General features: G+C 37.9%; 3 protein-coding genes and 1 non-coding gene across 4 annotated transcripts; 3 read left to right on the top strand and 1 right to left on the bottom strand.

Moving 5' to 3' along the window:
- Positions 1-4,058: 4,058 nt before the first annotated feature.
- Positions 4,059-7,639, top strand: LOC132623182 (RNA exonuclease 4-like). Its single transcript, XM_060337894.1, has 7 exons — positions 4,059-4,201; positions 4,524-4,675; positions 4,822-4,952; positions 5,521-5,732; positions 5,831-6,037; positions 6,343-6,423; positions 7,130-7,639. Exons 1-7 carry the CDS (start codon positions 4,167-4,169, stop codon positions 7,362-7,364), a joined length of 1,053 nt encoding a protein of 350 aa, XP_060193877.1. The 5' UTR covers positions 4,059-4,166; the 3' UTR covers positions 7,365-7,639.
- Positions 7,640-17,361: 9,722 nt separating this feature from the next.
- Positions 17,362-25,583, top strand: LOC132621977 (uncharacterized). The gene is made up of 6 exons (XM_060336486.1): positions 17,362-17,601; positions 17,700-17,806; positions 17,914-18,046; positions 18,155-18,349; positions 18,933-18,979; positions 23,442-25,583. The coding sequence occupies exons 1-6, from the start codon at positions 17,410-17,412 to the stop codon at positions 23,677-23,679; spliced, it is 912 nt and encodes a 303-aa protein (XP_060192469.1). The 5' UTR covers positions 17,362-17,409; the 3' UTR covers positions 23,680-25,583.
- On the top strand, positions 24,663-25,478 carry LOC132624377 (RING-H2 finger protein ATL34-like). The gene has a single exon (XM_060339165.1). It carries the CDS (start codon positions 24,663-24,665, stop codon positions 25,476-25,478), a length of 816 nt encoding a protein of 271 aa, XP_060195148.1.
- A 34,351-nt stretch (positions 25,584-59,934) lies between the features above and the next one.
- LOC132625332 (small nucleolar RNA R71) lies at positions 59,935-60,041 on the bottom strand. The gene has a single exon (XR_009576770.1). It is a non-coding gene; the product is annotated as a small nucleolar RNA R71 (small nucleolar RNA).
- Positions 60,042-72,089: the final 12,048 nt, after the last annotated feature.

Raw genomic sequence — 72,089 nt, 5'->3', positions numbered from 1 at the left:
TGTATTCAAATACACTCATGTACAAGGAATTTCCCTGAACTAGCTATAAAATGTAAATACATAAAATGTAGCAATGGATTGTTAAAAACTCTTTAAAGGTAGTGGTTTCTGTAAGTTGCCTGTTATTTTCTAGCATAAATTATTGGAGTGAAAAAATTAGCCCATGAAAACATGATTCGTCTAACTCGTCCATTTATTGGCTCAACCCGTTAAACCCCACCCAATTCAGTCCGTCTAAAAATTGCGCTGATATGAAGCTCAAATTGGCTCGTGAGGAATCTTGTCAAAAACTTTTCAAAATTTTTATCAAAATACTTTCAAAAAGACATATTTTTTGTTTGATATGTTTTATATAGTCATAATAAAGGGGAGAAACGGTCTCATTATGCGCTTAAAAAATTATAAAAGAACAAAATAAATAAACTAAAACTAGGTAAGAATTGAGCAGGTTAGGTTATGACCCGTTTTTTAAACTATTTTAGTCCAGATAACTTTAGATGGATCATTTTATTAAGCCCATTTTGAACCCTCCAAATTAGTTCAACCCATCGATTTGACATTCCTAATAGTGGGATGTCAAATTATATATCCACTGAATATAAATCTTGACCGAATATATTCAAACAAAAGTTTCAAAATACATAAAGACTAAGATATTTCCACGGGCTGCAGTAAAGTTAAAAAATTAAATTAATTTATCTACAGTTTCTATAACAGTCTCGTTTATCCGGATTTTTGCATGTTACAGAGATTATTACTCTTATAATAACATTTGACGTTTAAAAATCTTATTTGGTTATTATGATTACCCAAAAAAATCTTTTTTCAAATTTTTCATTTGTAACAAATTGACAGAATAAAAAAAGTCTCAATTTCATCTTTAAATGCTTATGTTTGTTACAAGAACTTTTTGACGTTCCAGATTCCTCATTAAAATCTATCGTCAATAAACTATATATATTTAATAGATTGTTTTTTGGTTATTAGATATTTGAAAATTCATTACATAATATTTGAGTAAGAGTGATATGATGAGGTAATTTTAGAAAATAGGGCATCTTCATAAATCATAATGATGAACATTGTTATTTTGCACGATCAAATATCTAAGTTAAGTTATGTCTGATTTTCGCCTAGAGGATGGATCAGGTTATTTTATCTGTTCCAAATACACATTGCGGAATAATAAAAGACAGAAAAGTAATGACACAATATTTTTACATGGAAATCACCCGGTTCACAAGGGTGAAAAAACCACGACCTACACCTCTGTAGAATTTGCCTCAAACTCCACTACTATTGTGAGCCTCAACAAATTTGATTACAAAGCTTGCAACCTAGCTAGGAACTAACTCTAATTCCTATTTCAATAATCTCCCTAGATTATTGAGCCTTTTCCAAGTTGCCCTCAAGTTGGAATTAAATTTGACAATTGTTTATACCTACTACAATGCTTCTAAGAAAGATGGAATCGTACAACTTGATAAACAACCCTAATACAAAATACTAGACTTGAAAACTGTAAAGCATTACACAATTAAACAGGTTCTTCAATCAGGTCCTTCGTATTAATCCACACTTCAGTAGTCAATCGGAACTCTCAAATATTGCTTTTGCTTATTTGCTTGAATTCTGCTTTTCCCTCTATGTGAGTGCGTGAGATTCTTCCAATGAAGACTTATATATATATATATATATATATATATATATATATATTGTGAGTAGTAATTAGGCTAAATAAAAACACCTGCTTGATAAGGCCCACGAGGAGAGATAGTGTTTGAGATGGAGGCAACCTCTTACTTGTCACACGGCTTGATATAGGAGTCTAAAGTTTATCTTAGATAACTTTTTCAAGGACTCTTATATCTTGTCCGCTAAGTTTGTATCTCAAAATCTTTAATACAAGAGTTCTACTTGCATCTGGACTCTGAGATCAAACATGGAATGTCCATTGACCTGGTTCGTTCAACTAGGTTATTTATTTTTTCAATCATCAAAACATACAAGGTCTAACAAACGTTACTTTGATAGGTAAAGAATTGTTACAGAGGTAAAGTATAATATAGAAAGGTTGATTTCAAAGAAAATTAGCTTATTATAACGAAATTATATTATTGAGGATGACTGTTATAAAAAGGCTTCATCGCCACTGATGTTTTTCTCTTTATTTTTCTTCTGGCTGTCCATATTGTCCCTATTTTCTCGTAATTCGCTTCCAATATCTTTATATTACATTGATACTGCATGGATCAATTAATTAGCACTAATCTAGTTGAATCACTATATTAGTACATAATTAAATATTACAAGTACAAAGAATAAAGCATAAAACATTCCAAACTGATAAATACTATCTCAAGTAGCAAATATGTTGATAGTACTGAATAGGTAAAACTAGCATCAGCAAAAGGATAGAATACCTTGTCTGCTGCCTCTATTAATGCTTTTGCCGAAAGTACACCCATTTTTACCTTATTGCATTATAATGTGCATTAAGATTTCCAACTTTTACCCACTTGTTACCGTCCACTAATTATTCGCACAAGCATTCCATCCTTATTTCTTATCCCACATCATATACAGTATATAGTAGTATAATTCATGAATACTGCTTTGTTTTATCTGGTTTAATCTTGTCCATGGACGGAGCTAGCTCATCGGGTGCGGGTTCGGTCGAACCCAGTAACTTTTATTCAAATCTTATATTTGTATTAAAAAAAGTCAATTAAGCATATACAAATTATTAACTTAGAACTCAATAACTTTAAAAAAACGAAAATTCTGAACCTATAAACGTCAAATCCTGGCTCAGTGTCTGTGTCCAATACCCCAGCTTATTGATCATCAAATTTATATATCTTTGTCAACTCAAGTAACTTTAACGTTAATTTTGATTTTGTGACAGGACACGTACGGTCCAAATTTAAATTTGAAGAATCTATTACTACCTGATCAAGATAAATGTGTCAGTACTAAAGCATTATTCTCACTTCATACAGAAGATAAGCGTATGTCACATTTACCTTCAAGAACGTACCCTCTGCTCCAACTAAATTTACAACCATATATCTGAACTTGTCCAGAAATTTCACTTAGACCCTACCCCTATCATCTGAACCCTCCAACACCACTTTTACTGTGCCACTTGGACACATTTCACTACACGTGTTTTACACTCTCTAAAGGAGCGTGACATTTTAATTCTAAGGACAGGTGTCAATAAAGGGGGCAATTTTCACTCAACTTCATCTCCTTCACCCGTAGACCACCTTTGCCCCCCCCAAAACAACACTTTCTTTATTTAATCCACCATCCGCACCTTAATAAATCTATCAAATCAATGTTCTCTAATTACCCAATAGAATACTTAAGGAATGTTAATGTCACTATCTGCTGGTGGCACCGCGGTTACTCCGACTATTAACGATGATGGTTCAAAGAGCTTTTTGGGTATATATTTGGCAGCCGATTTTTTTTTAATTCTCTTTGGACACGGTGCTGTCAAATATGGGCAATTTGCAGGATTGCCTTCGCTGGGGCTGGTTTTAATATTTACCCCTCAAATTGGTGGTCTTTAATTTTTGCCCTTAGCTAAAAATTCTTTTGTTTCCGGTTCGAACCATCCGTTCAGTCAAAAATTAAAAAAAAAAATCGCAAGGCAGAGTTTTGGGAAAAATTTTGCCTTCGAAATTCCTTCTTTTTTTACTAAGCTGGGGTTCGAACCCAGAATATCAGAATATTAGGCGAAGGATAAAAATTAAAGACCATCAATTTGAGGGGAAAAAATTAAAGATCACCCCAAAAGAAGGACAATCCGCGCAAAAACAAAAGGTCAAATATTCTCGTATAGCCCAATTGTGGGCCCAAAGCATTTTGATTACTACAAAGGTTTCCGATTTGCCGTTGTTATCTATATAGCCAATCTTGATATTTAATTAATATCCGAATCTTAAATGAGATTTAAGTCCATATATATGGTTTGGTAATAACAATATTAGTATGGTATATAAGAACTTGCTGAATTAGCACCAAGAGTTTTTCTAGAGGCTTCGTCTTCCGTTACCTCTATAAATAGCCTGATATCCTCCCATTCTCTCAATTATTCTGATCAGCTCTCTCTTCTCTACTCAATTTTCAATATTTCTCTAGTACTAACCACTACAATGGACCACAGATATGAATCTTCCGAGACTCTCAGGTACCATATATATGTCTTTGTTCACAGTTTTACTAACTTGTTTAGTTGTTTTCATACCTTCTACTATTTGTTTCATTCATGATAATAAGCAGTAGTATTAAAAGGTACTCTTTCAAACGGATTTTAGTTATAGACCGCATAACGGATTAACGATTCTTTACACTTTCAGTGTATTTTAACCTGTGATAGTAGGTTGCGTTAATTAACGTTTATCAGATTTAATTGTACTCATCATATATATAGTTGACCAGATTGTGTAAAAAAATTTATACCATCAGTTCATTGGAACTTATAACTCTGTAAAATTTCATGGGCTACACAGGAACAAGTGTGCAGCATGCTATAGGCAGTTCAACAAAATGGAGCACCTAGTTGACCACATGAGGACATCCTATCATTCAGTTCATGAACCCATGTGTGGGATTTGCAGAAAGCACTGTCGATCTTTTGAATCTTTGAGAGAGCATCTCATTGGTATATATATATATATATATATATCTTAAATTTTTCCTAGCAACAAGTCCCAGTACTGGTTAATTAACTTTTTCTGCTAATCGGTCATGACTTCTAATTAATAAACTAATATGATTATGCCTTGTTACCAAATTAATATTTTTCAGGGCCATTGCCAAAGGCTGACTGTGAGAAGATTTTCAAGGAGCGAGGATGTGACATTTGTTTGACAATCCTTAGTAGCCGGAGTGCACTTAGGGCTCACAGGGAATCATGTCAACTCTCACGTTCAAATAATGTATGCTTATTCAATCTCCACAACAATAGTTTCAAGATATATAATTGTTTTTTGGCCTTTGGTCAAGAGTGTCAAATTTAGTCCATGAAAATATAATTCACATAATCTGTCAAAATACAAATTAGATGATGAGTTCAGTTGATATACATTGGTGAGTCATTTTGGGCATAGCCCAAAATTAGCGGCCATCTAAAAAGTTGACCAATTTGGACCATATATATCCGACCCAAATTAATCCATAAGAAAACTTATGAAAACAAACAAAAGTAGTAACTTGGATTTTATTTTGTTTGTTTTATATAGTCATGATAAATAAGTAAAAAGTTTTATTAGTTTGATTTGATAATTGAACAAATTATAAAAGCACAAACAAACAAGTGAAAAATAGTTATGGATTGAACAGATTGGATTAAGTTGGCCTGCCCAAAAAATCAAGATAATAATGGACGAGTTACGATCACCCTATTTACTAAATTTACCTTTTTAACTCTCCAAAATGCAGTTCAACTTGTCCATTTGACACCCCTATTTTGCTCTAATCCGTATAGTTGTGTTGGTTCATTTTCAGGGTGTGCTCTATCGCATGGCTAAGTTGGGCATTCAAGATGACCTAAGGATTGAAAATAGCCGTGGAAGAGTTGTTGCTCTTGCCTGCAAAATGGTTGGCGGTGGTTCCGATGGCTCTCTTGACCTTTGTGCTAGAGTTTGCCTCATTGATGAACATGAAAGGATCCTCTTTCACTCCTACGTCGCACCAAAGCTTCCTGTCACTAACTATAGGTAATTATAGTACTAAAATTAATTTAGTGAATTCCAGTTTAGTTATATAGTCCTAGGATATTAATTCTAGATGAATTATGTTGTATGTATATGTTTAGGTATGAAACAACGGGGATAAGGCCAGAACATTTGAGGGATGCCGTGCCACTGAAGCAAGTATCAAGAAAGATTCAAGAATATCTTTGTAATGGGGAACCTATTTGGCAAATTCGTTCTAGAAGTGGAAGGGCTAGGATCCTTGTTGGACATGGTTTGGGTCATGATCTTAAATGTTTAGACCTGGAGTACCCACCATTAATGATCAGGTAATTCCTTTAAGATAGTTACAATTAATTTAACTTGGATAACAATATGTAATAGTAGTAGAGTGTTTACAGTATCAGGTCAATTAAAAAATAATTAGAGGTAACTGCAGATAATAAAATGAATTAGTAATCTGAAAAATAAGATTAGATAATGATACTACATATTAAATTACACCAATTGGGTTAGAGAAATTACAATGTGAATATATGTAAATTAAATCTACTTACAACTGAAACTAAGACAATGCAAATTCCTCCTAGTTATTACAATAAATTTGACGTTTCATCAACATTTTTGTCTGAAGGGATACTGCAATATACCCTCCACTGATGAAAACAAGCAAGATCAGCAACTCACTCAAGCACTTGACTAAAGCTTATCTTGGGTACGCAAATAAGCAAATCTCGATGCTTCTCTCTTGTTATCAACTATAGTAGTAATATTAGTTGCAAGCCTAGTATAGAATCCTAAAGGAAGGATTCTTCGAAGAAAGTATTCAAAGTTGAAGTTTAAAAAAAGTACTATTTGATAGTTTAAACGATGTTTGAATATATATATATATATATATATATATATATATATATATGTTTTGATCACCTGGAATAAAAAAGTTGAAGATTTGTGAATTAAAAATTATTATTTCACTTGAAATACTTTTCAAATAAGTTTTAAACATTTCACCAGTTTTTTAAATAGCTGTATTTACAAATACTGATGGTAAAGCTAATATTTTAAAATAATATTATTCTTGGTCATTAATATCTGTCTTACTATCTTACTTTTCGATTTTATTATTATTTGCTGTTTCATTTGCTTAATTCGGTTATCGTTTCATTTGTTGTTAATGCGGTTCTTTTCTTCATTATTTTTTACTTGGCTTCTTCACTGTTGTATTTTCTTTTCATACTATTTTTGATATGCTTTGTTTGAGGCAAGGTCCAGCGGAAACCACCTCTCTACCTTCACAGGGTAGGAGTAAGGCTAGCTGCATACACACCAACCTCCCTAGATCCCACTTATGGGACTACGCTGGGTATGTTGTTGTTGCTGCTCTTGTTATAGTATTAATATGCTTATGTTGCCATCCATAGGTATGAGATTCAGACAGGAGTGCAAGATCCGTATGATGACTGTGTAGCAACAATGAAGCTGTACATGAGAATGAAATCACAAGATCACAAAAGGGAGGACTATCCACTTGCCACTGACCCACAAAATCGTAATAATTTTGCGTCGTGGAAGCAAAGCGAGCTTGAGAGGATGACACCTCAAAAAATGCTGGAAATCTCACGATCTGATTATTACTGCTGGTGTTTGGATAACTAAGAAATTCAAGTGGAACTATGATATGATATTGATGTCTGATGATTCATTCTAGAGGCAAAGGTGGAAAACAAAACAACAGTAGCAACAGAATTCAGTAGACTTACAAAACTGCACGTAGAAACTATTTATGCGACTCTCTATTAGATATTGAGAATTTCAAATGATAAGAACACATTTACCACTTACTTAAACAGCACATCACTTATTTCATAATGTATTTTTTTTTTTTTAGCTACTAGTATTATTTAATAAAACTTTCTTGTGGTGACGGACTATTCAATAGTGATGTTTCAGTTCTAAGTCAGTATTCGTGAATGTATACCATGCATGAAACTGCAAACGACTTCCTAGCTAGTTCAGCTTTAACTTAAATTAATTAGTTTCTCGAAACGAATGTCGTTCGTTGTATTTCATATTAGCAGGGGCGATTTTAGGTGTAAAAAATGGGGCACGTGAATGTAGAGAAATATAGCAGAAGAAAGGTCAATCAGGAAGACCTTCTGCTAGCCCAAGATCGTTAACTAAGATCAGAAGATTCAACTAAAGAAGAGGAAGCTATGGAAAGAAAAAGTTTACTTGAATTGGCTTGAAGTGGGTTGTGTTGGGTTAACTTGGCTTGAATGATTTTTAATTGGGTTGATTAGAAATGTACAAGATCATCCCTATTTATAGTTGTCTATAGATGATTCTAGATACTCTTTTAGATACATCTACAAGAAAATTTTAGCAACTTTTATCTTCTCGTAATACTCTAGTACATCTAGATATTTCTATAAGATAATTATCTAAGATGCTACACTAGACCATTCTAGATCCCTTACTAAATACCTAGGATTTTTTATACCTCCAAAAAATCAACTTTATTTCTTCACACTCCCCCTTAAAGTAATTTTTTTGGAAACTACCCCGAGCTTGTTGCAGAAAAACTCAGACGAAGCTTTTCGGTGTGCCATGATGAAGATCTCAACAATATTTTCTCAACACTTCTTCCTTCTTCAAATGATGATGATTTTCCGCTAATAATTGGGCCACTAAAGAAACATGAATACATCTTGATAGAATTTTCATCTCTGTTACGGTCAGACTTGACAATATTTCTTTTTGGCCTTTGCGAACCACGTGAACCATCTTCATGCTGAGTTTTACATTCTTGAGTTTCCAGACTCCCCCTTTCTCTTAGGTCCTTGACAATTGTGTTATTTGGAGAAGCACCTGAGTCGGTGACGATTTGACCATTAATTTCCTGCGAAGACTCAGCACCACCGTAGGATCCACCACCAGATTCCTTTTTCAGCTCCTCAATGAACTGTTTGTCAGCTTCAGAGCATCCGAGAACCATATTATATGTCTCTCCATATGAAATTGGGCCTTCAAGGTCAACCTCTTCATTTATTTGACCGTCAGCTTCTCCATCTGCTTCCAGTATTTGATTTGAGCTAGTGATTGACTCTGATATGGCAGATGATTGATCAGAGACTTCAACTTCCACTACAACTCCCTCAATGCTTTCTCTAGAATGGTCACCATAGTCATATATAGTTTCAGAAACTTTATACTCAGGATATACTTCAACATCCTCCACGTCCAGACTTTTATTACTAATTTTAGGATCTGCTTCGTTGATTTCCTCGATAGCAGCTGCCATGTCACCAGTCTGAATGTCTTCAAAATCTTCTTGCTTTTTGTTGATGACACCAATGCGTTCTTTCTCCACGTGATGGACTGTATCATCTCCTGAATCCACGATCCGATCTTTTTCGAAATTGAGGGAAGCTAAGGCATCTACTGCTCGAGTCTCAGCTACGAAGCACCTTTCCCAGTCTTCTTCTTCTTCAGCAGCTTTTTCAACTTGAGCCATGTTGCTCTCTTTTGTTTGACAATATCTTTTTATGTGTTCCTCTTGTCGGCTACAAGAGCATTCCCTTCCCCTTCTTTAAAACATACACTAGCCATCTGTTTGGCTAGTAGCTCTTGTGATGACAACAAATTCTCAAACTCCTCCAAGGATGGTTGTTGAGCCCATCCTTGAATTGATGTAACAAAAGGAATATATTCTGACTTCAAACGAATGACAGTTCTTCTCATTCGTGCTTCAGAGATAGCCTCATCCGGATTTAATAAAGAGATCTCTGAACATAAGTTCTTAATCCTCAAAAGTACTCGGCAATAGAAGGATTACCTTGAGTGGTGTTCGCCAATTCATTCTCTAATATTTGTAGCCGGGCTTCATCTTTCTTGTTGAACAAACGATCAAGGGTCCTCCAAATTTCATGAGCTGATTTGCACCTTATAATATGATCAAACAAGTTGTGTGAAATGGACCTCTTTAGGATGAACTCCGCCTTCGCATTAATCTACTTCCACTTCTTGTATGCACTGCTATTTTCCGGTCCGTTAGTAGGAGGACTTGTGTAACTACCATTAACAACATCCCACAAATCCTCTCTCACAAGGTATGACTCCATACATGTCTTCCATACCTTGTAATTGGACTGATGCAACAACTCTGTAACACCCCGTACCTTTAACGAAAGCTTTGACTATGATCCTAGACTTAGATAATCAGATAAAGAATGTGGGAATTGGAATTTCCCTGTTCAGTTGTGAGATGGTGGTTTACGCCCATGAACAGTGGCCGTATTTCAGTTTACGGGCCGTAAACCAAGTCGTAAACTGGTACCAAGGATTTCTGAGCATTCTGGAATTTGGCAGTTGGATGCTATATGGTTAAATACGGACGGTATTTCAGTTTACGGCCCGTATTTCAAAATATATTTGGAATTTGGGAAAACTTCCTTGATGAAAGTTGTAGATCTTTGAAATACCTTTCCAACGGTATATCATGGGGGTCAAACGGACATCTGTACAAAGAGTTATGACCATTTTACTGAAGAGAAGCAGTGCAATCCGTATTGCAAAATACGGACCGTATTTCAGTTTACGACCCGTAAACTGAAATACGGCCAGTATTTTGCTGGACGTAAAGTGAAATTTTCCAGAACACTATATATTCGTCCATATCAGTCAAGTCATTATTTTTCATTCCTTCAAACCCTAGAACGACCTCCTACTCTCTTCCATCATCAAGAACATCAAGGTAAGTCCACTCTAATTATTCCAACTCAATTCTAAGATATATCCTTGTAATCTAAACAAGAAATCATCATTCCTAATCTAGGGTTTTCAAGAAAAACCATCTCAAGGTTCAAGAATTCAAGATTTTGGAAATCTTCTTCAAAGCTCAAGTCTTTAATTCAAGTTTTGGAGCAATTAAGGTATGTAGAACTTCCATCCACATGTGGGAATCTCTACGTTCTTCCCCATGGCCCGTATTCTTGATATCCATGAAGTTCAAACCCTAGGGCATTAAACCCAACATATTGGTATCCCGTATCTATGTATTTATGTACATGAATTTTGTATCTATATTCGTTATTGTATTCCTAATCTTCCATTACGGTTATTAGGAACCCTAGCTTAATCCATGAATCATGAATTCTTCCTCATGTGTTCTCATTATGTTTATATGAAACTTTATGATTTTATGTAGCAAGTTACAAGCATGTTTTCAAGTCAATTATATATATATATATATATATATATATATATATATATATATATATATATATATATATATATATATATATATATATATATAATTATGAACTATTGTTATTACCTATGAATCAAGAACATGTTTGCAAGACTATCAAGTTATCTCATGAAACCATATTACAAGATATTTCATGAAACCATGTTACAAGTTATTTCGTGAAATCATGATTACAAGTTATTTCACGAAAATCATGGGCTTCTTAGCCAACTATATTATGTTCATGTTTTGGGAATTTCTTAGTTAACCGAGAAGGCTCAGATAGCCTGAAACTACGTAGCCACCGTAGGATAAGGGTTGTCAGCAAGGAGGCAACACCTTCATTATGCAGTTTGGATCCTTACATGTTTATTATTACTTAAATCTCATATCCCTGGCAAGGTTGTGAGTGTTCTGCTGGTAGGACGCAAGTACCAGACCATGTTGTCGGTTATACTATAGCATTCCCAACGTTACAAGCAGTTTTTACATACATGTATTTCCATTGATTTACTGTTTTCAGACTTTACTCACGTTTCATGCTCATGTCCAAGTTACATTCAGTTTCAGTCCATGTCCTATACCTATGTTGTGCCATGTTCTTCATTTTAGCAGGTTTTACATACTAGTACTATTCACGATGTACTAACGTCCCTTTTGCCCGGGGCCTGCACTTCACAGTGCAGATACCGATTTTCAGGAGCATACACCTGTGCAGTAGGATCACTTCAGTTATCAGCTTGTTGGTGAGCCCCACTTCTCTCGGGGTTCAACATGGAGTCTGCATTAGTATTCAGTTTATGGTAGTCCAGGGCCATGTCTTGGTAGTTAGTATTCAGACATGTTTTAGAGGTTTCATAGACAGACGTTAGTTCACAGAGTCAGTTGTGCATTCATGTTTGCAGACTATTATGTTTTCATGATATTTCATGCTATGAGATAATTTCAAGACTTTATTCCGCAAATTACATTTTCATGACTCATTTAAATTGCATCATATATAGAGTATATTGTTTTGATGCCCATGTTGACAAGCAAGCCATGTGGTTCGCTCGGTCACATGCAGTATGGAACCGAGTGCCGTGTTTCGCCCAGGCCATGGTTCGGGGCGTGACAAACTTCATCCCCAGTCCATTAACACGATCGCTTAAATTCATTTAGAGAAACCAGTTGAATCCACCTCTAACCCGATCTTGAAATAAAATCCAGAAGCCAACTACGGCTATGACTCTGATACCATGTAAAGAAATATAGCAGAAGAAAAGTAAATCAGGAAGACCTTCTGCTAGCCCAAGATCGTTAACTAAGATCAGAAGATCAACTAAAGAAGAGGAAGCTATGGAAAGGAAAAGTTTACTTGAATTGGCTTGAAGTGGGTTGTGTTGGGTTAACTTGGCTTGAATGATTTTCAATTGGGTTGATTAGAAATGTACAAGATCATCCCTATTTATAGTTGTCTATAGATGATTCTAGATACTCTTCTAGATACATCTACAAGAAAATTCTAGCAACTTTTATCTTCTAGTAATACTCTAGTACATCTAGCTATTTCTATAAGATAATTATCTAAGATGCTACACTAGACCATTCTAGATCCCTTACTAAATACCTAGGATTTTTTGTACCTCCAAAAAATCAACTTTATTTCTTCACAGTGAATACATGGCCTTTTTGTAAAACTAGGTATTTTATGTATATATTTCCTACAATTAGTATAATACTATTTGCTGAAACACATGCTACAAAAAAGGTAAATGGTGCACTTGGTTAAAGATTGAGTTATTTACCTAGAGGTCTCGGGATCAAGTCTTACTTAATAAATTTTTTCCCCTTTTTTTTTAGTGGTGAACCCATGTTCCAAAAATCCTTGATTCGCCTCTGCATATTAGTTATTATAAAATTTGTATACGGAGAACATAAAAAGGGTAATTACTTGCTCATATCGGGTGATTACGCCATCATAGTGAGAGAAGTTTATATGTAAATTTTACAAGAAAGTTCTCCAGTATAGATTAAAGTAATGTTACAAGAAATTTTCTGAACCAATTTTAGATTTGGTTTATGCTAACTTCACATGTTTGGATCAAGTTACTTAGTAGTTCAAACTTGAGACATATATAAATATTTGAAGTTGGGGACTGTTATAAATGTCTAAAATTCGAATTTCACATGCAATTGCCTACTTCAGACGTGGCTTTGGCAAGTTATTACGTAGAAACTATTTATGCGTCTGAAGTTTTTTGTAACTTCAAACCTCTGATATTGAAGTTAATAAATTTAAAGCAGCTAAATTTACAAATATTTATGTACTTCGATTATGTCTTAGTTATTTTTCCCGTATCACTCTATGTGGCGTAATTTGACTGGCAATGAATTTAAGAAAGAAAATGGCTTTAATTAAATATGTAATGAAATTTCTGTGAATATAATTAAACGTGAATAAAACAGAAAATCTAAAGTTGAACTTTATTCCCAATACAAAAATTTGTCATAGTATATATATTTTGAAGCAAACTAGTAAGAAAGTAGGTTGTAAAGGTACAGCTTAATTAGGTAATTTTTGGCAGATTGCTATTCCACCTTCGATGTTCATAAATGCAGTATAATGTGGAAGTAGCCGTGGGTGAGCCTCTCTTGTTGCTGCATCTTTGTTAGTATAATTTATGAAAGCTTCTGCCACCATACGACAGAAATTAATTAGAAAAGTGGTAAGAATGATGTAACATAAAAAGAAAAACAGGGATTATTTTAACAAGAAAGGAAGGAATATTAGTTCATTTTTCAGTCAATAACCTTAATGCATGTTCGTGGACACAGAGACAAATGTGGCCTAAGTCCACATGGATCTCCATATGTAGAAGGGTTATTTATTTCTTGGCCAAATTTTGTGGATGGTGTGCAAGATGCACAATTTGCTGGCAGCCAAGCTCCCATGTGGTGCTGTCACAAAAATTAGATTATTACATACTGGGTCAGAACGTCCAATATGCTATGGAAGTAAGTTATATACTCTGATTTTTTTTACACTATTCACGGAATTATTTATCGTTTATAACATGTCACTATATTGTTTTACTTTGTCATTTATACTAATTTCTTTAAAGATGTATTTATTATTATATGGAGTAAACAAATTATACACCTAAAAAATTGAACTTGATCAGCTAGCAATGGAGTTAAGGTTACAAATCCACATCTTCAATATTTACATATAAAGATCATTCGACTTTACCTGTAGAAAAGAAGTTGCATTGAACTCTCCCATAAATAGAAAAAGGTAAAGTTAGAATGTGTTCTTTCGAGAAAAATAAAGTTGACAGTTCATCAACTAAATGGAGTTGGTTTAGTTTGGATAAGTCTAGTTGTGTACAATCTTACTCATTTTGTCTATTTATGAGTACACTTGTATCTTTTCTATCCTTTTCTTGAAAATAACTTTATAATAAGAGTTGCACCAGACCAACAACAACCAACTTATACAAATTATAATTGCAGTTACAGACACGCTCTGCAACCAAATAAGTCAAAAACACCAGGGTGCCAACATAACTTTTTGTTTCCCGTCTACTTGGGACATGATTAATTCGGATTCGTACCGCGTAAGACTTATTAAAAGGGCGAAAGCACTTTCTACCAATTTTTTTTTTACATTTTCAAAGCTCGAATGCGCGATCTCTAATTAAGGATAGAGAGATCATATTCGTCTCACCACGACCGTTATGGTATAATTTTACATGCATACTTGATGCAACTGAGAGTAACAGAAAGAGAGAAAGAAGAAAAAAACCTCTACATTATTTTTCCAAAGAATAAAGAAAGTAGAAATTTCTCATTAACAAATTAAACTCAAGAGTCAATTTGTATGTTTTAATCCATGCAAGAGCAGTAGAGTTAGTAATTGTCGTTGTCTTAATTATGAAACCATATTTTAAATTATAAAGTAGATAATTTATAGGCATTAGAGTAGGACTGGACAGAACTAGAGTTCAAACTGTAATTATTGATACTAGGATTGCACAGGAAAAACAATTGATACTATGATTCAATATTTTAATCCATTAACTGAGGGATTATCTCTGCTGGTCAACTAATTATCAAATGATTTAGGTTGTACAGTTAGATATGTAGGGCAAATTAATTGGCGTAGTTATTGGAGAAATGGCGGTGTAACTGCCGTTGTCAAATATTGCTCTTCAATACCAGTTCAAAATGAAATCTCAGATTTGGCAATTGCCGTAGCGGAGAGTGGTGATAAAAACGGAAGTATATTATTATTTGTCAAAATATTACTTTACAAAAAGATTAATAAATACAGCAAATACATAGTATTATTTAGGATAATTTAATGTACATTCCTTCAAGGTTGATTTCGTAAATCCCAATTTTGTAATCGCCGTAGCGGAATACTGATGATAAATAGAAGGATATAATTTGTCAAAATATTTACTTTACACAAATTTAATAAGGGTAAAGGTGTAAATATACCTCTCAACTTTGCGATTTAGAGCAGATATATCCCTCGTTACAAAAGTGATGTATATATAACTCTGCCGTTACAAAATGGTGCAAATATACTCCTACCGTTACAAAATGGTGCAAATATACCTTTTTCGCCGATGAGAGTTTTTTGAAAACAAATCATTTAGGTTATTTTTTAATTTTAAAAAAATATCACGTGACTTTAAAATAAGTCAACCTATTTTTTTGTTTTAGTAGGCATATTTTCTAAAGCCACATTTAATAATTACAACACATACATACTTATATATGTTGTTCAAGAATATTACTTTCATTGATTCAGATTTGACACCTAACACTAATTCTCATAATGGTTTGTAATATTACACTTAACTTCTTTACTTTTCTTTATAATAATTGATTTGAACTATTTAGACGTAATATTTAAAGATTTCCTCAACTTGGCAGGTTTTATTATGTGTCACACATGAATACCTTTTGCTCTAATATAACACCTTTCTGACAAATATCTAAATGGCTAATCAAATCGAATTGTATTTATTAGAAAGATAAACTTAGTCTAATCATAATCATTCTGTATTAGTTATAAATATTTCAAACAATTTGTTATGTAAAAAGAGAGATGGGCAAGCGAAACATTACAAATCAGAAAAAATATTAGTGTTATGAAGTCAAACCTTAGAGGAAGCTTTCTAAAATTATTCCTTATCATTGAAAGAAAATTAATTACTACTAAATATTATCATTTCAACTTGACATAGAGCGTGGTTTTTTTTTGTTTTTTTTTTAATAAGCAAAAATCTCAGAGTGTATATATATTTGGATTCTTTTACTCAACGCTGTTTTAAACACTAGTACAAATGGTTTTCAAATGTTTTTTTTTTTCCTACGATGATTACTTAGAATACTGATATTTGATATAATAATAATACTTATTGTTTCAATGGTGATTCAAGTGCTAAATGATGCTAAAAATGGAGGGAAGAGAATAAGCTAAAAAGTTTACTGGTTTTGGGAATCATTTGGGCTTGAGTTAGGGTCTGGTTCTTTTTTTTTTTTTTTTTTTTTCTTTAAAATTTTTATTGCCACATGTTTTCTGTAAATGGGTAACTGATTAAGCTATTGTTTTTACATTTGCATATGTGATATTTTTAAATAAGTTAAATATGCATATGCTACATATACTGTCCTTCATTTACTGATTCAATTACTTCCAAACTTAAGCTGGCAATCAAAACTGAAGTTAAATTATTATAGTTCATCCGATGATTGGATCAAAATTGCGTTCTTCATTAACGCGTATTAGATCATTTCTTTATTTATCCCACTTACTGCTATATATGAAAAGATTTCCTTTGAAGTTTGATACTTACCTGGCTGGTCTTTCCTAATTCATTTACTCAATGATGTTAGTTACACTTGTTCATTTGACTTGATATTGAAGGAATTAGTATAGCATGTAAAGTATAAAATAAGTACTTAATTGGAGCAATTCAAGCAAGATTGGGGATATGATGCATATGAATTATGCTCCAGTTACTATTGGGCAACGTGAAATATGGGTTACCACGTCACCAGGAGGTTACGGGTTCGAGCCGTGAAAACAACATCTTGTGACACTTGTGGTCGTGTCCTTCCCCAGACCCCGTGCATAGCGGGATCTTAGTGCACCGGGCTGCCCTACAGCTTGTGGACGTGTTTTCTTGGATCTCTAAGAAACACGATATAGTTTATAAACTCGAAATATTAGTCCTAAATCTCTTCCTTAGTAATCTTACATTAGATATGTGGTTAATACTCATTTTTCCCTCTTCTATGCTGAAAATTATGGCCTGCTTAAGTGGATGGTGACTTGAGTCTTGCTTAAATTCTATTCCTTATTGCGAGATGCTTACTTCCTACATAACGTCAGAGGAAGCACCTAGAGATCTCAAAACACCGCTGAAGCTGGGAAGCGCACTGATATCTCCAGAAATGGGAATACTTCCAAGAAACAGGTTGAGAATATTGATGAAAATCATAAAAGAAAAGCCTGTTGTACTAGCGGAACCTATCCTTAATGGAGATGGCAAAGGGAGTCATGGGGCGGAGATGGGAAATTCAGAAGTAGAATACATTGAATCTGAGAATTTGAAGGATGTTGAAGATGTAGATATGAGCCTGAAGGTATTAATATCTGGAGATCTCATGTCGTTTCTCTGCTGCTTTTGGTTGTTTATATCAGTTGAATAGTAATGCCTTGTATATATCGTTCCATTTTATAGACGCTGTTGAGTGTGCTGGAATCCACGGACTGGGTTTTAGTGTGTGAGGCACTTAATGGTGTACGACGTTTGTCCATGTTTCACAGAGAAGCAATGCTTGATATGTTGTAAGTCTTATTTTGAAAATTCGGATATAACTATTGGTATTGACAGATGTATGTTGTGCCTGCTCTGTTTTCTTGTTGTACTAATTTTGTCCACATAACATAATCAGGGGACATGTAATCTCGCTTATTGTGAAATCCTTGAAGAATCCAAGAAGTGCTGTTTGTAAGACCGCTATCATGGCTTCATCTGACATTTTCAAAGCATACTGTGGCAGTTTAATTAACTCATTGGATCCACTGGTAAGCTTAGATTTCAACTGACCTTGTTCGTGAACGGACATGCAATATAGTTTTCTGTGATAAAATTTTTAATCCTTGTGCTTATAAAGGGACTCTTTATGTGCCTAGCTTGTTCAACTTCTGCTAAAATCTTCACAAGACAAGCGATTTGTATGCGAGGCAGCTGAGAAAGCTCTGATATCCATGACGACATGGGTTTCTCCAGTTCTACTGTTACCTAAGCTGCAACCTTATCTTAAAAACAGAAATCCTCGAATTCGAGCGAAGGCTTCAATGTGCATTTCTCGAACTGTACCCCGTCTGGTTAGAGTTCCGAACTACCTATTTCATTCTGATATGAATTTTGACTGATGATTGATGAAACTTCATCTATAAGTTTGATACTTAAATTAATCCTGTGGTTCATTTGTAGTCCGTTTGTTCGTTTATCTGCTTACTGAGATCTTATCTTACTAAGTTTTATAGACCACATCTAGATCCCGGAATGAGCTAGAGAAGGAAATTTATTTTAAAAGTATTTAATACTATTTTGTTGAATATGATATTTCTCAGTGATCTTGATCTACTGAACCTATATAAACATATCCAAGGAGTTTTATGCTGGAGTGACCGTCATATTTTGATGATTGTCTCTGCCTTGTTTAAAATGAAGTTCTAACAAAGCCTTAATAAACTCTCAGAACTGTCAGAAGTCACAGTAAAACGGTTAATGGATCTGTAAAGTATATACTTTGTCATGCATGATCTTAGTACTTGCAAAACAAATAAAAGAGGAATAAGATGTGTATCCTGGTTCAAGTTTTGGATAGGCAAGGTGTTATGACCATTTATCCTTTATTTTCAGTAGTATATGGGGTTGTCTCTAATGGACTTGCACGATTTGCAGGGAGTCGATGGAATCAAAGCATATGGAATTGAGAAGCTGATCCAACTGTTGGGAATAAAATAGACCCGCAAAAATAATATTCACGGTATTAGTGATAAACGCGGAATACTAACTTGTGGTTAAATCAGCAAGAATAAAATGCAGCAATAATGACACTAAGATTTTACGTGGAAATCCTTCTGAATAAGGGAAAAACCACGACCAAGAGGAGCAGCTGATATCACTATAGTAAAGAATTTTACACTGTGTAGTAACGAGTATAAATACTCCTAAAACCACTACACCCTCAAAAGAAAAACACTCTTTTGATTTTCCCACCTCACTATAATATCACTCACACTCTATTTTTCTTCACAGACTATTTTCTTACACAGTCTATGGAATACCTCACTTTGCTCTCACTCAGATGTATTGTCTGAGATTTTGGTGTGTCTAGCAAATGATTTTGGTCTATATCTTCAAATGATAGAAGACTTCCCTATTTATAGGGATGAAATGAACCTATTGATGTCATTAGTGACTTAAGCAAACACTTGACAATTTACCAAAGACAAGGAAGATGTTTTCTTTCTCAAAACAAGGGAAGTGTTTTCTTCCTCAAAACAATGGAAGTGTTTTCTTCCCTAAAACAAGGGAGATGTTTTCTTCCTCAAAATAGGGGCTGGACCCCACAAATCTCCCCCTCCAGTCCCATTCACCTGAAGAAGGGTACACTAGCTTCTAGTTTGAGTGCATGCCCACAAGTTCTTTGCACAGTTCGAACTTGTCTCTCGGTACCACCTTGGTCAGCATATCTGCAGGATTTTCACTCGTGTGAATCTTCTTGACCTGGAACAATTCACTCTCCACTTGTTCACGAATCCAATGATACCTGACGTCGATGTGTTTTGTTCTCGCATGGTACATGGAATTCTTGCTCAGGTCTATTGTACTCTGACTGTCACAATAGACAACATACTCCGCTTCAGTTGTAGACAGTGCAACACACTTCTGCAACTTCGACTGCCATGATATAGCTCCCTCTGAAAAAGTAAACAAATATCCAGTAGTGGATTTTCTGTTATCAAGGTCACCTGCCATATCAGAATTTGTATAGCCCTTCAAAATTGAATTTGATCCTCCAAAACACAAGCATTCATCTGAGCTTCCTCTTAGATACCTGAGTATCCACTTCACAGCTTTGTATCTGGGCTTCAAGCTATGTTCTTCGACTTTAACTTTGAACACCCACTTGTTCTTCAAAGCTCTCATGCCCTTAGGCAATTTCACCAACTCATAAGTATGATTCTCATGCAGAGATTTCATCTCATCTTGCATGGATTCAATCCATTGATCCTTGTGTTCATCTTCCATGGCCTCTTCATAACATTCAGGTTCTCCCCCATCAGTGAGTAATACATACTCATTAGGTGAATAACGGGAAGAAGGAACATGCTGTCTAGTAGACCTTCTGAGTGGAATATCGGGCTCATCCACGACTTCATGAGTAGAAACATCTACCTCATCAATAACAGCATCGTTATCATCATTAACGTGCTGATCTGGAACATGATTCTGGGCATCACCATCGTCATTGAGCCCACCAACTTCATCAATATTTGTATGAGGGACTAACCCTTCAGAACTTGAAGATTTTATCTTCTCCGCTTTGTTAATATCTTCAATGGTTTGATCCTCCACGAAGATAACATCACTGCTACTCACAATCTTCTTCTCAATTGGATCATATAGCCTGTAACCAAACTCCTCAAGGCCATAATCAATAAAGATGCACTGCCTTGTCTTGGCAGTTAATTTTGACCTCTCATCTTTAGGCACATGTACAAAAGCTTTGCAACCAAACACTTTCAAGTGGTCATAGGAAACATCCTTGCCATACCACACTTTGTTTGGAACATCACTTTGCAAAGCAACCGCAGGGGATAGATTAATAACATGTGCGGCGGTCAACAATGCCTCACCCCAAAAGGAATTCAGCAACTTTGCTTCAGAAAGCAAACATCTAACTCTTTTCATCAAGGTCCTGTTCATCCTCTTTGCTAAACCATTAAGCTGAGGAGTCTTAGGAGGAGTCTTCTGGTGTCTGATACCCTGTTGCTTGCAGTATTCGTCAAACGGTCCACTATATTCACCACCGTTATCAGTACGAATACACTTTAACTTCTTTCCAGTTTCTCTTTCAACTGAAGCCTGAAACTGCTTAAAGACACCCAACACTTGGTCTTTAGTCTTCAAGACGTAGACCCAAAGTTTCCTTGAGCAATCATCAATAAAAGTAACAAAATAAAGTGCACCACCCAAAGTCCTTGTCTTCATTGGACCACATAAATCTGAATGCACCAACTCAAGCAACTCTGTCTTTTTTGAAGGAAGATGAGACTTGAAAGAAACTCTATTTTGTTTTCCAGCCAAGCAGTGCTCACACTTTTCTAATTTAGCACTTTCAAAATTTGACAACAATTTCTTTTTGGCTAGAACATTTAGTCCTTTCTCGCTAATGTGGCTAAGCCTCTTATGCCATAATGTTGAAGAGCTATTGCTCTCAACTGCATTCACCATATCAACACAAGTAGAGGCCGTAATCCTGTATAGACCACGACGCTTTTCGCCACGAGCCACAATCATGGAACCTTTAGTAAGCTTCCACTTTCCAGCACCATTGGTACTGACATATCCATCATTATCCAAAACACCAACATAGATCAAGTGCAAACGAACATCAGGTGCATGCTTTACATTGTTTAAAACTAGTTTAGTTCCAATACTAGTTTTCAAACAAATCGTTCCAACACCAGCCACCCTAGATACAGTCTCATTACCATACTCAAAGTTCCAAAGTCACCTGGAGTATAGGATGAGAAAAATTCCTTCCTTGATGTCACATGAGATGCGGCACCACTGTCCACAACCCAGCTTGACTCATCACAAGCAATATTTATCAGATCCGCATCAAGGACGGTAACAAGATCTTCTGTAGTGACAGCGGCAACTCGATTGCCATCTTCTTTCTTTTCCTCCTTATTTTTATTCTCCTTTTTCAAAATCCGGCAGAACTTCTTTGTGTGCCCTTTTTTCCCGCAATGATAGCACTCAATATCTTTAAGTCTGCTTCTGGATTTGCTTCTATGATGTTCTCTATTTTGAGAATCACGATTCTTGCCTCTCCCCCTAGTGTCAGTCACCAAGACATCTGATGAGGAGGAACCTTGGGATTTTCTTCTCATCTCTTCATTTAAAAGACTGCTCTTGGCAAGATCCATAGAGATCACACCATTCGGAGCAGAATTTGATAATGAAGTTCTAATAATTTCCCAAGAATCTGGTAGGGAACCAAGTAGAAACAAGCCTTGAATTTCTTCATCAAAATTAATGCCCATAGCGGATAACTAGTTCATTATCCCCTGAAAAATATTCAGATGATCTGTCATTGCGGAACCATCGTGGTATTTTAAACCCAGCATTTGCTTTATCAAAAACATCTTGTTGTTACCAGTTTTCCGAGCATACAAACTTTCAAGATGTTCCCATAGGGTCCGAGCATGTGTCTCCCCAGAAATATGGTTCAACACAATATCGTCAACCTACTGTCTAATAAAGCCGCAAACCTGCCGATGCAACAAATTCCACTCTTCATCTGATTTATTATCAGGCTTTTTATTGGCAAAGACAGGTTGATGAAAATTCTTGACATAAAGCAAATCTTCCATTTTGCCCTTCCAAATGACATAATTTACGCCACTCAAAGTAACCATTCTACTAGTGTTGTCTTCCATCGTTTATCACAAATACACATACTATTTTATTCGAAGACCAAAGTAATTCTTTTCTGATGTGGAAGTTCAGACTGTACTGCAACCACAGAGCATACTCAGACAAAACCTTGGCTCTGATACCACTTGTTGGGAATAAAATAGACCCGCAAAAATAATATTCACGGTATTAGTGAAAAATGCGGAACACTAACTTATGGTTAAATCAGCAAGAATAAAATGCAGCAATAATGACATCAAGATTTTACGTGGAAACCCTTCCGAATAAGGGAAAAATCACGGCCAAGAGGAGCAGCTGATATCACTATAGTAAGGAATTTTACACTGTGTAGTAACGAGTATAAATACTCCTAAAACCACTACACCCTCAAAATAAAAACACTCTTTTGATTTTCCCACCTCTCTATAATATCACTCACACTCTATTTTTCTTCACAGACTATTTTCTTACACAGTCTATGGAATACCTCACTTTGCCCTCACTCAGATGTATTGTCTGAGATTTTGGTGTGTCTAGCAAATGATTTTGGTCTATATCTTCAAATGATAGAAGACTTCCCTATTTATAGGGATGAAATGAACCTATTGATGTCATTAATGACTCAAGCAAACACTTGACAATTTACCAAAGACAAGGAAGATGTTTTCTTTCTCAAAACAAGAGAAGTGTTTTCTTCCTTAAAACAAGGGAAGTGTTTTCTTCGCTAAAATAAGGGAGATGTTTTCTTTCTCAAAATAGGGGTTGGACCCCACACCAACTTGCTGCATCTCAACTCAGTGACCAACTCCCTGAATCAAGGGAGGCTGCTCGTGCTCTATTGTTAGAACTGCAAAATGTCTACGAGAAAACACTTGATATGACGCCAACAGAAGTGAGTGAAGACCCCCAAACAATTTCCTGGGAGCATTTCTGTCAATTGAAGCTCTCACCTTTAAGTGCTCAAGCTGTTCTTCAAGTGATAAATGTTGCCCGGTAGTGTCTTGTTTTTCGTTCACACATATTATTGAAGTAACGAGTTCTAGTGAGCATGTTTTCCCTGTATTCTTACATACTTGTAAATACCATCAAAGGTGTGAGGTGCTTAGAAGTCAAGTTAAACCAGGTGGTGGAGCTATAAAACCTAGTGTAGATATTGGCAGATGCATACTACGGAACATAGATGTAATTTTGCTTACTATTGTTTGTTTGCCATTTCAATGGCTATAGACGATTCATCATATCAAATTTGAGGAGATTTGTATAATCGTGCCCAAGAGTGTTAGCTACCAGTTTGTTCCTCTAGAGTAACAGAGCAGCGTCAACACTTGGTTTAGAAAAAAGCTCCATTCTAGATTATTATTCATGATATTGTAAATATACTCTTCATATTATTGTAACATTTCATCTGCTGCTCAATTTAATTGTTGGTTACTGATCTGATGCAGTTTTGCTCTTCTTGAAAAAAAATCTCCTGCTTGTGCAAAACCTTTCGCTTCCCACTGTGAGTTGGTCAACTTACTTAGGTACAAAACTACAAATAGATAAGTGCAGAGAACAATACCTTTACGAAAAAAAGCTAATTGGCCAAATCCATTACATCTCGACAAAGACGTTGAATGTAGGCTTCCGTAGTCATTCACTGTCCAAATAAATGACCTAATGAGGAGAAATGATAGGAATATGATAAATAGATAAGTTTCTGCTGTCTGCACCTTTATGAATACTTTAATATAGTACAACAACTACAATGTTTCTATGCTCTCCACCAACTCCACAAGTGAAATAAACTTAAACCCCACAGAACATGTGCCTCCAGTTGTTTACTACTTATGCCCTCTGAAGTAGATTTTTCTGCATAAAATCAGAACCATACATTCCAGCAGTTGCAATCTTTAGCATCTTTAAGAATGTTCAAACTTCATTTTTCTTAAACCTAAGGAGCCAATCTTGACTTGTTTTATAGATGGAGCAAAAGTTGAGATGGATTACTATGTGTTGGGCATAGCTAGGCAGGTTGTAATCATGATGATCGCGATATCAATGCTATTGCTGTTTGTGGGGATAGGAACTCTGATCGTGATTCATGTCTGTATCGTTGGGAGAGCTTACAGAAGAGGAATTGGAACCACTAACATGCTGGAAAGAGGCAGTTTACCTAGCAACAGCATGTCCCATGAGGATATAGAAAAGCTCCCTTCCTATGCTTTTCAGTCCAAAAATAAAGGAACTAGTCGAATTGAATGTGCAGTTTGTTTGGATAATCTCAAGGTGGGTGAAAAGTGCAGATTGTTGCCTCTGTGCAGTCACAGTTTTCATGCTGAATGCATAGACTTGTGGCTCTTGAAAACCTCCATTTGTCCAATTTGCAGAGCTACTGCTGGTGGCTCGATATCTGGTGGAGAAAGTAGCCGCTACAGTGAAAGTGGTAGGCAGGAATTAAACGGGGAAACGGCTGAATTAGCAGAGACGATATTTGCACCAGAGAGTGACAATCCCATCAACAGTTCAAGCTTTGAGACGATAGCAAATCATACAGGGAGTACAGCCCAAAACAGTGAGCAATTGAGTGGAATTGGTTCAATAGATGGCCAAATTACTAGTGAAGTCTATGTGAAGATTAGTGAAACAAGTAATGATTTGAGAGAGAGCCAAGAAGAAGTTGTGCATGCAAGTACTGAGAATTCTACTGAGTTGAGAGCAACCCAACCTATAGAAACTATCCATTTGGTCCATGAAGAAACGCTACAATCAAGAGAATCCCAAACTGCTCAATTAAACTTAGCTGATCAGAGTTGACAACCATTTATATTGGTCTGTTGCTTCACCCAGAAAATATTGTTTGGAATGTAAACTTATACGTATTCTTGTTTCTGATTTATATAAAAAGGCTTGTTGTTTGCAGTCGATGCACCACTCTAGTTATTCCAGTCTCCAATGTACTTAAACAACCGATTGAACAAATTTTGACTATTATAGAATACGTACGTTGCAAAATATATTTACAATCAGGTCACTTAGAAGTAACTACATGTAACAATTCATAATTAAGGAATTGATGATCTGAAAAATAAACCATTATGTGATTTATAGAAAGAGCGGTACAGTATTTTGATATTTTGAGAAAATAAAGAAAGAAAGACATTAACATTTTTCAAAAGAGAGAGAGAGAGAGACGTTAACCTTGAAGAGGTAAGTTAAACCGATACTAATGTTTAACAATCGAGTTATGTCGATTTAGAATAAGTAATTTGTCAAGATATTAATATCTAAATGGCATATTTTGGGGCAATTCGCACGATTGTCCCTGTCTTGGGGTGGTCTTTAATTTTTGTCCCTCAATCGCTGGTCTTTAGTTTTTGTCTTTCGGCATTTAAGTAATAAAAAGTGGCCAAAATAATCCTGACATTCAGGGTTCAGACTCCAGCAGAGTAAAAAAATAACAATAATTTTGCAAGGCCAGATCTCATAGAAACTATGCCTTTTCAGGCATAGTTCTGTAGGATAACTTAATTTCTACAGAACTATACTGGACAAGGCATAATTTCTATATAACTTTGCCCAAATAGGCATAGTTTCTATGTACTTTGCCCAAATAGGCATAGCTTCTATGTAACTTTGCCCAGATAGCCATAATTTCTATAAACTTATGCCGGATAACTTAATTTCTACAGAACTATGCCGGATAAGACATAATTTCTATGTAACTTTGTCCGAATAGGCATAGTTTCTACGAAACTTTGCCTTTCGAAATTGTTTTTTCTTTTACTCTGCTGGGGTTCGAACCCAGAATGTCTGGTTTTGTAGACCAACGAATAAGGTTGTTTTGGTCCACAATTTTCATTAAATGAGAAGTATAGGAAAAAATTAAAGACCAGCTATTTGAGGGACAAAAATTAAAGACTAGTCCATATGAAGGGCAATCAACGCAAAAACTGTTGGTCAATAAGCTGTACTTTCTGCAAAAACTTGTTGGTCAATAAGCTGTAATTTCTGCAAAAACTTGTTGGTCAATAAGCTGTAATTTCTTTCTTACTCGCAAAACTAATCGTCAATGATTGGTTTAAAGAATTAAATATAAATAAAACAATTAAACCGGATGTCCCTTTTCAAGCATATCTTTATATTTTGTATTTTTAAAAAATAAATAAATCTTAGCAAAATATGGCCTCTCACTTCACAAAGGATAAGAATGAACTCGACGACGAAATTTTATCGATGGTCATGCATGCAACTTTGAGTTTATCATACCAAAACTATTATTCTATTTTATATCACATAAAAGTTATCTAATTTTCTAGTTTATCGTACAAAAGTTAATTTTTTCTCAGAGTATCACATAAAAGTCATCCAATTTTGCCCAAGTTAATTAAAAAGTAAATTTCACCTGAATTTTATATTTTGTACCCAAAGTATGACATGGTGTTAGCTTAATAAAAAATATTAAACATAATGGATTAATTTCAGAGACTTTTCCACAGATTTTTCTTTGTAAAACTAGTCTCCCTTGTGGTTTATGAAATTATTTTTTATCTTCTAATTTTATTTCTGCGAACCATATCAAGCTCGTAGAGTTTGTGTTTGTCATTGAATTCTTTGGTGCTCTAAGACCAAATCTTGTGCTAATTAAAAAAGGCTTTTATGAAATTTACTAAACAAAAAATATATTACTAAGGGCAAAATAGTCAAATCATATTTCTTACATTAATGATAATGAGTTAAAATCATTACAAAGAAATCAAAATAAGGAAAACATAATATCACAAGAAGCACAACAAAGATTAGTGTTAAGAAGCAAAATATTAAAGGAGGCTTCGTAAGTTATCCCAGAGGTATTTAACTTGGAGTTGCGTGTCATATTTTCGATATAAAATCTATTAGGTTGAAATTTATTTTTTCGTTAACTTGGCAAAGTCAGATGACTTTTATGTGACAATTTTTTTTAAAAATGACTTTTGTGTGAAGAATTTTAAAGTTAAATGATTTTTATGTGCTAAATTTTTTTTTTTTTTTTTGTGTGATAGATGACTTTATGTAACAAAAAATAGAACAATAATTTTTCTTGTGATAAACTCAAAATTGGATGATTTTTATGTAACCAAAAAAAATATAATGAGAGGGTTACTATGTTGCTAAATTCCAGACTATGGGGCATTTGAATGGAGTGGTATACTCAGGTCCCTATACAGTCAATAATAGGCCCTTGATATTGAAGCAATGGACCTCTAAGAGCCTGTTTGGATGGGCTTATGCCTATAAGCCGCAAACAGCTTATAAGTTGCTTTAGATAAGTTAAGTCAAATGAGCCCATTTATTTTTGTGAGCTTATTTTAAGCACAAAATGACTTTAAGCTGGCCAGCCAAACACTCAAAAAAGCTGAAAACAGCTTATAAGCAACTTATAAGTCAATCCAAACGGGCTCTAAGTTTGATTTTCAAGCTGAATTTCTGACTGAGATACCACTTTGGTTAAAGTTTCAAAAACTCTCAATTAATTGTTGGCCAGGAGCATCCCTTAGTCGTATTGCTAGTGCTATTGGGACCCCACTCTTTGCAAATGAGTGTACTGCAAATCAATTCAGGATCTCCTTTGCCCGTATGCTAATTGAGGTAACCATCACAAAATCCTTGCCAAATGATATTCCTGTCATGGATCCAGATGGTACTGTGTTCTCACAGCCGGTTGAATTTGATTGGAAACCACAATTTTGTGGCACGTGCTTACAAATTGGCCATGACTTCTCTAAGAACAATGATACTTTTAAACAACAACAACCACCACCACCTCAAAAGAGAAAGCCACATCAGAAGAGAAAACCAACACCACAGATCTGGCAATCAAAAGAGACAAATGTAATAGCTCATGAGGAACAAGTGCTGGAGGCAAGCACATCTCAAGGTCAGGGTGTGGCACCTGTGCCTCAAATTATATCCCTCCCTTCCACGCCTAATCCTGCTCCTGTGATTACAACTGAAGAGGATACACCCTGGCAAGTTGTGAGAGGTAAAACAACCACAAATAATAGGGGTATGAGTTATGCAAAGGTTGTTAATGTCCAAACTAAGAATGGTTTCTATGGATTACAGCCAAATGCAAGTGAATTAGGTGCTTATGTCCCTCTTGATGAAGGAGGAACAAACAAACTCTGATTTCTTGGTTAGCTTGGAACATAAGAGGGACTAATAAGAGGTTTAAGCAGTCACGCCCCGAATCATGGCTTGGGCAAAACACGACACTCGGTGCCTTACTGCATGTAACTGAGCGAACCACACGGCTTGTTGAATCATCATATGGCATACCATGAGCGGAATATAACTTAAACGTGATGAGTCTAAATATGGGATATCATAATATTTAATAAAAATACTTGTATAAAACGTGAATGCGGAAGTATCATAAATTGAGCCAAAGATGGCTTCACAACTCTGAGTATCTGACATAACTGACTAACTAGTCTATGAAACTTCTATCATGAATTTGAACTGTAAAACATACTTGCTGGGACAAGGCCCCCATCATACCTTAACTTGCTAAACATGACATAAAAATAAATAAGGATAACACCCCGAATAAGATGGGGCTCACCAAGAGCTATTACGTGGATGATCCTACTGAGCAGATCCGTTGTCCTGTAGTCCGTACCTGTATCGTGAAATGCAGGCCCCGAGGCAATAGAAAAGGGACATCAGCACATTAAATGTACTGGTATGTAAGCAACTGAATGAAATAGACAAGGCACAAAAAATAACATGATAAGTGCTGAAACTGAAACTGAAACCTGGTCATAAGCATGAACTTAAATACATACATATAACACGAGAAAAGTATATGTGGGAGAGCATTAATGTAATAGACATGAAACCACCACGTTAGTACATGGCTCCTGATCTCTACTCGATTAGCTAAGCCGTCTTGTACCTTGCCAGGGTACAAGACATGAATGGATCCATATCCCTCAATGAGAAATATATGAATGAATCGTCATACTAGGCGGAGCGATCCTTATCCTACGTTGGCATACGTAGTTTCAGGTATAAAACCTTCTCGGTAATCTGTGCAACTCCCAAATACATGAACAGGATATAGTTGGCTAAGAAGGCCATGCATTGCATGAAAAAAATATGACTTGTATTATAACATGGATATCTTGCATTATAACATGGATATCTTGCGTTATAACATGGATAAAGATTATATAATTTATTTGCATGAAAACGTGTAGACATATAGGATATTCATGAAAGTAAGCATAATATTTAATATCTTGCATGTAGGATCCCATGAAATGCAATATATGGGTTTTCATGGATTACAAACGGATTCCCAATAATCAAAATGGAAGATTAGGAATACAATAACAAACTAGTAATCTAACATGGTATATCATGGTACATGGACTTAGGGTTTATCATTAACTTGTCTAAAAACCCTAGTTTTGGTGAACTTTTATATAATCATGGAAGAACGTGGCGTGGGAAAGAACAATGATGTTCCCATACGTAGATAGAAGCCCTACATACCTGGTATGCTCCAAATTTGAAACAAAAATCTGAACTTTGAAGAAGAATCCCTTCTTCAATTCTTCAAAACTCTTCTCACACATCTGACCATTGAAACTTGACCTTCTTTTGAGTCAGCTTAGTCAACGGAGCTGAGATAGAGGAAAACCTCTCTACAAAACGTCTGTAATAGCCTGCCAGACCTAAAAAACTTCTGATATCTGATGCTGAGGTAGGTCTGGGCTATTTTTTCACAGCGTTTATTTTCTGAAAATCTACTTTCACGCCTTCACCTGAAATCACATGGCCTAAGGATGCCACTGACTTAAGCCAAAACTCACACTTTGATAATTTTGCAAAAAGTTCGCGATCCTTAAGAGTCCGCAACACTATTCTGAGATGTTTTGCATGATCAGCCTCACTACGAGAATATATCAGAATATCATCAATGAAAACAATGACGAATAGATGGAGATGTGGCTTGAAAACCCTGTTCATAAGGCCCATGAAAGCACCTGGCACATTTTTCAATCTAAAGGACATGAGAAGAAATTCAAAGTAACCATAAAGGGTTCTGAAAACGGTCTTAGGAATATCAACTTCTTTAACCTTTAAGTGATGGTAGCCTGATCTGAGGTCAATCTTGGAATAACATTGAGCACCCTGAAGTTGGTCAAATAAATCATCGATTCTGGGGAGAGGAGACTTATTCTTAATGGTGAATTTATTCAACTGGTGGTAGTCAATACACATGCGTAGAGAACCATCTTTCTTTCGGACGAACAAGACTAGTGTGCCCCAAGGCGGGACACTTGGTCGAATAAATCTCTTGTCAAGAAGATCTTTCAACTAAACGTATAATTCTTTCAACTCTATTAGAGCTATTCTATATGGCGGAATAAATATCGGCTTTGTGTCGGGAAGCAGATCAATTCCAAAGTCAATCTTCCTATCGGGAGGGGGGGGGGAGGGGGGGATACCGGGTAGATTATCTGGAAAGACTTATGGAAACTCACTGACAACTGGTACTGACTGAAGAGCTGGAGTCTGGGCATATGCATCCCTAACTCGAACTAGGTGATAAATACATCCCTTAGTAATCATCTTTCCGACTCTAAGATAAGAAATAAACCTACACCTAGGTATTGCTGAATTACCCTTCCATTCTATAAGTCCGTCGGGAAAATTGAAACTTACTATTTTGGTTCTACAACCCACTGAAGTAGTACATAATTCTAGCCAATCCATGCCCATGATTACATCAAAGTCTACCATCTCTAATTCTATTAGGTCTGCTAGAGTACGGCGGCGATAGACCAGAACTGGACAACCCCTATAAATGCGTCTAGCTATAACTGATTCTCCAACTGGAGTGGATACTTCAAAGGGTTCACGCAAATTTTCGGGCTCTATCCCAAATTTCTTAGCACTAAAAGGGGTTACATAAGACAAGGTAAATCCGGGATCCATGAGAGGATAAACATCATAAGTGAAGACGGTTAGCATAACTGTGACCACGTCTCCACGGGCCTCTGTATCTTGATGACCTGCCAGCACATACAAACAGTTTTGAACACCGTTCGTATTGCCGAACTTTACTGGTCCTGATTGTTATGAGGAGCTGCTGAATTTGTGGACTAAGCCACATTACCTTCGGTACCTTGCCTAGCAGACGGACAATCTCTCTGAATATGGCCCCTCTGGCCATAACCATAACATACACCCCTACCCATACGACATTCTCCTGGGTGTCTCTTACCACACTTGCCGCAAACTGGATTACTATAGGCCTGCTGACCCACACTAGCCTGAGAGTAGGGACCTGGTGGTCTGAAATTATGTTTCTTCTGATCATTCCTGAACTTTAGGGTTGCAGCACTGGCTGCGGATGGAGCGGGTCCTGCTGACCTGTTCTTAAAAAACTGTCTACCTCCACCCTGGTTAAAGTTATCTGAAGACTTGGCCCTCTTGCTGAATTCCCTATCCTTCTGCTTCTGTAGTTCTTCTTCTTACTTCTGTTTCTCCTCATTACCTTCCACAAATGCCAACAACTTAGAAATATTCATCTTGTCGTTTTGAGTAACCGTATTAGCATCCCTGTACAATTCAAGTTTAAGCTCGAGCACAAATCTTCTAACCACAGCTCTCATATCGGGAACCATGTGGGGAGCATGTCTGGACAACGACACAAATTTGAGATAATACTCTTAAACAGTCATGTTATTCTGCCTTAGCCTCTTGAACTGCATAGCTTTTGCTTTCCTGACCTCAATTGGCATGAAGTGGTCAATAAAGGCATCAACAAATTCATCCCAAGTAGCAGGAAGTGTATTCTCCCCTCGGGACTGTTTCCAAGTCTCATGCCAAATGTGAGCGACATCCTGCAACTGATAGGCTCCAAACTCTGATGCCTCTGTTTTCGTGGCATGCATAACACGAAACACTTTTTGGAGCCCATCAATGTAATTTTGCGGATCCTCCTCCTTCTTAGACCCCATGAACACTGGAGGCTTCATACGAAGAAACTCTTGGGTTCTAGAACTGGTTGACCTACCACTAGTACCTGAGCTAAGAGTCGTTTCCTGTGGCTGCGCCTGGTTAGCAACAATCTGAGTGAGCAACTAAATAGCTCCTTTAACATACATGTCTGAAGTATTAGGAGGTGTAGCTGTAGAAGCGGTTGGGGTTGTTGGTCCTATAGCAACTGTCTGAGTCTGAACGGTTTCCTTTTGAGTTGCATCAGTGGTATCCCTCTGGCTAGTAGCTGCATTCCTCTTCTTGTACTTTCTTTTCGGAGCCATTTCTGAAATACGTAATTCGCACGAGTTATAAGAATTCCTGAAAGTATTGCTCTAACTGCACGATCTAGAGTACAAAAGAAGTGAGACAATCCTGAATGTTTTGGTGGTCAACTATTTATAGGTGTGCGGCCCTCACACATATAAAAGTGACCCCACTGGACACGGTTTCATAGACTCCCTAAGACGCTTGAACCTAGTGCTCTGATACCAAGCTTTGTCACGCCCCGAAACATGATCGAGCGAACCACATGGCTTACTGAATCATTATGAGGCACATCATGAGCGGAATATACCTTAAACGTGATGAATCTAAACATGGGATATCATTATATTTAATAAAAATACTTGTATAAAATGTGAATGCGGAAGTATCATAAATTGAGCCAAAGGTGGCTACACAACTCTGAGTACCTGACATAACTGACTAACTAGTCTATGAAACCTCTATCATGAATCTGAACTGTAAAACATACTTGCTGGGACAAGGCCCCCAGCATACCTTAACTTACTAAACATGACATAGAAATAAATAAGGATAACACCCCGAATAAGATGGGGCTCACCAAGAGTTGATACGAGGATGATCCTACTGAGTAGATCCGTCATCCTGTAAGTCCGTACATGCATCGTGAAATGCAGGCCCTCGGGCTATAGAAAAAGACGTCAGCACATTGAATGTACTGGTATGTAAAGTAACTAAATGAACTAGACATGGCACAAGAAATAACATGATATAGGCTGAAACTGAAACCAGGTCATGAGCATGAACTTAAATACGTACATATAACATGAGAAAGTATATGCGGGAGCGCATTAATGTAACCGACATGAAACTATCACGTTAGTACGTAGCGTCTGATCTCTGCCCGATCAGCTAAGTCATCTTGTACCTTGCTGGGGTACAAGACATGAACATGACACGAATGAATCTACATCCCTCAATGGGAAAAATATGAAGGAATCGTCCTATTGGGCGAAGCGATCCTTATCATACGTTGGCATACGTAGTTTCAGGTATAAAACCTTCTCGGTAATCTGTGCAACTCCCAAAAACATGAACCATGATGTAGTTAGATGAGAAGCCCATGCATTGCATGAAAAAAACATGAATTGTATTATAACATGGATATCTTGCATTATAACATGGACAAAGATTATATTATTTATTTGCATGAAAACGTGTGTCGTGTAGGATATTCATGAAAGTAAGCATAATAGTTAATATCTTGCAAGTAGGAACCCATGGAATGAAATATATGGGTTTCAATGGATTAATGACGAATTTCCAATAACCAAAATGGAAGATTAGGAATACATTAACGAACTAGTAATCTAACATAGTATATCCTGGTACATGGACTTAGGGTTTATCATGAACTTATCTAAAAACCCTAGTTTTGGTGAACTCTTAAATCCCAAAGCTTAAATCTCAAAGCTTAAATCTCGAATCCTTCTAATTCGGTTTTCTTGAAAACCCTAGGTTAAGAACAATGGTTTTCTTGTTTAGATTACGTGAATACATGTTAGAATTTGACTTGGAATGATTGGAATAGGCTTACCTTAGAGTTTCTTAAAGGTTGGGAGAGAAGAATTTTGTGCTGGGGCTTGGGAATGTGAAAAGTGAGAAATAAAACTGAAGTCTCGAATATTTACTGTTCACTGACGCGGGAGATGTACGTGCACAAAGTACGTCCCATACTTTGAAGTACGACCCGTACCTTATGGCCCATACCTGGAAGGCAAATTCCAGTAGCTGGGTTAAAATCACTGCGAAGTACGGGATGGAAGTGTGTCCCGTACTTCAAAGTGCGGCTCACACATTTTTCCCATACTTTGATGGCAAATTCAAGAAACTCTATTTTTCCTCATGCCAAGTACGACCCGCACCTTGACCGTCGAAATCCAATTTCAATTTTTAACACTTTCGTCTTGGTTTCGAAGTCCTGAATTATGAACGTAACTTAGTACAGGGGCATTGGGTGTTACATAAGCAGAAAGAGTTTGTTACTTTTATAAAAGAGAATAATATCAAGCCAGTAGGTTAGATTGAAACTAGAGTAAAGAAAAAATAATGTTAATTTTATATCCACCAGACTTGCCCCTGGTTGAAAAGTTAAATATAATTATAATTATGCTACTAATGGTAGGGTATGGATATTGTGGGACCCAAATGTATATGATACAATACTAGCTCTGGAGGCAGATTTTATTCATTGCTCTGTCTAAGAAAAACATATTCAAATTGATTGCTTCATGATAGTAGTGTATGGGTATAATAGAGTGAATCTTAGAAAGCCTTTGTGGAACTATCCAAGAGTACTAACTTTCCCAAAACCTTGGTTAATCTGGGGAGATTTTAATGCAGTGCTTAGCCCTCAAGATAGATTAATTGAGGCCCCAGTTACCACACATGAAATTAGTGACTTTGCTTGCTAATTGTGTTCAGGCCCTCAACTTAACTGAATTACAATGGAGGGCAGAGTATTACACTTGGTCCAACAAACAAAGAGGTAATGATAGGGTTCACAGCAGAATAGACAGGGCTTGTGGGAATGATGATTGGATGCATAGTTATGGGCAGTTTGGTATTGAGTATAGGTTGCCCTTTATATCTGATCATGCTTCTATGATTATCATACTTAAAGAGGAAACTCCTTGTCTAAGAATCTCCCTTAAATTCATCAATTTCTGGGCAGATCATGAACAGTTCCTACCACTGGCGGAGAAGCAATGGGCAATACCGATTAACAATGATCGCATGAAAAATGTATGGTACAAACTTAAGACTCTCAGGCCAATTCTAAGGCAACTGAACAATATGGAGTTTAAAGGAGTTAATGACAGAATCATCTAAGATAGACTCAACCTTCAGGAGATTCAAACTAAAATCATCACACATTATTCTGATCAACTGGTGCTAGAAGAGAAGAATGTGCTGGAACAACTAGAGAAATGTTCCTTAATAGAAGAAAGCATACTTTAGCAAAAATTAAGAGCAATTTGGCTAAGACTTGGTGACTCTAATTCTAAATACTTTTCTTCAGTAATGAAGGAAAGAGAGCACAGGAAAACAATTTCAGTTGTGACTGCTCTTGATGGGAGGGTGTTAACATGGAAAGAGTACATACAAGAAGAGATCATAAGCTTCTACGAATCCCTTATGGGTATAGCTTGTGCTTCTCTGCCAGCAGTGAATAGGCAAACAATGAAGTTGGGGCCTGTTCTGAATCATGCTCAACAATTGGATTTGTGCAAATATTAGTGAACAAAAAATGCTCCGGGTCTAGATGGGTATAATGCTCTCTTTTTTCAAGAAAGCCTGGATAGTGATCAAGAAGGAAGTATGTGCTACAGTCAAAAGCTTCTTTGTTACAAGTAAACTACCTAGGGCAGTCAATCGTACAGCTATAACTCTGCTTCCAAAAGTCCCAAATCCTGCCAATATTAAAGAATATAGACCTATTGTATGTTGCTCAGTTCTGTATAAGATGATTGCAAAAGTTTAGGCTAGTAGATTACAGAAAGTGGTAGCCTCAATCATCTCTGAAACTCAAGTAGGGTTTGTTCCTGGTAGAAAGATAGCAGATAATGTAATATTATCCCATGAGCTAGTAAAAGCATATTCTAGGAAAAATATATCACCAAGTAGACATCTAGAAAACATATGACACAGTGGACTGGAACTTTTTGTATCAGCTGATGGAGGGACTTGGGTTCCCAAACAAGTTTACAAAATGGATAATGGAGTGTGTCTCCATTGTTAACTATTCAATTACCATTAATGGAGAGCACACAAAGCGTTTTGACGCTGCTCGAGTTCTTAGACAACTTGATCCAATTTCTCCTTTCCTCTTTGCCATAGTTATGGAGTATTTGAGCAGGAACTTGAAGTTACTCAAGCAAGATAAGTAATTTAAATACCAACCTATGTGCTCCAAACTGGACATCACACATTTATCATTGGCAGATATGTAACGACCCATTCCGTCTTTACCATGATTTTTGCAAAATTTGCGACGTTGACTCCTTGAAACATCCTTATTCCTTTTACAATTTTGAAAAACTGTTAACTTGATCGGACAATTGTGCGAGTTGCATATAAATATCGTATCTGGGCCACCCGTGCTCGGTGGTACCACTACAGTGACCATGATGTCGCCTCAACAGTGACGCAGTAGCGGTGTGTACACCGCAGGAATGGTGTAGTTGATTTCCTCAAGGACTGCCCCAGTGGTGCCTTGAGTGCAGCAGCGGTACCGCTGAAGCGGCATTTCAGACCGTAACAGTGGTAACAAGTTGTGATCCCTATTTAAGTGTCATTTCGGGATTTGACCTCATTTTTCACAGCCCTAAAAACATCAACCGCCCTTGGAGTTCTTGTGGAGCCTAAAACGATATGTTCTTGGGAAAGGCAGTCCTTTTAACTTCCTCCATTCATTTCTTCACATTAGTGACTCTTCTTAAAGTCCCTCATCTAGAAACTACAAAAACAAGAAAATGGGTGTCACTAAATTCATAAACTTAGGTGGGAAAAATGGTTAGCATGTTTTAATATGGATTACGTAGATATAGTCTCTCTTGTTTTTAAGACTAGAATGATTACTAAATTATATTTCTCTTACTTTCCCCAACTAGGAAGTGGGTTCTTCCTTTGATATTGAAAATGGGTTTTCTAAAGGAAAGAGCTAAAAATGGTAACTTGATCTAGCAATAACTCTTTATGGTTAGTATTAATTATGGTATTAAGGAAGTAACCACTTAGCATTAATTATGGTTAGGGAAAGGGTTCATTTAGTAATGAAGGCCTAGAAAATCTAGCGGTAGTCTCAATTCCCAAACTTTCTTTATTAATCCGAAATCTCTTATAAGTGTTCTAATGGTGATTCCTATTCTTGGGTCTCATGATTGTTTCAAGTTCCTTCTGCGGATTACGACGTGATGAATAAAATAAAGATTAATGGATGTTTGTGGCAACCGCTCGGCCCCGAGGTAGGTTACGGCTTCCTTTCCTTGGTAGACTTCGGCTAAACTTACATATTTGTGTATTGGATGAAACGGAGAATGCATGTATAGGATTTTAGAAAGTGGGATGGATTCTTAGGATGGTACAGTTATGCAATTTGTATGTTCAGGCTTGTGCCTGTAGATTTCCTAGGTTCATGTGTTGGCTTTCCCTTGAGTACTGGTGGACTTTTTGTGACTTGGAAGATTAGTTGTTCGGTACTTAGTTTACCATGTCCCATTGATGAGGAGTTTCCTTATGATGTGCTTAACATGTCCTATGCTATTTAATATTGAATCATATTGGTATTGGAATTGATAAAATGTGCCAAAAAACGTGAAATGATTTTAGACTGGATATTTAGTGGTGACTTTATAAGTAGAAAGCGTATTTATCATGTATTGATGTCGTTAGGCAGTAAAGGAATGAGGTGATATTGTTATTGTGACCTTGTCCGTGTTGGTTATTGGAGACTATTGATGTATCCTGATTATGATTTTATAGTATCTTATGTGTTGACGTTTGATTCAAGGAAGGAGATTCTATTATGGCTTATTGTGTATCCTTTTCATGATATTGTCAGTGTGCCCATATGTGGTATTATGATATTGATTTGATTATTGACATTGAACTTATTCATTGCATGCATTCGCATCCTACATGATATACTGTTGATACATTGATAACACTTGAGGAAACATTGTTATGAGCCAGGCTCTGTTAGATGAGAGTGACGTGAGGGCCGATGTCTGATGGTTATCCCGGAATCGACGTTGTGAGTAGCGATTTTTGAAGTTGTTGCCGGAATCATGAGGTAGCGGTTACCGAGGTTGTTTTCGGAATCGTGAGATACATGGACTTCGCGAGTCCCTCATAGGTTGTGCTATCGAGATGTGATGTTCCATTATCGGAGTACAAGTGTACGCTGCACATGCATTGCATCTATCCCTATACATTATTGCATTGTATTGTACCCTTGGCTTGTTGTGATATTATTGGAATATTCTTGTGATGTTCTTATGACCTATCATGATATATGTATTGAGATTTGATGTATTGAGATTTGACACAGTTGGGCTTAGTTTCTATAACCATAGGCCATGATCTTGGATTACCTGGTTGATTTTTAGTTGGCTCAGTTGTATGTTTTGGCTTCCTAAAGTTAGGTGAATGATGAATATCAGAATGATGGAATGACTTCTCGATACTAAGAGTGAAATTGTCTATTGTATGTTAGATGGGATAGAAGAGAGTATAAAGTAAGTTAGGCAAACGAATCACTAGGGGAGAGTTGGTGAGAATAAGAATCTTTGTTGTTGCGACGAGCGGTGGGTAATATGCACTGTTGACCTAGTTTTACCTACCATGCTTATTTTGAACTCTTTTACTGATATGTTCTTTTAACCATTGTCGGGCTATGATGCTTCGGCCTATGATGCTACCAGTACTAGTGTTGTACTGATACTACTCTTGCTACATTCCTTTTAGGGTGTAGAGTTTTTCAGAAAATTGTTTGTTGGAGTTCTCCGGAAGATGAACGGTGCCTATCTTGAAGGCCTCCATCCTTTTCATTCCGAGATCGAGGTTCGGTCTTAGATTTTTTATTGCATTCCGGCTCAACATTAGTCGCTCTTGTACTAGTCTAGGTCAGGTCATGGGAATGTGTCATTGTATTTATTTAATCATTATAAACACTTCCGCTATCTTTATTAATATATTGGATGACTTCTGTTTTTCGATTATTATATTTGCTGAAGATTATTAAATCTCGTCCCTTACTTCTAATGTATTTATGTTGGGTTGAGGGTTCGCCTACCAAGGTGAGAATGGTAGGTGTCCGCGCGATCCTAAAATGGGTCGTGACAAGATGACTTATTATTATTTGCCAGAGGTGATGTTACTTCCATTTCTTTGTTGCATGACAAATTCAAGATATTTTCAGTTGCTTCAGGCCTTCAAGCAAATTTGACCAAGGGTTCCATTTATTATAGCCAAGGGGAGTTGCCTTTCAAGTATCTAGGCATAGCCTTAGCTACTAAGAGACTTAGTATTCTTCAATGGCAACCTTTGATAGATAAAGTAGTAGCTAAATTTTCTTCATGGACATCCAAAAAACTATCCTATGCAGGTAGGATTCAACTTGTCATAGGTTATAGCCAAGGGGAGTTTCCTTTCAAGTATCTAGGCATAGCCTTAGCTTCTAAGAGACTTAGTATTCTTCAATGGCAACCTTTGATAGATAAAGTAGTAGCTAAATTTTCTTCCTAGACAGCCAAAAAACTATCCAGGTAGGATTCAACTTGTACAAACTTTGATATTTGGAATCCAGGCTTATTAGGCACAATGTTCATCATTCCAGCCAAAGTTATGAAGGCAATTGAAGCTTATTGTAGAAGTTATATTGGGTTTGGAGTGAATACTATCACCAAGAGGGCACTACTAGCTTGGGATTTAGTCTGCTCACCCAAGGCAGCTGGTGGACTCATCTTAATCAACATGAAGATATAGAACAAGGATGCTATAATCAAAACATGTTGGGAACTGTCAAATAAGCAGGATAAACTATAGATTGGATGGATCCATAGTTACTATATCAAGGAGCAGAATATACAGGATATGGCTATACCACAACAATCTTGTTGGATGGTTAGGGAAAAAATTGGTGCAAGAGATAAAGTGGCCATTATCAGCAACGAGGGACTCACAAAAAAGTATAATCAGCTTTACATATCTCCAATTACTTGGATCCTGGCCTAAAGTTCCATGGAAAGGGGTGATGTTTCAGAACCAAGCAAAACCCAAGGCTTTTTTCACAATGTGGTTACAACTCCCTGGAAGACTATTGACAGCTGATAGGTTGAGGAAGTGAGGCATGCAAGTTGATCCTATATGTAGTTTTTGCAAGCAGGCAAATGAAACAATTGATCATTTAGTCACTGCCTACTTGTACACCAAGCAAGTATGGAGCAGGATCAGTTTGTGGCTGCAAATATCATCATCTTCCATGGGTGGTATAGGTCTGCAACAATGGTCTGTCACGCCCTAAAACTAGGGTAGGACGTGATTGGAACCCGACCTAAGCTACCCGTCGAGTGAACCCTGAATTAAGCTGTTTGTCATTGCATTTACTGAATTAATTAAATAACTACCCAATAAAGCACTAACTGAGCATATCGAAATCTGCATTGGGTACTGAAAGTAGGAATCGTGAAAATCTTATGAAAACATGAAGACTAAAACGTGAAACTAACATAATCCACTAGGCTAAGTCATGAGCCTTTAAAAGAATACCAACAAGAACACATGTCCTCAGGGCATACCCAGAATACTAAATCAATGCAAATAGACGAGCTTGAATTCCCATCGAGAAGAGAAGCGGGAAAAATGTTGAGCTGAGAGCTAGTCCTATCCTGTAGTACCTGGAACATAATCAACAGTATTTGCATTAAAAAAATGGAAGCAGGACCTCACGGGCTAACTACCACCGATAAGATACCTAAAAAGTCTCATAGGACACCTTCTAAGAAGGCGGAACGAGTCCTTCTGGGATAGAAACAATGAGAAGAATGTACACCCATAGAAAACACGTAAGCTATTTAGGGTCTAAAAACTAATAGTAGACAAAAACAAACTGAAATCGTAAGCTGAACATGTAAGTGGATAACAAGAACTTGAAACTAAGTTACACATAATGACCTTACGTATGTGTGGTCTAGAACATGCACAGGGGAGTGTCGGCCTATCTCCCCAGCAAACACGCAAGAGGAGGTCAGCTAACTCTCCTATCTGAATGTGGTCACCTTAATGCGTGAATAATTGCTGAAACTAAACATAAGCATCTCCACAAGGCACATAACAAGTGGTATACACATAAGCACATAATATTTCACGTTTTCATATAAAGTCATATTGAATAATAATAGAGTGGCTGAGTATTGAACACAAGAAGACATAACGTATGAATTTTATAAAATACATGAAGCACGAGGTTCTAATGAAATCCCCTGTTTGGAGAGTAAGCCTTAACTTACCTCAAGCTTTAGCTTGAATTATCTCTTCAAGTCTCTTCAACAATTGACAATCTACAAATATTAGGACTAGGATCATCAGGACATGCTCAGCTATTTCAATAATTTTAACAAGGCCCGAAACAAATTTCCCATACATATAGTTGATAGTTTTGCACTTTACTAGAAGAAATAACTTTCTCTATTATTTTAATAACTTCTGATATCAATCCCAATTCATAAAAAAAAATTGGTAGTAAGCTTAACCTATGCTTCATGGTATAAATAATTCTTCTATCTACTTTGAGATCAGCTCTTACTACACAATTTTGTTCCTACATCATTCGTAGAGTTCTTAAACTTTTCAAATCAAAATCAATTAGAAATATATGTACTATTGTGTTGTCCAAGAGTGCACTTATTTAGAAGTTTATAAAACTATTGCCTTTGGAGAATTTTTTCTAAAACTAAAACAAATGCACCAAGCATGAGTTTTTGGTCTAATACTCTGGTCAAATATGATTATGTTCCAAACCCTTGTCAAATAGCTATAGCAGCCCCTAAACTCAAACTGGTTCGAGCCCACCGGTTGTTTAATTTTGTTATTAACTACCCTCATATCCTTGAAAGCCCAATATGTGGTTTTTGGGACTTAGTATTTTAATCCTCTAATATAATTGCCATCAACCCAGTATAAATTCGGGCTTTAAGAAGCGTTAAAATAGCTCAGGGCTTCACATTCTTCCCCCCTTATGGACATTCGTTGTTACACCTCGAAAATTTCCCCGTGAACGTACAACGAATAGACTAACGAAGAATACGAGTATACGATGTTTTAATGCGAAGGGAACGACGTTTGACGACCTTAAGTAAGATTCCAAAGGCAGTGGGAACAAGAGATAGGTGATGCTCCACAATGGCTAATTATAGGTTTTGAAGACTTGAAAGTTACAGATTTGCACTTTGGCCAGTTGGTCGTAAAGTGAAATACGGCCCGTAAACCACTAGGTCGTATTCGAACTCACAAAATTTCAACTTTCTGTCAAATGTTCAAATGGTTAAATACGACTTGGAATATGGACCGTAAATTGATATACGGACCGTAAACTGCGATCGTAAATCGCCATGATCCTGAGCTTACCTTTCTGGTTTTGACATGCTTAAATACGGTCGTGGAGGACGGACCATAAACTAGAATACGGCCCGTAAACTGGGTTTATGGCCACTGTACACTTCAGTCACTGTTCATTCCGGATTAGATTTTAAGTCATTAAAAGGAAACCTAACCTCATTCAATTCATTTCCACTCCACGATATTTCTCTCAAGAAGCCTCTAGAATACTCTATACTCTTCATCACAAGAAAACCAAAGGAAATTAGTGATCAACTACATGAAACCCATGAAATCAAGTGTAAGAATCACACTAAAGTTCATCTTTCTCAAGGAAACCTAAAAGAAGTGAAGTAGGGTTTTGGTGCTAAAGGAGTAATTCCATTCAAGGCTTGTTCAACCATCATATAAGGTAAGTTTCATGACTAAACCATGTTATTTAAGGTATTGGAAGGTTAAGATACTTGAATTGTAGAAAGACATAGGAAATGGGTCATTAATGAGTGAATAATGTCATGGTTGGATGGTAGTTGGGTTGAACCGTGAATGTTATTGTGAGCGTGTGGGAGTTGATATAGCATATGGGAAAGGTAGTATAAACCAAGGAAGTGCCGCCCAATTTTCCCTAGAATTAGTAGCGCGTTCTTATAGTTGATTAACTAACGTAAATGCGAATTCTCTTTTGAAGGTAGAAACGCGATATCGAAGGAGAACAAGTGAACGATAGCTTAGTTAAACGTCAAAGGTATGTGAGGCTAGTCCCTTCTTTCTAATGGCATGAATCTCATAGCATAATTTTCCTCCTCTTCATGAGTTCCTATATTCCGAAAAGCTAAAAGCCTATATCTATGAATGGTAATATAAGGTAAGAGATATGATATGATGATCCTAAAATGGCATGATGTTATTTATTGCTCATACTCACCTTATATGTTAGTTCCTTCAAGGTGAGGCAGGATGTCTATAATTGCTCCATAATGAAATCAGGGGATCACGACCTTACGTCACCCCGATAAAGTAAAGTTGTTCATAAGCCTTATGCATGTATTATGATAAGTATATTACGATAAGCATATTACGAGGAGCATGTATGATGATTATATAACACCGCGCCTAGTTGGCCGGGCAGTCACCGCTAAGGAGGGCAGCTATACGATACACCATGGCCAAATGGCATGGACAGACACCGCTAGTGGGCGGCATGAGATGATACCCCGGACGCGGGAGGGCTGGACGCAGGCTAATGTTATGATTATCACACCGATCCGATATGGACGGGCAGCTTATACATTGTGCATACATGATATGATGACGAGTATGAGTAAGACAACATGTCTTAATTCTTTTATACATGATCGTCAGATATAGATGTTCCATATTGATATTTCCATTATGTCATTCTTCTATTTCTTTGTTTATGCCTCTCATACTCAGTACAATGTTCGTACTGATATCTGTTTTCTTTGGACGCTGTGTTCATGCCCACCGGTAGACAGGGAGGAGAGCTCGACCCAGACCAGCAGTAGCTGTCAGCCGATTGAAAGCACTCATTTGTTCGGAGGTGCTTATGACGATTCTTTTGTGTATATTCATGTATATGTATCTTTGGGCATGACGGGGTCTTGTCCCGTCCTTATGTTTAGTACTCCAGTAGAGGCTCGTTGATGCGCAGTGTGGGTTAGATGGTCTCACGAAATGCTATTATATGTATATATTATTTTGATGGCCGAGAGGCAAATGTATATAAAACGTGGTTATGTTTCCATATAAAATATGATTTTCCTACAATTTGAGTATAAAGCTGATAAAAGACCATTAAATGAGCAAGATGAGTAGTAGCACGAGTGGTGCTCGGTGGCTAGCCCCAGGTACCCGTCATGACCCCTAGTTGGGTCGTGACATTCGTCCTCGAATGTGGAGACTATTTCACACATCGTCTAAAGAGAACCATACGAATATACCACTTTCACTCTTCTCTTAAAAGTCCAAAATTTTGGCTAACTCCTAAAATTTTCAGAAATTTTGACATAGTTTCCCTTGTATCTCGAGCTATCCAAAAAAAATATTAACTTGTCCAACTAGCACAATTGCAATCCTCGCATATCCAACTACCCAATCCAACAACATATAACATCACGGTACAAAAATGTACTCATCAAAAGTCATTTCACCTTGCTATAGCACAAATATCATATAACTACACAATTTATATGTGTTAAAGCATAAAATGAGCTATGTACCTGAAGTCTCAAACAAATATGGATATTTAGCTTTCATAATCTGCTCAGATTCCCTTGTAGCTTCCTCAGCAGAATGGTTGCTCCATATTACCTTAACTGAAGCAATGTCTTTCGATCGAAGTCTACAAATCTGTCTATCTAGTATATCTACAGGAACTTCTATAGGATTAAGTATGATCAACCTCTATCACTTTTTTGTCGATAACGTGAATCAGGTTGTGAAAGTATTGTTTTAGCATAGATACGTGAAAAACTGGGTGTATCGATGAAAATTCTGGAGGTAACGCTAGTCGATATGCCACAAGTCTGATCCTCTCTAGAACTAGATAAGGACCTATATACCTCGGGCTAAGCTTGCCCTTTCTGCCAAACCTCATGATTCCTTTCATTGGCAACACTTTCAAGAATATATATATAGTCACCCTCTTTGAACTCGAGATCACGATGTATTATATCTGTGTATGACTTTTGAAGGCCCTGAGATGTCTTGAGTCATTCCTGAATCAATTTCACTTTATTCATGGCATCCAGTACTATGATTGGATTGATAAGCTTTGTCTCACCCGTCTCAAACCATCCTATAGGAGAACGACATCGTTTTTCGTATAAGGACTCAAATGGACCCATCTATATACTTGCCTCGATAGTTATTGTAAGCAAATTCTATCAATGGAAAGCGGTCGTCCCAATTTCCCTTAAAATTAAGAACACATGCTCTCAACGTATCTTCCAAGGTTTGGATCATCTGCTCTGCTTGTCCATCTGTCTGGGGGTGAAAAGTTATGCTTAGATTAACCCTGGTACCGAGACCTTCTTAAAAACTCTTCCAGAACTGGGCAATGAACTGTACAGCCCTATCAGAAATAATAGATACGGGTGAACCATGCAATCGAACAATTTCTTTTATGTATAATGCCACATACTGGAGATCTGTGTATTTTGTCTTGACTAGCAAAAAGTGGGCTGACTTAATGAGTCGATCTACTATGACCCAAATAGAGTCGTGTTTCCCACTTCCATTTTGGTATTTCAATGACTTGAGCTAGACCACCTGGTTTCTGATGTTCAGCATTCACTTGCTGACAATTTAGGCACCGTGACACATGATCTGCAATGTCACGCTTCATATTGTTCCACCAATCAATATCTTTCAAGTCATGATACATTTTAGTAGAACCTGGATGTACTGAATATTTGGAGCTGTGAGCTTCTTTCATAACAGCCCTCTGAAGGCCATATACGTCGGGCACACATAAGTGACCATTAAGTCGTATCACACCATTTTTATCTAGTGTGAAATTCTTGATCTTACCCTTGAGGATCAGTTTCTATATCTTAAGCAGGCTTGCATCATCAAACTGTTTAGCCTTAACTTGCTCCACCAAGGTAGACTAGGAAAACATAGTTGCTATCAGTTTCCCATTATTCTCTTCACCAAGACGAACCCCTTGGATAGCTATTTGTTGGGCTTCCTTTACCATTCGACGTTCGATCACAGACAATCTCGCCAAACTTCCCATGGACCTTCTGCTCAAGGCTTCAGTAACTACATAAGTTTTGCCTGGATGGTAAAGGATATTACAATCATAATCCTTAAGCAACTCTACCCATCTCCGTTGTCTCAGGTTCAACTCCCTTTGTTTGAATATATATTGCAAGCTCTTGCGATCCACATAAATATCATAGGGTACTTCATAGAGATAGTGACACCGTATTTTCAGTGCAAACTGCTGCTAACTCAAGATCGCAGGTAAGATAATTTTTCTCACGACTCTTCAACTTTCTAGAAGCATACGCAATTACTTTCCCATCTTGCATAAGGACACACCTTAACCCAACTCTAGAGGCATCAAAATAGATAACAAATCTACCCGTAGAGGTAGGTAAAGTTAGGACTGGAGCTATAGTCAACCGTTTCTTGAGTTCTTCAAAACTATGCTCACACGCTTCAGACCATTGGAACTTTACCTTATTCTGAGTTAATGTTGTCAATGGGGTAGCTAGCAAAGAGAACCCTTCTAAAAAGCGACGGTAATAACCTGCTGATCCCAGAAGACTGCGAATCTCTGTCGGGGTCATCAGCCTCATCCAACTCCTAACAACTTCAATTTTTTGCGGATCCACTTCAACGCCCTCACTCGAGATCACATGCCCCAAAAAATGTGACTGTGTCAAGACAGAATTTACACTTTGAAAATTTGGCATATAACTTGTGGTCGTCAAGAATTTTTAACATTGTCCTTAAATGCCCTTCGTGTTCTACCTAGCTACGGGAATACACCAAAATATCATCAACAAATACAATGACAAAGTATATAGAAACGGCTTGAATACTCTGTTCATTAAGTCCATGAAAGTTGTCGGTGCATTAGTCAGCCCGAAGGACATTACCAAAAATTCATATTGGTCATAATGAGTCTTGAAGGTTGTCTTTAGGATATCTGCTTCTCTGACCTTCAGTTGATGATATCCTGATCTTAGATATATCTTGGAAAAATATTTTGCACCTTGTAACTGGTCAAATAGGTCATCTATCCTTGGTAGTAGATATTTATTCTTGATAGTGACCTTATTCAACTGGCGATAGTCTATACACATTCACAGCGATCTATCCTTCTTCTTAACAACTAACACCTGAGCATTCCATAGTGACACACTTGGCTTTATAAATCCTTTATCTAAAAGGTCTTGCAACTACTTCTTGAGTGCACTTAACTCCGCTGGAGCCATTCTGTGGGGAGGAATCGAGTGTCACGACCCAACCCCGTAGGCCGTGACTAGTGCCCGAGTTGGACACTCACACACACCTATTATCTATAATCATCTACAGCTAGCATAGAAAGAACTTATTTATATATAAGGGCAAGACGTTATTCTAAAGCTTTCGTATATATGCATATCAAAGCCACCTGTCTCCTGAGGAGTTACAACTTTCAACAGTTTATATCGCACATAAGCCGGCAAGGCTGTCATATATAAGGGAACGTCCCAGTAATATATAAGCCGACAAGGCTACCATTATACACAGCTCCCATAGCAAATATATATATCTACGCAAGCCGACAAGGCTGCCACTACACACAACATCCCAAACATATATTCATACGCAAGCCGACAAGGCTGCCACTACACACAACATCCCAAACATATATTCATACGCAAGCCGACAAGGCTGCCACTACAAATGGGTACGCCCCAAACATAAGTCATGTCCACACAACGAAACAACAACTATATACAGACCCACACATATGTCTATAGACCTCTAAGAGTACCAACAGTATCATATGACGGAACAGGGCCCCGCCGTACCCTGAACAAACACATATATATACAACAAAGAGGATCTATACCACAAAGCTAGGCTCCGAAACAAAGGAGCACTTCAAAACAGCTGAATAGATATCCTAGGCTGGCGGATCTCCGAAACGAGCGTCTGTACCTGCGGGCATGAAACGCAGCCCCCTGAAGAAAGGGGGTCAGTACGGAATATGTACTGAGCATGTAAAGCATGAAATATAGTAAATAGGATTATACTGAGACAAGGAGTGTAGGACCCAGTGCAACAACCAGAAAACCATAAGACTTACCTTTGAACATAAATCGTATGTGTCAACATCATAACCATATCATTACAGGGTTTAGTAATCATGGCTAAATAATCATTCTGTATATAACATATATAACGTGTCCCGGCCCTCTAGCGAGGGGCTCGGTAAGTAAAATCATCATATACATGTACATATAACGTGTCCCGGCCCTCTAGTGAGGGACTCGGTGAATAATGATCATATGCCATCCTGGCCACCATCCCCATATCATCATTTCATCATATCATATCATATATATATATATATATATATATATATATATATATATATATATATATATATATATATATATATAACGTGTCCCGGCCCTCTAGTGAGGGACTCGGTGAGTAATGCAGTAAATATACGCACAAAAACATGTCCTGGCCCGGGACTCAGTGAAGGATGTAACGGTAAGCACGGGCAGAGTAATAAGCAACCACATACATACAAATCATCTTTTGAGACTCAATAGATAAGTAAACTAATCTGCTCTCAAGTATCAGGATAATAATCATATTAAGTTCTTTCCAAATGTCATTACAAACTATAACAAGGGACGTTTCAGGATTCATATACATGTATCAATTTGACATAATATAGCTTATGAAAGTCAAGTATACCTCTAATTATGCAATTCTTTAAGAGTAGGAATTTCTATACATCATTTATTAGTCAATCATGTAATAGACTCGAAACAATAGCTCGATTATCCTGAAAGTTCCATCATCAAGAATGAATAAGAATCATGAGTCATGCTTGGAATTAGAGAGAATAGAATTTCCCCAAGGCTCATATCATATCTTACTTACATCTAGGACATGCCAGAAGAAAGAAGGGGTAGGCTTTACAAACCTGTTGACAACTATCTGTGAATCCTTTTTGTCTCGTCGCTCTTTTCGCCTATTTATATAAAAGTGACGTTATCGTTAGTAACTATATTTTCTAGTTCGCCACTCTATAGTTCATTCTTTTATAGGACCTACATTCCAGCCTATATATATGTTCTCACTTAAGTTTTCTATTATCTAACATTTTGGCGAAAATTCGGCAGCACTTCCCCTATAGGTTCACCTATCCCAAATTTCCAATTGTGCTCCTGTAGACACAGAAATACCAATAACAATATATATGGGCATATTTATACTTCCAATTCCTTCAATTCAATAGAAGCGACAATATGGTCGTATCAACACAATTTCAACTTTAACTTTCCAATCTTTTCGTCATATAGTTCGGGACAACAACAACTATAATTCTACATAAAATTAACTATCATGCTTGATCAAAACAGCCCCTACTCACGGCCAAAATAGCAACATAATATCACCATGTACAATTCCTTGTGTTCAACACATATCTATCAAGTTTTACAAGAATCACAACAACACATTCTTTCTTTCAATTTCATGAAATGCACCAATAATCCACACGTCTAACAACATCATTTATATAATTATAAGAACCATATTAGCATCATATTAGCTCCTACAACAGCCCACAAACTATTTCAATTTAAATTTTTAACCATCAATATCCTTATTCTTAATTTAGAACCCATGACAACAACAATCAACATTCAAAATAAATTAGCCCATCCTTTTTACTAAAACAGTCCACGGTTTGGACTGTTTTCCTACTTCAACATATACCATTTCTTTTACACCTCAACTCACATATTCATGATGCATACAATGCACCACAATGTCCATAACAACAACAACTAAAACATCACATAAAACAGTCCATTAATTCTCCTAAATCAGCTCCTACACGGCTTCAATACCAAACATACAAAATTCCAAAATTTTCATTCCTTTCATACACACCACAACATTCAAACCATCCTCAATACATGTACAAGAAATTTAAACATTACTTCACATAAGCCCTTCACACGGCTAACTTTAAATTTCAACAACAACATTCAACCCAACATACACAATTTCATGTATCACATTCATATTTGTACATTCATAACACCTTCAACTTCATCCTAAAACATATAGAAAATGATCAATTCTTACCTTAACAAGTTGGTTCCTTAACCTTGCTAATCACTTGAATATCCACAACACATTGAGACATTAATCACACTTGGAACTTCAACAAAATTCTCCTCCACTGCTCGGCCAAGCAGTTCTGGCCGAGACCCCTCTCACTTCCACTCTTTTCTTTTGGGTTTGTTTAGTTCTCGCAGCAAGTTCATGAAATGAACATTTCATGACTTGTTTAAGTATATATATGGCTTCCTATATGGTTACACGTACTCCCCCCTAGGTTGAGTCACCATTGCATTGTTTCATATTTTATTATTTTCTGATTTTGATTTTTCCTTTCCTTTTTTTTTATATTCGGGTGGGGCCCACACGGCCTCTTAGGCTTAATTAGTGATTAATTAAATATTAGTCCCACTTAATAATCTAATCATGGTAAATTAATTTCCAATCTCCAATAATATTATTATACCAAATAAAATTTATATGCAACTTGTGCCTTGAACGAAATCGGGGGTTAAAGTCTCTACCTCGTACCTTAAAATAGTTTTGTCTTTACTTGTCGCGTTTAGCCTAGAATATTGATGTGCCGTGAATTTTAGCACATTTTATGCCTTTGTAACTAGACATGTTGCTTGATTTTAAGTGTTTTTACATTGTTTCTTATGTTATTTTTGTGTTTTATAGGGTTGATTAACTAAGGATCGGAAATGAGAAGTAATGCTGAAAAAACGGACAAATTGGAGCTAAGCGACGCTCCGTAACTCATGTTACGGACCGTAACAGGGTCCGTAACTCATGTTACGATCCGTACCTTTGAACCGTAACAGGGCATGAATTTCCAGAAAGTTTTCATTGAAACCATCAGTGTTACGGTGGAGTGTTACGGTCCGTAACTCATGTTACGATCCGTAACATGTCACCGTAACATGAGCTAAATTTCCAGAGAGTTTCAATAAAACCTTCAGTGTTACGGTTTAGTGTTACGGTCCGTAACTCATGTTACGGTCCGTAACCCTTCACCGTAAAATCATCCAAAATTCCAGAGAGTTGCCAAGTAATTGTCACCACTTACGCTTCAGAAGGAAGGACCGTAACACAGGGTACGGTCCGTCGCATGGTGGCCGTAACGTCAAAGTGGTCAAATGACGAAATGAAGGACGGACCGTAACCTGAGTTACGGTCCGTAACAATGCGGCGTAAGGGCATTTTTGTCCAGAAACTTGGCGCGATTTTTGGCTCTATAAATACATAATGTAGGGTTTTAATTCATCAGTCAGATTTTATTTTAGAGGCATAAACCCTAGGTTTTTAATCTTGAAGTGGTTGGAGCATTTAAGACAACAACTTCACTCTCATTCCATCTTGTATTAGTATTGTAAGTGTATTATGTTAATCTTTAAGCTTTTTCTATCAAGAAACATTATGAGTAGCTAATTTCAATTCTAAGGTTGTGAATCCCATGATGGGTATTATGTGAATGGGTTTCTATTATTGATATATGCATAATGGTTGTTGTTATTTATTCTATCTTTGAGTTGTAACGTTGGGTAATGATTGCAAGCATTAGCCGAAGCCATTATATTGACTTTTCTTGGGAAAGAGAGTCAATATTGGTAAGATTGAATAACAATGACTCGAGGCGTTAACCCTCGTTTAATAGACTAACTTAGGAATAAGAATAAGTCTAAATTGGCATCATTGGTCGCTCTTCGATTGTAACTCTTTTATATTCGGAAGAATCATAAAGAGGAAATACTGCTTAACTGTTGGGAAACATTAAGAAGTTTTTAAGAGACCAAGTGCATATTCATAGAACAACCATTAGAAGTATATCACTTTGAAACCTGAAGCATAATATCTAATCAAATTGGGGAACACAACCTTAGTCTCTCTCTCTCACATTAATTACATTTTAAGTCAAAATATTAAATTACATTATTAAACAATCAATTCAAACTATCCGGAATAGGATTAAAGCATTTAAAGACCGGTATCGCATACGATTAGTACTCTTTTCTCTCCATATTCCCTGTGGGATTCGACCCCAAACTTGTTGGGTTACTATATTTGACAACGTCCGCTTTACGCCATTAATAGGTGTAATTTGAGCGTATCAAATTTTGGCGCCGCTGCCGGGGAACAATTTGGCGTATTTGGGTTTGTTTGGGATTTAAGCTAACTTGCTTTGGTCCAAACTTTCATTGCTTTATATAAATAAAAATTAAAAAAAAAAAAAACTGAAAGTTGGGGCATATTTTGTCATTGTTTTGACTTGGAAAAATCTGGGCATAAACAGAGGCTTAAGGCAACAAAACATGATCATCTTTGGCTCAACACAAGTCCTTGGAGGCTAGGATTTCACACCAACACATTGGAGGAGAAGATTGGAAGCACTTTAATGAGATATTCTTAATCCTTTCTTCAATTTCTTGTTTTGTATTGAATATTTATGTGTGTAGTATTTCATTTCAATACTTGAATCTCGTTTATGGAAGTATTCTTGATTAAAGTTTGGATTGAATCTCTTGTTTTGCTTATGTGTTGAATGATTTTATTCCTAATGAAGTGAGTTATTGTTTCTTTAATTAATCTCATTTTGAATGATTCTTAAGGGAGTAGCTAACCCTAAGACTTGCCCATTTATTTCGGTTTAAACTTGGAAGAGGCAAACTCGGGATTGGGAAAGATTAATTAATAAGAATTTGGGGCGTTAACCCTCATCTAATGGAAATCGACCAAGGAATAGGCGACACCACTTGTAGCCATATTCGGGTGTTCTTAATGCTCCTAATTGCTTTAGGGATATTCAATTAGGTAGTCTAGTTGGTCTTCGGAAGAAGCTAATTTAGAGTCATTATCCGAGGCGAAGTAATATAAACTCACCATTATTTTTAAATCATGAAGTACATTGGATCGTTACTTGAGCGTAGTTTCCCTTGTATCCATTGATCATTTTACTTGCTTTCTAGGTTAGTTTATATTTTTGCATTAGCTATAATTTTCTCTCAAACAAAACCAAAATATTATCCATCGTTTGGATTTAGCTATCATTGGTGAAAATTCCTACTTTTCCTAATCACCTACATATTGTTCTCTATGGGATTCGACCCCGACTCATAGTTGGATAAATATATTTGCATACGACCGTGCCCATTCTAATTAATAGGGTGGATTTGGACGTTAGAACTTGCCCGGTTGGTCGTGCGTGAATTCTAAGGAGAATTTGATTGTGAAGTGATCTTAGGCTTTCTTTGTATTAACCCCCAAGTATCTTAAATGAGCCTGGCCCGTACAGAAAATGATCCCTAGTCTCCCAGTTTTGAGCCTATAGACTTTTTCTTCGATTAACCATGAACTAACCTATTTCCCTTCTGTGAATAATCCCATTTGGCACCAAGTCCCTCCTTGACACGGAAGAATGACAAATGACGCTAAAAGCCTAAGTTGGGGGTGACAAGTCAAAAGTGCAGAAAATGAGGCTAAAAGCCTAAGTTGGGGGTGATAAGTCAAGATGCGGAAAATGAGGCCAAAGGCCTGTTGGGGGTGATCACGAATATAAAGGGACATAATTCAGCGTGGATATAAAAAAAAAATTTTTTTTTTTTTTTTTTTAGATAGATAGGTATATAAGTTCTAAATAAATCCACGCTAAAGATGGAGGGTCGGAAATGATAGGAAGAATGATGAATGAAGTCAAAAAGAAGTGTCGAGGAGAGTGAGTCACCGATACCCAAATATTCATCCTACCCGTCCCTAAGCCAACGTTACAAGCCCAAAAAGTCCTAATGTGATCACGATCAAATTGTTCAGAGTTGAATGCATGGAAAATAAAGGCAAGCCTATGGTTTGTGCACGCATGGTATGCAAATTTCTTTGTGAGTGTGAGTGTTCTTCTGTCTCTTTAGTCTTCTGTCCCATTTATGTCGTAAATGTGTGTTGGGAATTTGATACGCTCAAATTACACCTATTAATGGCGTAAAGCGGACGTTGTCAAATATAGTAACCCAACAAGGTTGGGGTCGAATCCCACAGGGAATATGGAGAGAAAAGAGTACTAATCGTATGCGATACCAGTCTTTAAATGCTTTAATCCTATTCCGGATAGTTTGAATTGATTGTTTAATAATGTAATTTAATATTTTGACTTAAAATGTAATTAATGTGAGAGAGAGAGACTAAGGTTGTGTTCCCCAATTTGATTAGATATTATGCTTCAGGTTTCAAAGTGATATACTTCTAATGGTTGTTCTATGAATATGCACTTGGTCTCTTAAAGACTTCTTAATGTTTCCCAACAGTTAAGCAGTATTTCCTCTTTATGATTCTTCCGAATATAAAAGAGTTACAATCGAAGAGCGACCAATGATGCCAATTTAGACTTATTCTTATTCCTAAGTTAGTCTATTAAACGAGGGTTAACGCCTCGAGTCATTGTTATTCAATCTTACCAATATTGACTCTCTTTCCCAAGAAAAGTCAATATAATGGCTTCGGCTAATGCTTGCAATCATTACCCAACGTTACAACTCAAAGATAGAATAAATAACAACAACCATTATGCATATATCAATAATAGAAACCCATTCACATAATACCCATCATGGGATTCACAACCTTAGAATTGAAATTAGCTACTCATAATGTTTCTTGATAGAAAAAGCTTAAAGATTAACATAATACACTTACAATACTAATACAAGATGGAATGAGAGTGAAGTTGTTGTCTTAAATGCTCCAACCACTTCAAGATTAAAAACCTAGGGTTTATGCCTCTAAAATAAAATCTGACTGATGAATTAAAACCCTACATTATGTATTTATAGACTCAAAAATCGCGCCAAGTTTCTGGACAAAAATGCCCTTACGCCGCATTGTTACGGACCGTAACTCAGGTTACGGTCCGTCCTTCATTTCGTCATTTGACCACTTTGACGTTACGGCCACCATGCGACGGACCGTACCCTGTGTTACGGTCCGTCCTTCTGAAGCGTAAGTGGTGACAATTACTTGGCAACTCTCTGGAATTTTGGATGATGTTACGGTGAAGGGTTACGGACCGTAACATGAGTTACGGACCGTAACACTAAACCGTAACACTGAAGGTTTTATTGAAACTCTCTGGAAATTTAGCTCATGTTACGGACCGTAACACTCCACCGTAACACTGATGGTTTCAATGAAAACTTTCTGGAAATTCAGGCCCTGTTACGGTTCAAAGGTACGGACCGTAACATGAGTTACGGACCCTGTTACGGTCCGTAACATGAGTTACGGAGCGTCGCTTAGCTCCAATTTGTCCGTTTTTTCAGCATTACTTCTCATTTCCGATCCTTAGTTAATCAACCCTATAAAACACAAAAATAACATAAGAAACAATGTAAAAACACTTAAAATCAAGCAACATGTCTAGTTACAAAGGCATAAAATGTGCTAAAATTCACGGCACATCAACACCCCCAACTTAAGCTTTTGCTTGTCCTCAAGTAACTGCAACAATACTCGCTACTAACACACGACATCTTAGCAAAATAAGAATGACTACGGTGGGTTTGGCATGTGTTGTTAGCACGTACTCTTCGATCCAAGAAAAATATTTAGGCTCTTATCCATCTCCTGTTTGTGATACAAAACGCACATTTCAGAAAAATTTCAATTAACTATGCAACCTCAATTAATGACACAATCATAGTATGGGGGTCTCTATGCACATGAATTTCAACTTCCGGAAAGCCAGTTACTTTGAAACCTACAATCCTTATGCCCTCACATAGACCAAAGAATGTCCCAACACACATTTACGACATAAATGGGACAGAAGACTAAAGAGACAGAAGAACACTCACACTCACAAATAAATTTGCATACCATGCGTGCACAAACCATAGGCTTGCCTTTATTTTCCATGCATTCAACTCTGAACAATTTGATCGTGATCACATTAGGACTATTTGGGCTTGTAACGTTGGCTTAGGGACGGGTAGGATGAATATTCTGGTATCGGTGACTCACTCTCCTCGACACTTCTTTTTGACTTCATTCATCATTCTTCCTATAATTTCCAACCCTCCATCTTTAGCGTGGATTTATTTAGAACTTATATACCTATATATCTAAAAAAAAAAAAAAAAAAATTTTTTTTTATATCCACGCTGATTTATGTCCCTTTATATTCGTGATCACCCCCAACAGGCCTTTGGCCTCATTTTCCGCATCTTGACTTATCACCCCCAACTTATGCTTTTAGCCTCATTTGTCATTCTTCCGTGTCAAGGAGGGACTTGGTGCCAAATGGGATTATTCACAGAAGGGAAATAGGTTAGTTCATGGTTAATCGAAGAAAAGTCTATAGGCTCAAAAATGGGAGACTAGGGATCATTTTCTGTACGGGCCAGGCTCATTTAAGATACTTGGGGGTTAATACAAAGAAAGCCTAAGATCACTTCACAATCAAATTCTCCTTAGAATTCACGCACGACCAACCGGGCAAGTTCTAAATTGCAAGCATCATATGCAAATAGAAGCTAAAAACTCACCACACAATGGTATAAGGATTGTTTAAATATTCCGACTTCATTTCCGTTTGAAGATTTCATATGCATAAACACCCTTTCTTTGCAATGTCATTAAAAGAACCATACATGTCAATATCAATAACTCATTTTTGATGTAACTCTTCACCGTTTTTTTTTTTTTTATATCCACGCTAAAGATGGAGGGTCGGAAATGATAGGAAGAATGATGAATGAAGTCAAAAAGAAGTGTCGAGGAGAGTGAGTCACCGATACCCAAATATTCATCCTACCCGTCCCTAAGCCAACGTTACAAGCAAAAAAAGTCCTAATGTGATCACGATCAAATTGTTCAGAGTTGAATGCATGGAAAATAAAGGCAAGCCTATGGTTTGTGCACGCATGGTATGCAAATTTCTTTGTGAGTGTGAGTGTTCTTCTGTCTCTTTAGTCTTCTGTCCCATTTATGTCGTAAATGTGTGTTTGGACATTCTTTGGTCTATGTGAGGGCATAAGGATTGTAGGTTTCAAAGTAACTGGCTTTCCGGAAGTTGAAATTCATGTGCATAGAGACCCCCGTACTATGATTGTGTCATTAATTGAGGTTGCATAGTTAATTGAAATTTTTCTGAAATGTGCGTTTTGTGTCACAAACAGGAGATGGATAAGAGCCTAAATATTTTTCTTGGATCGAAGAGTCCGTGCTAACAACACATGCCAAACCCACCGTAGTCATTCTTATTTTGCTAAGATGTCGTGTGTTAGTAGTGAGTATTGTTGTAGTTACTTGAGGACAAGCAAAAGCTTAAGTTGTGGGTGTTGATGTGCCGTGAATTTTAGCACATTTTATGCCTTTGTAACTAGACATGTTGCTTGATTTTAAGTGTTTTTACATTGTTTCTTATGTTATTTTTGTGTTTTATAGGGTTGATTAACTAAGGATCGGAAATGAGAAGTAATGCTGAAAAACCGGACAAATTGGAGCTAAGCGACGCTCCGTAACTCATGTTACGGACCGTAACTCATGTTACGGACCGTAACAGGGTCCGTAACTCATGTTACGGTCCATACCTTTGAACCGTAACAGGGCTTGAATTTCCAGAAAGTTGTCATTGAAACCATCAGTGTTACGGTGGAGTGTTACGGTCCGTAACTCATGTTACGGTCCGTAACATGTCACCGTAACATGAGCTAAATTTCCAGAGAGTTTCAATAAAACCTTCAGTGTTACGGTTTAGTGTTACGGTTCGTAACTCATGTTACGGTCCGTAACCCTTCACCGTAACATTATCCAAAATTCCAGAGAGTTTCCAAGTAATTGTCACCACTTACGCTTCAGAAGGACGGACCGTAACACAGGGTACGGTCCGTCGCATGGTGGCCGTAACGTCAGAGTGGTCAAATGACGAAATGAAGGACGGACCGTAACCTGAGTTACGGTCCGTAACAATGCGGCGTAAGGGCATTTTTGTCCAGAAACTTGGCGCGATTTTTGGCTCTATAAATACATAATGTAGGGTTTTAATTCATCAGTCAGATTTTATTTTAGAGGCATAAACCCTAGGTTTTTAATCTTGAAGTGGTTGGAGCATTTAAGGCAACAACTTCACTGTCATTCCATCTTGTATTAGTATTGTAAGTGTATTATGTTAATCTTTAAGCTTTTTCTATCAAGAAACATTATGAGTAGCTAATTTCAATTCTAAGGTTGTGAATCCCATGATGGGTATTATGTGAATGGGTTTCTATTATTGATATATGCATAATGGTTGTTGTTATTTATTCTATCTTTGAGTTGTAACGTTGGGTAATGATTGCAAGCATTAGCCGAAGCCATTATATTGACTTTTCTTGGGAAAGAGAGTCAATATTGGTAAGATTGAATAACAATGACTCGAGGCCTTAGCCCTCGTTTAATAGACTAACTTAGGAATAAGAATAAGTGTAATTTGGCATCATTGGTTCAGAAATTACTAATTGTTGTGTACTATTCTTTAAAACTTTTTCTATTCCATCACACCTCGTTTGCTGTTTTAGTGAACCAGGTGAACATGGCTGGAAGACCCCATCGCAATCAAGGGAACCAAAGGAGGATCCAAGTGAACCATCCTGCACCAGAAGAAGAGGAGGATGAGAATGTATTTGCAGAATTCATCGACGAAGCTGATTATGCTTCTGCTGTAGTTCCCCCGAGAATAGGAAATGCTAATTTCAAAATTGATAGTTCTATCTATCAGCTATTGAAACTTGAAGGCTATTTCCGAAATTCTTCGGAGGACTGTCCACTTCGACACCTAAAGAATTTCGTGCATGTATGTTCCCAACAATCTCAAGGTGTTGTTCTTGCTGATGCACTGCGACTGCGGGTTTTCAAATATTCCTTAGCTGGCCAAGCTAGGGAATGGTATGAAAAGCTCCCGAGCAATACTATTCATACCTGGAATGAGCTGGCCAATATCTTTCTAAAAAAATGGTTCCCACCCAGCAAAAAGGTTGAGCTTCGGGATAAGATTTTTGGGTTTAAACAACTTCCAGGGGAACAACTATATGCTGCATGGGAGAGGTTCAAATATTATCTAGCTCAATCTCCGACTCATGGATTTCCAGATGCAATTCTCACAGAGAATTTCTACAAGGGGCTAGATACAATGAATCAAATAGCTGTCAACACTGCAGCTGGGGGATGCTTCATGGACAAATCCTTTGTCAACATCACCCGGTTGCTCGACAAGCTTACTACCCATAATCAAGCCTGGCATTCGAGTGATAGCGAATTCCTATCATATGGTAGTCCCTCTGTGGCCGCGGTGGCCAAAGAAAATCATGAGCGAGATCAGGCGTTCGCTCAATTGCAAACCACCGTGGATTTATTATCCAAAAGGCTTATGGAGAAAGAGGCCAAATGTGTAAATGTTGTCGATGAAATGCCACCTCATGCTCCCGGAATGTATCAAGTTTCTGACGAAACTTATCTTGAGGGGCAACCACAATATGAGGATGCGAATTATGTCAATAACTCGCAAGGGGGTTATCAACGGCAAAACTACCAAGGTCCCGGTAATCACCCATGGCAAAGGCCTCAACAAAATTACCAAGGAAATAATTATGGAAGAACTGATCAGGGTAATCCCAATCAAGGGAATTACAATAACTATAATTATGGCAACAAGAGCTCTAACCCCTACATTCCACCTAGGGGGCAAGCATCCAATTCCCAGCCATGGAGAGATAATTCAGCTACTAACTCTGCTGGAAACACGTCTAATGATTCTGCAGAACTGAAGAGTATGATACAGAAAATGCTGATGAATCAAGACAGAACAGAGAGCACAATCAAGGGAATGTCCCAGGTCCAACTATCGCATTCAGCTTCCATTCAGAAGCTTGAAGCGCAATTCAGAGACCTTTCCCGAGAAGTGCATACTCCTCAACGGGGACAATTACCGAGTGATACAGTTCCTAATCCAAAAGGTAGTGGAGTGAACTCTGTGGAGAATGTACTTGCCATTAGCACCAGAAGTGGAAAAATACTTCAGGGTGACAATACAAATCCAATTGATCAGGAACCAATTGTTGAAAAAGAAGCGCAGCCTAATGTATTGGATGATATTGTCGAGGTAGAAGCAGGGGAGGAAGTCCCCATTGTAGTTGAAGAAGAGCTGAATCTTAATAAACCAAAGGAACCGGTGGAAAACCAGGAAAAGGGGAAGGAAAAACTTTCCGGTGCTCTTCGCCCTTTGAGCCAATTGTTCAAATCTTCACCACCTTTTCCTCAAAGGCTGGTGAGAAAAACAGAAGATGAGAAGTGCTTGCGATTTTATGATCAACTCAAGCAGTTAACGATGAATTTTCCGTTCATGGATGTTGTCCAAGAAATTCCTGGCTTTGCTAAGTATTTGAAGGACCTTTTAACAAAGAAGAAAAAACCATTGAAACATGACACTGTGTGCATCACTCACCGCGTTAGTGCCATTCTTTCCAAGACCACAGTGCAAAAGAGGGAAGATCCTGGAGCATTCACAATTCCATGCACCATAGGGCAGCAAAATTTTGCTAGGGCTTTATGTGATAACGGGGCTAGCATAAATCTTATGCCCCTGGAAATTTTTATGAGATCAGGGTTAGCGATGCCGAGGCCAACTACCATGAGATTGCAGATGGCTGACAGATCGATAAAAAGGCCAGTGGGGGTAGTTGATGATGTACTGGTTCAAATCGGGAAATTCCTTCTGCCGGCAGATTTCGTGATTCTTGATTGTGCTATTGATCAAGAAATTCCTATTATTCTGGGAAGACCTTTCCTTGCCACAGGGAGAGCTCTTATGGATTCCGAGAAGCACGAAATAAAGTCCCGGGTGAACGATGAGGAGGTGACTTTCCACGCAAGCAGAGGTATGAAATTACCTAGTCCTTATCAAAGTATTTCAGTCATCAATTCTGTTGATGAGGTGGATGATGCTGTGGAATTCAAAATGGAGGAAGAATGTTTGAGTGAAGCACTATCGGCCATCTTGGTAAATTTTGATGCTGAACAAATGGAGGGATATACTGAGACAATAAATGCACTCATCGGTCTGGGGTCTTACTCTTATGAGCACAAGAAACTATCTTTTGATCTAGAGAAACGAACAACTCCTCCAGCAAAACCCTCAATTATTGAGCCACCGAAGTTGGATCTCAAACAACTTCCAGCTCATCTTAAATATGTGTTTCTTGAAACGAATGCCACCCTCCCAGTTATTGTGCCATCACTTCTGAATGAGGGCCAAATCCAAAGACTCATCGAAGTATTGAGAAAGCATTTAAGAGCTTTGGGATGGACTATTGCAGACATCCGGGGGATTCCCGCCGGAATTTGTGAGCACCGAATACAGTTGGAGGAGGAAAGTTCACCGAGTGTTGAGCATCAGCGAAGATTAAATCCACCGATGAAAGAGGTGGTGAAGAAGGAGATTATTAAGTGGTTAGATGCTGGGGTGGTTTACCCGATTGCCAACAGTCCATGGGTAAACCCAGTTCAGTGTGTGCCAAAGAAAGGGGGCATCAGTGTTGTCCCTAACTCTAAAAATGAGTTGATTTCGACAAGGACTGTCACCGGTTGGAGAGTGTGTATGGACTATCGGAAGCTGAATACCGCATCTTGCAAGGACCACTTCCCTATGCCTTTTATTGATCAAATGCTTGATCGGCTAGCCGGAAGATCTTATTACTTTTTCTTGGATGGGTACTCAGGATACAACCAGATCAACATTGCGTTGGAACACCAAGAAAAGACTACGTTCACTTGTCCCTATGGGACATTCGCTTTCAGCCGGATGCCATTTGGTCTTTGCAATGCACCAGCTACCTTCCAACGATGCATGATGTCCATATTCTCTGATATGGTTGAAAACTTTCTTGAAGTTTTCATGGATGATTTCTCTGTGGTGGGAGATTCATTCGATGAATGTTTGGGTCATCTTGATCGGGTGCTACAACGGTGTGAGGAAACCAACCTCGTGCTCAACTGGGAGAAGTGTCATTTTATGGTCAAGGAGGGCATTGTCCTTGGCCATAAGATTTCAGAAAAAGGGATTGAGGTTGATCAAGCTAAAATCGATGTGATTTCACAACTCCCTCCGCCCGTTTCAGTAAAAGGAGTTCGGAGTTTCTTGGGGCACGCCGGATTCTATAGAAGGTTTATCAAAGACTTCTCAAAAATTGCAAATCCCATGTGCAAACTCTTAGAAAAAGAATCCAAATTCAATTTTGATGAGAAGTGCATCAAGGCGTTTGACGAGTTGAAGCTGAAATTAACCTCCGCACCGATTGTGGTGTCCCCAGATTGGTCACTTCCCTTTGAATTAATGTGTGACGCCAGTGGTCTTGCAATTGGTGTTGTGCTTGGTCAGCGGCTAAACAAAATCCTACACCCAATTTATTATGCCAACAAAACATTGAATGGAGCCCAGCTGAACTATACAGTAACGGAGCAAGAATTACTTGCTATTGTTTATGCTTTTGAAAAGTTCCGGGCTTATTTGTTGGGTGCCAAGGAGTGGTTCACACTGACCATGCTGCATTGTGCTATTTGATGGCGAAGAAGGATGCTAAGCCTCGGTTGATAAGATGGGTGTTGTTGCAACAGGAATTTGACTTTGAAGTCAAAGACCGGAAAGGGTCAGAAAATCAAGTAGCTGGCCATCTTTCCAGACTGGAAGCACCAGGGAGACCGAGTGATGTGCTAGATATTGATGACACTTTCCCGGATGAAAGAGTTTTGGTCATTTCCAATGATGTGGCACCATGGTATGCCGATATTGCCAATTATTTGGTAACTGGCATCGTTCCTGAAGAGTTGAAGACATATCAAAAGAAGAAGTTCTTGAGAGACTGCCGACAGTATTGTTGGGATGAGCCTTACTTATTCAGAACGTGTGCTGACAATATGATCCGGAGATGTGTGGCGGAATCTGAGGTGATGGACATTTTGAAAGTGTGCCATGATTCTCCAGTTGGTGGACATCACAGTGGAAATCGAACAGCAGCCAAGGTGCTAGAGTGTGGCTACTACTGGCCAGCCATTTATCGTGATGCAAATATGTTGGCACGCTCTTGTGATAAATGCCAACGCCAGGGCACAATAGATCGGAGGCATGAAACTCCGATGAACTTTGTTCTTGAGGTGGAGCTATTTGATGTATGGGGAATTGATTTTATGGGGCCCTTCGTGAGCTCCTACGGCCTGAAATACATTCTTGTCGCAGTGGATTATGTCTCCAAATGGGTGGAGGCGGTGTCCTTGCCTAACAATGATGGTAGGAGAGTCAATGCGTTTCTCAAAAAGAACATCTTTACTAGATTTGGCACTCCTAGAGCTATTATTAGCGATGGTGGATCTCATTTCTGCAATAAACCATTTGCTGATCTTCTTGAAAAATATGGCGTGCATCACAGGGTTGCCACTCCATATCATCCTAAGACGAGTGGTCAGGTTGAGGTCTCAAACAGAGAAATAAAAAGCATCTTGGCAAAGACGGTCAATGTGAATCGCACTGACTGGTCTAAAAAGTTGGATGATGCTTTATGGGCATATCGCACGGCATTCAAAACACCTATAGGGACTTCACCGTATAAGTTGGTATTTGGGAAGGCATGTCATTTGCCTATTGAGCTTGAGCATAAAGCCCTTTGGGCATTGAAAAAGCTGAATATGGATTGGCATGAAGCAACCAAGCTGCGGTTGTTTCAAATCAACGAGATGGATGAATTTAGGAACAATGCCTATGAAAGTGCAACACTGTACAAGGAAAAGATGAAATATTATCATGACTCGAAGATCCTAAAAAGGGATTTTCAGCCAAAAGACTTGGTCTTGTTGTACAATTCACGCCTGAAGTTCTTTCCAGGCAAGTTAAAGTTCCGTTGGTCTGGCCCTTTTGAAATTGTGAGTGTATCCCCAAATTGAAGCGTCATTGAGGTGAAATCCGAGGATGGCACTCGGACGTTTAAGGTGAATGCACAAAGAGTGAAGCATTACCATTTGTGTGTTGATGATGGTAAGGTCGTGGATAGGTATCGTTTGAAATATGGCTCCTGAACTCGAAAATGAGGTACCACGTCGAGCTGTGACGTTAAACCAAGCGCTGTGTGGGAGGCAACCCACATTTACCGCTTTGTAAGTAGTTTAAAGTTTGTATTTTCCTTGTATTCTTTTGTGTTGTTGATGTGCTAATGTGGTGGGATTTTGAGAACTGAAGGGGCCAAATAACTGCTGAATGATCCAAGGCGAGACGCTCCATGTTACGGCCCGTAACTCATGTTACGGTCCGTATTATGAAGCGTAACAGGCAAAAAGAAAAAAATAAAACAATCACTGAAGGATGAGGAAGAGTGTTACGGTACAAGTTACGGTCCGTCGTACGTGTTACGGACCGTAACACTGGGTCGTAACTTTGATACAAAATCTGGGATTCACTGGAAATTTTCAACATGTTACGCCAGGTGATACGGACCGTAACACGAGTTACGGTTCGTCGATTGGACTGCCAGGTCATTAATGAATAAGTGAAACGGGGTCGTTTGATGGACAGTAACACAAGATACGGTCCGTATCTCAGGATACGGTCCGTAACAGGTAACGTAATTGTCGGAAATGTTTAAATACATTACCGACGGTTCCCATTTCAAATTAAAAGGATTCTTAAAACGTTTTTCAACTCCCTCTCCCTCATAAATCCTCTTTTCTCTTCTTCACATCCTCCTCTCTTCATCTTTCCATTCTCCCCCATATTTCTCTAAAAATCTCTTTACTATCTTCTTATCACAATCCCTGTTGTAAGTTTGAGTTTCATCCTTACAATCGCCAACGATCAGGTATTACATGACTTTGCTCTTTTCTTTTAGCTATCAATGCGAGTTCTTTGATGCTCATGAGTAATTTCGTATAATATGCGTTGAAATTCGTGTTTTGGGCTGTGTTGGTTGAGTTTGAATTTCAATTGATAAGTTATGGGGGATTTGACAATGGTTGGGGGTTGGGATTGGTATTGGTGCTGTTTAAAAGATTCTTAGGCACGAGCAATTGCTTCCCACTGAATTGGAGGGCAAATCTGGTTAAAGGTTTCATTTGTGAAATTACTAAATCGATTTGCCCACCAACTGTTCGATAAAAGTCCCCAATAAAAACTTTAATAAACCGGGTGAAGTCTGAGTAACCCGAGGCATGTGAGGGGATATAATATTGTTTTACAACATACCCATGGGACATTAAGTCGAAAATCTTGGCCTCGTGCTTAAAACGAGAAAATTTGGCCAAGTCATTTGTTTGCTAATCCGTTGCCCGTCATTATGTGTTACGGACCGTAACGTACGTTACGGACCGTAACATCGCACCGTAACACCGATAATTTCCATGAAAACTTTCTGGAAATTTGGCTGATGTTACGGTGGGATGTTACGGACCGTATCCTATGTTACGGACCGTAACACCACACCATAACATCGATGGATTCCATGAAAACCTTCTGGAATTTTGACAGACGTTATGGTGAGGTGTTACGGACCGTAACACGAGTGACGGACCGTAACATCATACCGTAACACCTCTCAAATTTCCAGTAACTTTTCTGGAAATTTTGATCATGTTACAGTGAGACATTACGAACCGTATCCTACGATACGGACCGTCGACTGTGTTACGGTCCCTTTGCTTAATTGAACCATTTCAGTTACGGTTGAAGATACGGCCCGTAACACCATCGACGGTCCGTCGACTGTGTTACGGTACCTGACCTAATTAAAGTCCTTAGCTTAAATTCATAAGGTGTAAATTTTTTTTTTTTTTTTTTAACAACTTCTCGTACATCATATCTAACTTTTCCTTCCACAGGTATGGGTAAACCACGACAATCAAAGAAGGCTTCACCTAAGGTCGCGCAAAAAGGAAAAGGTCGTGCTGCAAGCAAGGTAACCTCACGGCTGCGCGACGACGATCTGATCAAGGACGCCAGGCCTAAAAAGAGACCGGTCGCACCTAGCAAGCCACCCCCACCAGTTGCACACAGCCAACCAAACCCACAATCAGAAAGTTCCTCCTTGACTGAGGAGTTAAGAGAGTCGAGCTCGTCGAGTTCGTCGAGCCAAAGTGAACCCCAGCTGGCTATCACACCAACACACCGACCTCAACCACCCATTAGACAGCCTACTGCGGAGGAGCGCGAAAAAGAGCGCGAACAGGAAAGAAGGAAACTTGACATTCGGCTGCAAGCTATGACTGAGAAGATCCTCCGGTTTAATGTGGAGGGATCTGAAGATTTGTATAACAAGGGGTGTGAGCGAGTAAAAGGTGAGGGAATGGACCCAAGGCGGACTATTTTCGAGGAACGGAATGTCATCTTCGATGGAATAGAAGGATATCCCGGCATTAGTGATACTATCCGATTCCACAAGTTGGAGTTTTTGAAAAACCCCGTTGGGTCCTACATATCGGTTTTTGTTAGGGAATTCTACGCTTCATATGGGGCAGCTGTATTCAAAGTAGTGAAGAAAGGGCAGCGAGCAACTCAAGTACCGGCAATGAATGAGGTTGTATTCCGGACTCCAGACAGGGCTGTTCTTGTGGCTTCTATAATGTCGCGATATAAGATCAACTTCGGATGACTGATAGCCGAAGACCTCCGAGAGAGAGCCACCCAGCCGGCCACTTCCCTCATTCATCTATGTCTGCTTACGCTACTATGCTTGCGTGCAGAACCAGAACCCCTACCCCATATCGATCACAGTGTGATTGCCAGCCATATTTATGACATCACAAAAGGGAAGGATGACGTGTTGAGCCAGGGTTCGTTGCCCTCTGCATCGGTTTCTGAGGTGCCGGGGGGGCCTACGGGGTCAGATGTTATACCCTTGGCTATCATGGGTGAATAGGGAGCTGCTGCGGATCAGCCCACAGATTCTGAGGCTCCACCGGCTGATCATGCTACACAGCCTATGCCACCTCCATCCGTACCTACTTCGGGTGGTCCTACCTCTTCCACTGGAGCAAGCCCAGCACCACCGCAGGCAACACCAGGAGTCCCACCCGAGCTTGCGAGAAAAATGATGTTCAACCGGGACAATTTTGGGGCAGTGGTCCTGCAAGCGGATCGCACCGATAGGCAGGTCAAGCAGATCATGACTGAGCTAAAATTATACACAAAAAGGGCTATTGATGCAGCGCTGCGACCAATAAAAGAACAAATGGCTGCGGACCACCTACAAATCCACTCCCGAATAGATGGTATTGAGGGCAGGATGACTGAGCTGACTAGGACACACCCTACATTGCAATTGGGCGCTATTCGGAGTGAGTTGCGGTCTGTCAAGGATGATGTGCAGAAATTGAAGGCCCAGGAAGTGGCTGTGGCGACAGACCAGGTTCCTAAAGTACACACGGAGTTGGTATAGAGCCTATACCAGCCGGTTCAGAGCCTACTAGGGGATGATGACAATGAAGACACGGTTGAGGAACAGCACGACGAGGAGTTGGAGGAGGATATCCCCTCTGTGGACAAAGGGAAGCGAAGCAGAGCATCGCCAGATCTCGAGCCCATTCTCCAAAGTCTTGATCCATATGCTGAGTTGCGCCCACAGAATGAGGAAGAGGAGCGGCGTACTTTGAAAAGAATCCGCCAGGAGTCCCGGTTAAGTTCCGACACCGCAGGAGCTACTTCTAGCTCAGCTCAGCCCATTGAGCCGGCTCACCGTATTTCTCCCCCACCCACTGCTCCACCCCATGATACTACGACAGATCCGAGTGCCTAGTGCTCTCCAGGGAGGCCCTCCATTTTTTTTAATGCGTTATATTGATGCTTTGAGGGCAATGCATGCTTTTAAGTTGGGGGTGTAGTATTTACTGATTGGTTGTTGGGATTGCTGTTTTAGTATACTGGAGATTGTTTTTAGTATTTTTGTTTTGATGGGTATTTTATCCCAAAATTGTGATAATAAGCATGTGTTTAAGATAATTGTTATTGTTTTGTTTTGTTGGTATTATTTTTATTAGCAAGTATGTGTTAGGACGTTCTTCGGCTGTTCTTTGCTATGTGTTTCTATTCCCGAAGAATGCTATGTGTATGTTAAACCTAGCATGTTTAGGATGTTTAATATAGAAGTAAAGTAATGATGACTTAAGTGGTAGTGCTCCGTGTTTCTAGCATAGATATAAATGGTTTTTACAAGTTCAATGATATCCCTCCGAAAAATAATTTGTGATATACATCAAAAATGAGTTGTTGATATTGACATGTATGGTTCTTTTAATGACATTGCAAAGAAAGGGTGTTTATGCATATGAAATCTTCAAACGGAAATGAAGTCGGAATATTTAAACAATCCTTATACCATTGTGTGGTGAGTTTTTAGCTTCTATTTGCATATGATGCTTGCAATCTAGAACTTGCCCGGTTGGTCGTGCGTGAATTCTAAGGAGAATTTGATTGTGAAGTGATCTTAGGATTTCTTTGTATTAACCCCCAAGTATCTTAAATGAGCCTGGCCCGTACAGAAAATGATCCCTAGTCTCCCATTTTTGAGCCTATAGACTTTTTCTTCGATTAACCATGAACTAACCTATTTCCCTTCTGTGAATAATCCCATTCGGCACCAAGTCCCTCCTTGACACGGAAGAATGACAAATGAGGCTAAAAGCCTAAGTTGGGGGTGACAAGTCAAAAGTGCGAAAAATGAGGCTAAAAGCCTAAGTTGGGGGTGATAAGTCAAGATGCGGAAAATGAGGCCAAAGGCCTGTTGGGGGTGATCACGAATATAAAGGGACATAATTCAGCGTGGATATAAAAATAAAAAAATAAAAAAAAATTAGATATATAGGTATATAAGTTCTAAATAAATCCACGCTAAAGATGGAGGGTCGGAAATGATAGGAAGAATGATGAATGAAGTCAAAAAGAAGTGTTGAGGAGAGTGAGTCACCGATACCCAAATATTCATCCTACCCGTCCCTAAGCCAACGTTACAAGCCCAAAAAGTCCTAATGTGATCACGATCAAATTGTTCAGAGTTGAATGCATGGAAAATAAAGGCAAGCCTATGGTTTGTGCACGCATGGTATGCAAATTTCTTTGTGAGTGTGATTGTTCTTCTGTCTCTTTAGTCTTCTGTCCCATTTATGTCGTAAATGTGTGTTGGGACATTCTTTGGTCTATGTGAGGGCATAAGGATTGTAGGTTTCAAAGTAACTGGCTTTCCGGAAGTTGAAATTCATGTGCATAGAGACCCCCGTACTATGATTGTGTCATTAATTGAGATTGCATAGTTAATTGAAATTTTTCTGAAATGTGCGTTTTGTGTCACAAACAGGAGATGGATAAGAGCCTAAATATTTTTCTTGGATCGAAGAGTCCGTGCTAACAACACATGCCAAACCCACCGTAGTCATTCTTATTTTGCTAAGATGTCGTGTGTTAGTAGCGAGTATTGTTGCAGTTACTTGAGGACAAGCAAAAGCTTAAGTTGGGGGTGTTGATGTGCCGTGAATTTTAGCACATTTTATGCCTTAGTAACTAGACATGTTGCTTGATTTTAAGTGTTTTTACATTGTTTCTTATGTTATTTTTGTGTTTTATAGGGTTGATTAACTAAGGATCGGAAATGAGAAGTAATGCTGAAAAAACGGACAAATTGGAGCTAAGCGACGCTCCGTAACTCATGTTACGGACCGTAACTCATGTTACGGACCGTAACAGGGTCCGTAACTCATGTTACGGTCCGTACCTTTGAACCGTAACAGGGCCTGAATTTCCAGAAAGTTTTCATTGAAACCATCAGTGTTACGGTGGAGTGTTACGGTCCGTAACTCATGTTACAGTCCGTAACATGTCACCGTAACATGAGCTAAATTTCCAGAGAGTTTCAATAAAACCTTCAGTGTTACGGTTTAGTGCTACGGTCCGTAACTCATGTTACGGTCCGTAACCCTTCACCGTAACATCATCCAAAATTCCAGAGAGTTGCCAAGTAATTGTCACCACTTACGCTTCAGAAGGATGGACCGTAACACAGGGTACGGTCCGTCGCATGGTGGCCGTAACGTCAAAGTGGTCAAATGACGAAATGAAGGACGGACCGTAACCTGAGTTACGGTCCGTAACAATGCGGCGTAAGGGCATTTTTGTCCAGAAACTTGGCGCGATTTTTGGCTCTATAAATACATAATGTAGGGTTTTAATTCATCAGTTAGATTTTATTTTAGAGGCATAAACCCTAGGTTTTTAATCTTGAAGTGGTTGGAGCATTTAAGGCAACAACTTCACTCTCATTCCATCTTGTATTAGTATTGTAAGTGTATTATGTTAATCTTTAAGCTTTTTCTATCAAGAAACATTATGAGTAGCTAATTTCAATTCTAAGGTTGTGAATCCCATGATGGGTATTATGTGAATGGGTTTCTATTATTGATATATGCATAATGGTTGTTGTTATTTATTCTATCTTTGAGTTGTAACGTTGGGTAATGATTGCAAGCATTAGCCGAAGCCATTATATTGACTTTTCTTGGGAAAGAGGTAAGATTGAATAACAATGACTCGAGGCGTTAACCCTCGTTTAATAGACTAACTTAGGAATAAGAATAAGTCTAAATTGGCATCATTGGTCGCTCTTCGATTGTAACTCTTTTATATTCGGAAGAATCATAAAGAGGAAATACTGCTTAACTGTTGGGAAACATTAAGAAGTCTTTAAGAGACCAAGTGCATATTCATAGAACAACCATTAGAAGTATATCACTTTGAAACCTGAAGCATAATATCTAATCAAATTGGGGAACACAACCTTAGTCTCTCTCTCTCACACATTAATTACATTTTAAGTCAAAGTATTAAATTACATTATTCAACAATCAATTCAAACTATCTGAAATAGGATTAAAGCATTTAAAGACCGGTATCGCATACGATTAGTACTCTTTTCTCTCCATATTCCCTGTGGGATTCAACCCCAACCTTGTTGGGTTACTATATTTGACAACGTCCGCTTTACGCCATTAATAGGTGTAATTTGAGCGTATCAAATATCCCAATGTATAAAAATACGGGATATAACATCGATATTGGTTGAGTCCCTGGCAACGTGTCTATGCCGAACTCAGTCTCTCTATCTGGTGGTATCCCTA

The sequence above is a fragment of the Lycium barbarum genome, chromosome 12, assembly GCF_019175385.1.
Source record: "Lycium barbarum isolate Lr01 chromosome 12, ASM1917538v2, whole genome shotgun sequence".
NCBI lineage: Eukaryota > Viridiplantae > Streptophyta > Magnoliopsida > Solanales > Solanaceae > Lycium > Lycium barbarum.
The sequence above is the reverse complement of the archived record's forward strand: the minus strand, read 5'-3'. Positions and strand labels throughout refer to the sequence as shown.

Excerpts from the sequence above, each read along its gene's own strand:
- LOC132623182 (XM_060337894.1), top strand. The coding sequence starts at position 4,167 with ATGGACCACAGATATGAATCTTCCGAGACTCTCAG. Across the intron at positions 4,676-4,821 it reads TTTGAGAGAGCATCTCATTG|GGCCATTGCCAAAGGCTGAC; the intron begins GTATATATATAT and ends AATATTTTTCAG. Across the intron at positions 6,038-6,342 it reads TACCCACCATTAATGATCAG|GGATACTGCAATATACCCTC; the intron begins GTAATTCCTTTA and ends TTTTGTCTGAAG.
- LOC132621977 (XM_060336486.1), top strand. The coding sequence starts at position 17,410 with ATGGGAATACTTCCAAGAAACAGGTTGAGAATATTGATGAAAATCATA. Across the intron at positions 17,602-17,699 it reads ATGTAGATATGAGCCTGAAG|ACGCTGTTGAGTGTGCTGGA; the intron begins GTATTAATATCT and ends TCCATTTTATAG. Across the intron at positions 18,350-18,932 it reads CTCGAACTGTACCCCGTCTG|GGAGTCGATGGAATCAAAGC; the intron begins GTTAGAGTTCCG and ends CACGATTTGCAG.
- LOC132624377 (XM_060339165.1), top strand. The coding sequence starts at position 24,663 with ATGGATTACTATGTGTTGGGCATAGCTAGGCAGGTTGTAATCATGATG.